The sequence below is a fragment of the Nelumbo lutea genome, chromosome 5, assembly GCF_056320005.1.
Source record: "Nelumbo lutea isolate HS-2025 chromosome 5, American lotus-T2T, whole genome shotgun sequence".
Lineage (NCBI taxonomy): Eukaryota > Viridiplantae > Streptophyta > Magnoliopsida > Proteales > Nelumbonaceae > Nelumbo > Nelumbo lutea.
Genome location: NC_142688.1, coordinates 37,875,440 through 37,947,528, shown reverse-complemented (window position 1 = coordinate 37,947,528; position 72,089 = coordinate 37,875,440). Strand labels below are relative to the sequence as shown.

At 35.8% G+C, this 72,089-nt stretch overlaps 3 protein-coding genes and 1 long non-coding RNA gene across 6 annotated transcripts; 2 read left to right on the top strand and 2 right to left on the bottom strand.

Annotated features, from left to right (window-relative positions):
• The first annotated feature begins 6,327 nt into the window (after window positions 1–6,327).
• On the top strand, window positions 6,328–7,927 carry XND1 (xylem NAC domain 1). The gene is made up of 3 exons (XM_088947127.1): window positions 6,328–6,807; window positions 6,895–7,166; window positions 7,267–7,927. The coding sequence occupies exons 1-3, from the start codon at window positions 6,645–6,647 to the stop codon at window positions 7,420–7,422; spliced, it is 591 nt and encodes a 196-aa protein (XP_088803253.1). The 5' UTR covers window positions 6,328–6,644; the 3' UTR covers window positions 7,423–7,927.
• Window positions 7,928–35,998: 28,071 nt separating this feature from the next.
• On the bottom strand, window positions 35,999–38,140 carry LOC148851799 (uncharacterized). 2 transcript variants are annotated; one of them, XR_016098621.1, is made up of 4 exons: window positions 37,613–38,130; window positions 37,112–37,501; window positions 36,728–36,963; window positions 35,999–36,433 (listed from the first exon to the last, which is right to left on the bottom strand). It is a non-coding gene; the product is annotated as an uncharacterized LOC148851799 (long non-coding RNA). The 2 variants fall into 2 exon arrangements; XR_016098620.1 differs by having other exon boundaries at window positions 37,112–38,140.
• Window positions 38,141–41,953: 3,813 nt separating this feature from the next.
• Window positions 41,954–45,902, top strand: LOC148851798 (2-oxoisovalerate dehydrogenase subunit alpha 1, mitochondrial-like). Its single transcript, XM_088947501.1, has 9 exons — window positions 41,954–42,560; window positions 43,579–43,716; window positions 43,871–44,053; window positions 44,337–44,494; window positions 44,573–44,672; window positions 44,761–44,872; window positions 44,980–45,119; window positions 45,223–45,408; window positions 45,511–45,902. The coding sequence occupies exons 1-9, from the start codon at window positions 42,294–42,296 to the stop codon at window positions 45,676–45,678; spliced, it is 1,452 nt and encodes a 483-aa protein (XP_088803627.1). The 5' UTR covers window positions 41,954–42,293; the 3' UTR covers window positions 45,679–45,902.
• Window positions 45,903–50,865: 4,963 nt separating this feature from the next.
• Window positions 50,866–64,949, bottom strand: LOC148851797 (3'(2'),5'-bisphosphate nucleotidase 1-like). 2 transcript variants are annotated; one of them, XM_088943628.1, is made up of 8 exons: window positions 64,522–64,949; window positions 56,966–57,041; window positions 55,652–55,725; window positions 55,288–55,493; window positions 53,432–53,645; window positions 53,246–53,344; window positions 53,005–53,158; window positions 50,866–51,288 (listed from the first exon to the last, which is right to left on the bottom strand). In XM_088943628.1, exons 1-8 carry the CDS (start codon window positions 64,708–64,710, stop codon window positions 51,116–51,118), a joined length of 1,185 nt encoding a protein of 394 aa, XP_088799754.1. In that variant the 5' UTR covers window positions 64,711–64,949; the 3' UTR covers window positions 50,866–51,115. The 2 variants fall into 2 exon arrangements, with proteins under 2 accessions (XP_088799754.1, XP_088799755.1); XM_088943629.1 differs by lacking the exon at window positions 50,866–51,288 and adding an exon at window positions 52,484–52,805 and having other exon boundaries at window positions 64,522–64,894.
• Window positions 64,950–72,089: the final 7,140 nt, after the last annotated feature.

Here is a 72,089-nt window from a genome sequence, read left to right as displayed (position 1 = left end):
TTCAAACTTTACAAGAGTTGTCAAATCCAAAGCATAGAGTAGTGCACACCATGAGTTTGTCGAAACAAAGTAACCAACTGTAACCGAGAAAATACAAAAAGAAAACAATTTTCTAGTTTTAGACCACACGTGCTAAAAGATGTGGTAAAAAGTTGTACTGCATATTAGTCTATTTTCTTGGATTTTCTTATTACTTTTTCCACGATTAAAAAAAGAAAAAAGAAACCCAAGAAAAAAAAATGCTGCGCTGTATATTGGGTCAGCTGGATAAGTCAACCTCTTTAATGTACCCTTCTAAGTTCTCAGTCCCGTCCAGATTCTTTGGACTGAAATTCCAAAGTCCTAACCACCTCAAAGGTAGGGCTGTTCATAATAACACCCAACCCGATTAAACTGATCAACTTGGACCGACCCAACTTAAGTCGGTTGAGTTTTCTTCAACATCCGTGGATTTCGGGTTATAAAAAATCATAAATCAATGATTTGGTTCGGATTTGATTTTCATGTGTGAAAATCGAAACTGAACCGATTTAATAGTTAGTTCCTATTTAGTAGTTACAATCTACTTAGTTCCTACTTAACTAAGTTGTTTTTCAAACTTTGCTCATTTCACAACTGGATCTATGGATGGGCCACAAAACATTAAGAAAATGTTGGTTTCCTTTAGGAATGTAGAGATAGAAATGAACACTTGAACAACAACTAAGTCACCACTAAATAGAGCTGAAACCGATCCAAATTGACCAAAACCGATTCAAATCGATTAGGTCGGTTTTGCTTAACACAGGGTCAGTTTTGGTTTCAATTTCAAGTAACCCGACCAGGTCGGGTCAGTTGGAAAAACATCAGTAAACCGATCCAACCCGACCCGTGAACTGCCCTACTCAAAGGTTCAATATGCTCGTTAATTACTAGGGCATGAATGAAAACAATAACCAATCACTGATATGGCATCAAAGTTCATATTATCAGAGTTTATTTGATTAAATAACTTATTATTAGATCTTCATAATTCTTATTATAATTAATTAAATTTCATACAAGGTATAGGTGCGTTTTACATTGTTTATACTTCAAGTCCAATGGATCGTGAGAGGGATGAGTTCAAATCAGCTCCCTACAATGTTGTCATGTATTGGAAACATATGATAATACCAAGAATGATGATGTCATCATTGGAAGATGTTCTCAATACGCAGTGGGAATGTGCTGTGGGACTTTGTGAGGGGCTGATTTGGTCTTGTGAGGGATGTATTAGAGAATAATAACCTATTCAGTAACCTCACCTAATAGTTTATATTTGTTCAAATTGGATTTCCTGTCAATTACTCTCTACCCATACTCTATCTCCTTGAATTGCAGCCACACATTGCCATCTTGTATTGTGAGATGTGTGACAGGTAGAGAAAGTGAGCAAGAAATTTGGGTTCATATTTGCCACCTTTATAGCTGAATTAGGTGTTTGGCAATGAATATGGTTTCTCTTTTTGAACATTTTGGGTGTTTGATACAGTGGTATTGTATTGTTGTTGTATTTTGGATTAATTAATATAATTTTGTGAATGTTTTAAAAAAGGGTTTGTGTTAATCAATAGGGGTGAAGCCGGGATATTTTTATTTGAGAGCCAAAAGCCAATGAACATGGACTAGAGGGGCCAAGAGTTAATAAATATGAAGACAACGCAACACCATTATACCAAACACCCCCATAATCAACATTTGTAAAGGCAATAGTCCAATTTATCCAGGGCAGCCATCATCAACAGATCTAGGTCAACTGGGTCAGTATGAAACCAGCCATGTCAAATGGGTCCTTCCAATTGTTATGCACTGATCCTTATCACCCACTTAATTCAGGCAACCTTGCCAGCTAGAGAATAGAAACTGCTTCTCTTATCCTTTTTATTCTTTCTCCATGATGCCCATATGGGTTTGGGAAGAAAGGACATGGCAATTTCTTACCAAACAGGGAAGGTAAATATGCAGATTCCAATACCAACGGAATTTAGGGATTCATTGATCTGTCACATCCAAACAGACCTTATGCATGAGCATTCTTCCACTTTGTGGAATGCATTATATATTTAGATTACTTTCATGCGCCCCTTCATGAAACCATGAGCTTCAACTTGAGTCTTGACTACTCATTAATCATAATTCATTCAACAAACACTGAGATTTGTCAAACAAACACTTAAAACTCCAAAAACCCACCAACCTCTCTATCAGCTCCTAATCATAAGATGGGACATCTCTCCCCCATGAAAAAACAAAGTAAAAAAACCCACCAAAACTCAACCACATAAGCCACATTCCTGCCACAAGCTGATGATCGATCACCATGGATAATGGCACTGATCTGTCTAAGTCTAACCCACTCTTGTTAACTTAACCTAGCTAGGTGGCTTACTAGGTTGGTAGATAAAAAGAAATCCAAAAGTTACCATTTTAATAATTTTAAAGTGTATTTCAAATCATTTCTACAGGAAATTGAAGAGAAGAAAAAAAGTTAAATTCTCACGTCAAACCACTCAATGAATTTCCAATAAGAGAAGTTTGAGTAACACAAAAGGTTAAAATTAGAGGCATCCCAGCAGGTCTATCACGGCTGCTAATACCCTAGGATAAGTTGGAAGTGTGCACTATTGTTCATGATGGATGGATGCAACAAAAGATGTCAAATGTGTAACACCCAATGCTTGTTATAAAAGTGACCCACTAAGTTGAGGATACAATAATTGCCCCTTAGTCGGCATATTTGCGCTTATGGGATCATCCCATGCTCAATTGTACTATTTTGATTGATATGGAAATGGAATTTTGGTGCAAATGGGTCTGATCTGAATATGCCAAAGCCAAATGATTTTCTTTCAAATTCAATCTTGTTTTTAAGAGGTTGAATGATGGGGTTTGGTTATCTTTCATATCTTTGCTACTGTAATTAGATCAGAGTTAGGTTTGGGCAGGAAAATTCCAACCAGATTCAATCCAGTTATCAACTGGTATCCATCGTCAGTCTAATCCCTAAGTAGGGTTTTTGGATAAATCAGATGGATCAACAGAAAATGGCAAAATTAAGCCAAACTAATCATTTATCCGGTCTCAAGTACCAGGCAGGTTGGCTAAGCATTGACACCTTTTTTTAACAACTAGTACATTCAATTCAATTATTGCATATTGGACGAGTCTGTTCAATTTACGACATTCTCTTATGACTGATTATCATTTTGTCATCCTAATGCTCCAACAACACATCAATTTGGAGATGTCTAGATGCTCTACTTTGGTTCATTATGCCTAGCTTTTGTTCCAAATTAAGCACCTTTATTCTTTATTCTTATGAGATTAAAGCAAAGATAATTACAATCGACCATCCAAATCAATTTAGTTCTCTCTCTATCATCTTACGTATTATACATAGTTAAATTTCTGATAAAAGTCTATTTGGGAAGAGTGCAAATACAAATGTTTGATTCATAATAATGCAAAGTTGGTTTAGTTTTGCGAGGATGATTTTATATTCTTACTAAAGTAACTAAACGATTTTTATTTGCAATGGATATAAATATGAATTTCAAGACTAGAATCCACATTTTTTACATTGATCAACGTAAAAGTCATGGTTTTCAAAATCAGACTTGACCGGACAGTTAGATCGGAAAAACCGGGAATTAGTCAGGTGATCGGTTCTGTTTTTCCTCAAAATTGGATTTTTTTCCAAAAACCGTGTTAATAAACCGCTGACCCAGGTGGTTAACCGTTCGAACTGTTCGAACCATTTTGATCGTTTTTTTAGTCAGAATTGAATGATTGAACCGTTTGATCCGAGAATCGGACCCCCAACTAGTTCATTCTCCGGGTCGGTTTTAAAAACCTTGGTAAAAGTTTTAGCATCTTTTTATGGATGAAAATGCATGTAAATTCTTGAAATTTATAATTACTGTTATTTTTAATATACAAATGTATTTAATGAGGGGTAATTTGGTCATTCGAATAATATCACAACACGTGGCATCCAGGTGACACCTCGGCACTGAGTAAGCAAATCACCCTGGCAGGTCGACTAGTCCCACCTCGCCTAAGACCGACCTAAAGTACCTTGGCTTGACCAAGCTAAAGGACCTTCGTATAAGGAGCGACCTCCTTTGGGGGCGGTCACTAAGTAGGGTACAAATGGCGACCTACATAGCATGCTTGCCGACCTATTACATAGATTTGTTATCAAGACTGAGTTCTCCGGAGTGATAATGCTTTTCCATTAAGCTGGCCTACCTGCATCACCCGCATCTGAGTTGACCGGACAGACTTTAGCTCTTTGCACAGATTACGTAATCGATGGAGATATTCTCTCCCAACTTAGCGGAAACGGCTCTCTGGGAATCTCAAACCCATTACAAAAGGTTTTAATCCATTACACCTATATAAGGGCATCCTTCTCCTAAGAGAAGGTATGCATGATTTAGTTCTCACACTCTCTAAACTCCTAAAGCATTCTAATTCTCTCTAAAAAACTCCCAAATCGCTGACTTAAGCATCGGAGTGCCCTCTTCGGGTAAAACAACCCGGGCACTCTAATATTGCTCTCTTGCAAAACAACTTAACTTGTCGCTACTCAACTCAACATTCGAGCTACCTCCAGCTCAGCCAAACTTAGTTCGGCTTCCAACAAAGAAAACTTCCAGCCTGGGATCCGAATCATCTGCCAAGCGAGAGCCGCTAGATTGCACACCATCAGTATTATTATCAAATGCTTACAAAACTGAATCAGAGTATATATGCATAGTCATCCCAAACAGAACTTAAGGAAGGGAGGGATACCATAAGCTCTGTACATCATTGTTTCACCTTTTGTTGCTTTCTCACCACATTCCCACTGTACCTGGTTTTGTTTTATCCAAACGGGTCACTTTAGTTGTTCTCCACACCACTTACACATCCTATGTTTATCTCCATGGAGGATGACAGACAATGAAGGCCATCCATATCTAATAAGTGATGCTTTCAAATTTCAATGGACTCATGGTCCATTAATGGAGTGAACCCAACGTGGGTTTTCAAATTGCCGCTGATCCGGATGGTTCAACAAGGTGCCGACCAACATGTACGGTTTAGTCGTAGTTGAGATGACTGCGGATCTCTTGCTCATGAGTATTTTGCCCACATCTACTCATAACACATTACTCCCGTGAATAAGAAACATCTCTTCGGTATAATATTATAGAGAAGATGCGATGTTCTCCATATATAACTGTGATAAACATGGACAGAGTTTGTATGGACAAGAAATGCAGACTCAGTTGAGATGGTCGTTACTAGTTACAATGGATGAACCGCCTTGTTGAGGAGTCAAACCAGTGGCCCAGAGAGCTTTCCGGTTTGACATCTCCATCAGTTTTAAAAGAGTCAACCATGAGCACTCAATTGACTTAAAAAGTTAAAAGCAGAAAAGCAAAAAAGTTAAAAATTGAAAAGAGAAATTCACTTTCCTGTATTAATTTTTGAGCCAATAAACGGTAAAAACGGTGGGATCTTCATGGTTTACTCAACCAGAGCACTCCTCTTCTGATCACCACTGAAGTGGTCTCTATTCCCTTTCCCTGTCAACTCTGTACCACAATTCAAGCACTGGCAGCCATATGAAGGAGAGAGAGAGAGAGAGAGGGTGATCTGTCTTTAGAACAGCAATGGTGGAGGGATAATGTGGGCAATCCTGTCCGACTCCGACAGGAGATTCTAAATTAATGTGTATAACTCCAATACTGAGAGGAGTGCTGGGTGCACTCGAAAATGTGGGGTACCCCAATCACCATGGGACACTTATCCCTCCGTGCAAAGTCGGGTCCCATGCATTACCCAATCACAGAGCCGTACCGAAGCAACTGCACACCTTGCTTGGAGCATCTCTTCAATTCTCCCTCTGCACTTGAACCCCAATGCTTCCAAAATTTTACACAAACCAATTCTAACAAAGTTGCTTATTTTCATCTCAGACAGGTGTTAATGGGCTTGATTGGACTACACCTCATTCACAAGGTCCAACCCAAGGATCCGGTTCACAAAATCAAAAGGAGAAGTGCTTTTTTCTTTTTATTTAATGCCCATTTACTTTTTATAGTTCAATCCAATCATCCAAAATCCTTCCGTTATCTATTATGGGCCCTTCTAGATCTGGGCCATGATGCCATGAATGGTTCGAGCTCAAGACCCTATCTACAAGGTGCCACGTGGAGGCAGCTGATGGCCCCAAACAAATAAGTATGACGTTCGAATGACGGCCCATGGCCCACACACTCAGCATTTATGATGAAGAAAAATAGAAGTGAAGAAATCAAAATACCAAACCAAACTCTCCTACTTGTCTCCCTCCAGCATGAACAGAACAGAATCCCGTTATTTGAAGTACCTAACGACGTTCCGTTACCCGCCGCCTTCCATCACCCAACTCAGACTCAACTCTGATCATACCACCTTCTCTCTCACGTCAAATTCTCCCTCCTCTGCACTATAAATATCAACCAAACCTACAATAACACCAATCATCCAACACTTTCTCTTGTCGATCTCTAGACTTGCTTCTCGTTCTTCTTCTGCATCATCAATTCATCATAATTTTCTTCTTCTTTCTCTTCTGGGGTGAGAGCGAGATGGGAGATGGAAATGTCAACCTACCTCCTGGTTTCCGATTCTACCCAACTGATGAAGAACTCGTCGTTCATTTTCTCTACAGGAAGGCGGCACTCCTGCCTTGTCATCCAGATGTCATTCCGGATCTCGATCTCTATCCTTACGATCCATGGGAGCTCAGTGGTCTGAAATTTCCTCCTCTTTTCTAGCTATGTTCAATGACAACTCTAATTCTCATTTCTTCCTTTCTTTTGCATTTGGACTGTGCAGGCAAAGCGTTGGAAGGGATTAATAACCATTGGTATTTCTTCAGCCGAAGAACGCCAAATCGAATTTCTGCAAATGGGTATTGGAAGCCGCTGGGAGTTGATGAACCCATCTTCACAGGTGAGAGTAAGAAAGTGGGTATGAAGAAATATCTCGTCTTCTACCTTGGTGAAGCTCCGACGGGGATCAAAACCAACTGGGTAATGCAGGAGTACCGCCTTTCAGATTCTGGTTCCAGTAGTAGGTCCTCTAAAAAGAAAGGAAACTCAAAAATTGTAAGTAGTTTCGTTTGCCCAGAACGAATTTAATTTCATTCCAATCTAGCTCTATGCGTAAACTGGAAAACCAAGCTTGGTTTCTGATTGCTTCATTCAGGACTCGAGTAGACTGGTCCTCTGCCGAGTCTATGAGAGGAGTGGTGGCTCTCAGGGGAGCTTCTGCGATGAAGATGGAGATGGCACCGAGCTTTCATGTTTAGACGAAGTTTTCTTGTCACTAGATGATCTCGACGAAATAAGTTTGCCGAATTAGATTGAGGGTTGGTCTACTAAAATGGGCAACTGTAATATTAACAAGTCTTGGTAAAACATTAGTAGTGGATGAACATATTTGAAATCAACTGTGAATTGTTTTCTTCTCCTTTTCATCACTGAGATGGGATTTTTACGTGCTTGGCTTCTTGGGGGAGAAGAAGGGTAAACGTGGGAGAAGGGGTGGAGCCCAAGCAGCACTGTTAGGCTTGCTGTGCTTTGAGCAATCCTTCTTGGCTTTTAGCTTTCTTCTCTCTCTCTCTCTCTCTCTCTCTCTCTCTCTCTCTCTCTCTTTTTCTGCTTTGATGGCCTTTGGTGGTTGTCTTGTGTCACAAAGGTAAGGAGCAATTCTTGTTTGTTTTTCTTTTTTTTTTTAATGGGTTCCTGCTTAGGCTAGCATTTCGTCATGGGTGTTGTAAGCTTTCACACGTGAAGCAAGTTTACTCATGTCTGTATAAAAGTTCGGATCTACCCAAAAATGGAAAAAAAAAGGAAATTTTGATTAAGGGCTCCATGTTCATACGCATCAAGATGTGTGGCTTTCCAGTTTATGGATCAAAAAATTAAAAACATTTTGAACTGAAAAATGGGTGGGAATTGAATAGGAAAGGTCCTGATTTCACCCTATTAATTGTAGTAAATGAATTGTACTACTATCAAAATGTTGACGGAACGTTGATAGCTGATAGGGCATTAGCTTGGTTGAATAAAAAGATGGGTGGAGAGGACCACCTTCTTATATGCCATATGTATAGGATCTAGTAGTAGTGATGATACCAGCAAAGTGAATTCAATGATAGCAGCACCTGATATATCACTTCATCAGAGAGGGCAGTTTTGTCATTTTGGGCGTCAACAGTGTTATCCTTAAACCATGGTTAATTAGAATAATATTATTCGTTGCTTAATAAGCTACTAACCTCCAGGCATCCTAATCATCTCACCCATACAAACAGGAGAAACACAGGGTTTTGGGGTCAAATCAAATACATGCATGAAATGGGTTGGTTCATGGTGGGCAACTGAATTCTTTAATCAGAGCTTCCTCTTTTCACACCTTGAAAATGGAAAGACGTGAACGTATGACTGATTCTTTTCTTACATCTTAATTGTGACAGAAGCCAACCCCATTACTTAAGTGTGGTGGGTTTGAGGACTTTGCTTGAAACGACGAGAGCAAATTGCAAGGCTGCTATGATTGCTAAGAAACATGGCCTTGGCTCTATCTCAACTTGCTTATAAAGCTTAGTGTTTGATGCAGACACTAAAAGAGAGAGAGAGAGAGAGCGCCCACTCTCTCCTTTTTACTTGCTTAGTTATTTATATATAGCTAACTATAGAAGGTACTTATTAATATATTGACTTAGTGAGAAACTAACAAAATTGTTGGGCCAAAAGGTGGAAGGAAATTATGTTAATCCATGCAACCATAACTAGGTCAAGCAAACCCTGTTTGGGTCAACACCCACTTAGATAAGAGGGAAAAGCTTTACAGCAAATGAATCATCCGTAACAGATAAGTGGTCCTAATTAAAAAAGATCATTTGTAGATACAAGAACTAACGGTCTGACTCTGACCCGGCCCCCAGCTAATATGACCAACCCAATCCCCACCTAAAACATTGTCGGAGTTTCTCCGGCCAAATTTATCCTCCCCATGCATCTGAATTAATGGGTCGGGTCAGTCACATGAGACAAAACTGGATGGATGGTTAAGGACCAGCCCAACTCTGACCTGGATCCAATAGGGACTGTCAAATGGATCCTAAGCCCGGTGAAAAGAGGGCTAGTTCGTTGAATCCTTTCGCTAGGAAACAGCTAGCTCTGGCTCAGGGTGATAGAGTCGTCTAGAGATATATGCAGCTTTAATTAACGGTTTAGAGAAGAAGCCTGAACAGTCCATGACTCTTCAATGCAGCAGAATAGTTGGAAGTTGGGACCATAAATGGCTGAACCTCAACCATCTTTATTCAGTATTCAGAAATCAGACAATGGCAGTCAGTTTCTAGCCCCAAATCCTTGCTAGATGTTCAAAGTAAAACCTTTCTTGTAAGCAGCTTTCCACTAAAGAAATTGAAACTATCAGGTGCAGAAAACGACTAATCACTGGACTAACGTAGAATGGCAGATCTAACACATGGCAATTCCAGACTCATGAGGGTCTCCCATCTGATGGATGTCTCTAGATTGGTCACATCATTCATCCACGTGAGATAACAGAAGGTTGTTTGAGGCTTGACCCAATTGGGCTATCCTTAATTTATTTCCTATTCGAAGTGGGGTGTGGGTTTTCCAGTTGGGTCAACGATGGCCCAGAAATCTATACTGTGGAACCAAACTTGGGGGCCCAAAAGGGGTTCTAATGCATAGGCACCTAGAGAATATAATAGTAAGGAATAGGAAAATAGACTGAGAAAGTGAGAATTCGTTGGCAGCATGCTGGTTGCTTGCATTTGAAGAAAAAGCCCATAGATAGCTAGTGTTGAAGAAGCCATTCCAGGAGCTATTGGAGATGAGGAAAAGAAGGAGGAGGTTGAGCAGATTTTTTTTTTGCAATTTGTTGTCGGAGGTATAAATCGCCAGGTCAGATCAGAAAGTTAAGTTTTCGATGGGAACTTCAGCTCAAGTGTGCATTTGAAAGAGAAGTAGACAATAAGTATGGAAAAGTAGTTGATCCAAACAAAATCATACTTTTGAGGCCCCAGGACTTCTTTGGCTTGACGAGTTATTGGGTGGCACATAGGTTTTGTAGGTGTTTGGCATTGGTGTTGATAAAATGGTGTTGTGTATGTTTGAGTTGTAAGTACTGTTTTTTGTTTGGAAATGGTGCTGCCATATAGGCTATATTTTTTGAGAAAAAACATTGGTTTTGTTTGGTTCCAGTACTGTAGAATCATTTTCAACATTCGTTTATATTATCCAACGTCCAAGATGATGCCACATCATTGCACCACTGTCAGAAACATGTTATTTTCCAAGAAAATATTGAATTTGACGTTTCTCTATACCACACTTTGACCAAATATGAGATCGTCTTCTAAAGAACCACTTTTTCTGATGTGGCACCCACGTGGCACAGTTTTCTCAAAAAAAATGGCATTGATGCCAAACACCCTTTCATAATTCAGCTCAGAAGCTGTACAACATTGCAAGGAGAGGTTTCATAATAGAGCGCTATTCTTACATGTAAGATGGATCCGCAGGTTTTGATAAAATTTGGGAACTAAGAGCATAAGATCTCTGTTGCAAGGAGAGGTTTCATAACAGAGCATAGGTCGAATTAGTTCTACTTGCAGCATCTTAAAATTACATCTTTTTGGGTGCCTGGTGGAGGGATTAGCGGTAACTAGGTGCTGGGAATGATGGCCTAATGGGACGATGAGATGCCTTGAATAATGTTGGAGTCCTTACAGAGAGGAGAAAGCGTCTGAACCTGGCACAAGGAGAATAGAGAGAGAGAGAGAGAGAGAGAAAGAGAGAGAAAGAGAGAGAAGAAGAAGAAGAAGAAGAAGAAGAACAAGAACAAGAAAAAGGAGGTTGCATGGAGATTGAGACGATGACATAAATAAATTGTTACTTTTACACTGATGGAGAGCTCGAGAGTTTTTTACATTGATTTTTTTATGTAATTTTCACATTAATTCTTGATGTAAAAGTATGTCTAAATGCACTTTTACATCGGTTATCATTCTTATTTACATTCCATCCAAATGCATACAAAAGTGAATCAGAGTGTAAAACTATACCAGACTAGGTTTTACACTACAAACAAATGTAGCCTAAATTGTTTTTTAATCCCATTTTACTCCTTGATCTTCACTCTTTCCTCGTCACTTAAATCTCTTTGACAAACGAGCTGCAGCTACCTTGCATTCTCTCTCTTTCTCTCCTCCTCCTCCTTTTCACAAAATTAGAGAGAAGTTTTATATATCCTGGTCATTGCTGATTTGGCCATTGAAATACTGACGCAGCGTGGAAGCAATGAGAACCGGAGCTGGCTATGCAAGCATCGGGCGATCGCTAGCTTCTAACGAAGAACACCAAATTCTCTAGGAGAGAGAAAAGGTGGCGAAAATAGGAAGAAGAGAACTCAAAGAAATTCTGAAAATATGAAGTATGAATTGATTAATAATTTTGGGAAAATAGCAGTATTTATAATTTGAAAATTGTAAAAGAACTAGGAAATAACAACTAGGATAGATCTAAATATCTAATCTGATAGGATCGAACTCTCATTGGTTTGATCTCCACCATTCGATCTCCCTCGATCTGATCCATGCATGGATTATCTTGATCTTGGTATGAATCTTGAATTATCTTGAATTCTTGAGTTTCCTTAGATCTTGGACTTCTTGAATTCTTGATAATTCTTGAAATCTTGAATTATCTTGGATGTACCCCTTCTCTCTTGCATGGCCGCCTATGTGAGGAGATGGGTCTTGAGATGGGCCTCCATCAAATACCAAAGTTAGTGGCATATTTTTAGGCAAAGAAGGTCTAGATGCTGCAACCCATCAAAGATAAGTCCAAGTGCCCAGTCAACCATTATAAGCATATTTATGTTTTCCAAGGCTAACACCGGCAAATTCTGCAACCAGAAAGTTTGTCTAAGAAGAAATCTTATGGTTGTGGTGGAACTAATGTTACAGCTCCATCTTTAACTGGGCAATGCCTGATCTTTCTTTGATGGGGTTGTTTGACAAGTCTTTCTAAGTAGATCTTTCAACAATCTAGCAGACGAAAAGATGCACGGAGCTTTTAGGGTCTTCTCTTAAAGACCAAGACTGTTTGATTAGTGCTGTGATCTATTAGGCTGTTAAAAAAGGAGGAAAAACTATTTTTTGTGCATAAAAACCAAAAAAAAAAACTTAATTTGAAGCTTCCTAATTAACATTTTTTTAGTTTTTCTGTGTGCTTATCTTTAAGTCTTTTGGTTCATAAAATACCAAACGAGAAAGGACCATGTTTTAGTCTTTTGAACTTCTTACAGATGGAAAGGCACACCGAAAAGACATGTCAAACACCACCTTAATAATTTTTTGGAATCTCAAAGATTCATGCATAGGTGGAAGATCACCTTGGAGCCCTTTAGTGTTCTACACGCAATCTCATTACACCTGACAACAACGTAAGCTTTGTCATTTCAGCAATGTTGAGATCAACCGTTTCTCCTTAAAGAACAACACCAGTCCCTTGGACATCGCTAAATCGCTGCCCATCTCACCATTGCTCATCCACCTTGGCCTTTTTCACAATTTGTTATATAGTCAAAGGGAAATTTTTGAAAATTTATTGATTTATCAAAACAAATACTTTTTCAAAATTTATTGGGCAGTTAAGGGTTTAATTAAATAGTTTTTTAAGGTATATATAAATAGGTTTTGAAACTATAAGGTATTTTCTGAACTTATAAAGAATATGCAAGTATTTATGCCTAAAAATTAGGGATGCCCAGACTTGAAAGTTTGTGACCAAAACTGCAGGTCATCCCTTTTAACTTATAGAGAATATGCAAGTATTTATGCCTAAAAATTAATTTGTAACCAAAATACAAAAACAACATTAATGTATTATATAAAAAAATAAAACAATGTTTTTCAGATATATGCTAAATAAGATAAAATATACCTGGCTTTTTACTTGAAATCACTAATATGAAGTAGGGGTGAGCAAAAAAAATCGAAAAACTGAACCAATCGAAAAAATCGATCGAAACCGAACCAAAAAATCGGTTAACTGAATCGATCGGTTCGGTGATTTTAAAAAACTGAAGGTATTGGTTCAGTTTTGGTTAACCAATTTAAAAAACCGGTGGTTAATCGAACCGACCGGTATACATGTTTTTGTATATATTTTGTATATATTATATGTATTTTATATATTATGAATTAATAAATATGTATTATATATAAATATATATTTATAATATATTATATATTATTTATTATTTAAAATATAATATTTTATACATATTTATAATTTTTATTATATATTTATATTAAGAAAAATGCTGAACCGATCTGTTACAATTGAAGGGCATCTGTTTGTTCTATAGTTGCATAAATTCTGAAAGTAATTAATTATCAGAATGAGTTGAGTCCATTTGGAAATAATTTATGAAAATCACAATTTTAATCGAAGGAACGATAGTGGTGTTTAGAAATATTTGGTGGAAATCATTGTATTAGAATAACGGTAATATCCATGTAGTAGACAGGGAAGATAACATAGAGTAAGAGATGGAGAGTTGAAGAGAAGAAAAGAGCTCTGTTTTTTCGAGAAAAAATAGGTTATATCTTAATCGAAGTAAAATGGTAGAAGGAAATCAAACGCTAAAGAGAGAAAGAGAGAGCACTGGTTGCCGGAAACCATGGCAGCTAGGCCCACTGTGATTGCACCATATATCTATTTGGGTTTTGGAGCTCAAAAAATAAAGAAGAATTAAAAACAGTTGAAAAGGTCACAAGGAGACAACCATCTATTTGAAAATATCACCGGAAGCTTGGACGTTGCTATTGGGCAGAGGAAGCGGAGAAAACAGACAACAAACTCTTTTAACAAGCCCGTCCGATACTCTTTCCCTTCATTTTCTCACTAGAGTGCGAACCCGAATCCCAGTTTTTGAGAAAGTACGTTCCCCTTTTTTCCCATCCCATTTCCGTGCGTCACACAAAATAAACATGGGAAAGTGGAATATTTTAGGAATATTCTATCTTTCCCACCTCTGTCTAGCAAATCAAACAGAGCCATAGGGTTTCAAGCGCTCTTTGCACTCATCAAGAAAATTAGTATATATTAATTCAAAATTTCACCTAAAAACATGTAGTTTAGCTTTTGTATAGAGCATGGTTTTTAAAACCGACCTAGCGATTGAACAGGTCAGGGGTCCAGTTATTGGGTTGACCATTCGGGTCAAACGGTTGGACCATTCCGACAAAAAAAATTGAAAATAAAATCATTCAAACAATTCAAACAATTAACCCGATGGTTCAGTGGTTTGTTGACCAAAATCAATGATTTTGGGGAAAAACAGAACCAGTCAAATGATCAGTTTCTGGCTTTTTCAATCCGACTGTCCGGTTCAATCCGGTTTTGAAAACCATGATCTAGAGCACGAAATGGAGTAGGTATCCAAATTCTAGTCCAGATTCATAGCCATATTTAATTGGTTTGACTACTAACAAAGATTCACTAAAAAAAGAAACAAACAAAAAAATTTCCACTAAGGCTTAGTTTGGAAGGAATACAATCTTGTATTTTGTATTTTTTATACTATACATTTGAAGTGATCCGGTCCCAACCCATTTGACGCCCTATTGTTGGCTTAGATTGTCACTTCTTTGAAAGTTTGAAGAACATGCAAATTGAACTAATCACTTTTACTCCTATTCTTGGATGTTAAAAGCTGTCTTATGGAAAAGTACAAATTAACCTACTCAAAAATAGGGAGGCGTGATCTTATTATTTCCCATGAATAGGACCATTTTCTAAAGTTTTTTAGACAAATTGAAGGTCCTTATTGGCTCAATTTGAAGGTCTCATCTTGATTGTATCTTAGACTTAAAAAGTGATTCCCACCTTCATCAGGGTTGGGAAGATCCTAGGGTTTGGGGTACAAGTTATCCTCTTGTGTTGCCTCATGGCATAAAGATATGCCTGAAAGAGTTTGGATCTATTCCTCATAAATCACTTCTCACACCAACCTTACAACACATCTTAGTCTTACATCGGGAATATCTCTCATGATTTGTATTGTTATTTATGGGGAGATGTTCGTAATACAAGGTGGGATATAGCTGTGAGGTCAGTGTGAGATGCGCCCTGTGAAGAGCAAATCCCGATTCTGAAATACAAACCCTGCCTGACCTGACCAACATGACTTATAGCATCTCAATTTAAGACCACAACCAACTGATGCACAATTTGTCAGTTTGTATTTTTTTTTTTTTTAATTTCTGTTAAAAAAAGGTGGCTCAGTTTTTACCTTTTTATGGCCAACCATTTCACCTAAATTGATAAAGTTGTGAAAATTTTATCTAATATTTAACTTTATTTGGTAACATTGGTGTTTTTTATCTGAGGTTATTTATAATTAAAACAGGCATGCCTTAAAAATGCATGTGCGAAGAAAGATCATTTTTATAAATATTAAATTGATTTTTCTTGTTTCAAGGGGGAGGGTGAAGCCTAGTCATATATTGATCAATTCAAAAATGTTTCAGTTACCTTAATTTGTTGCTGAGGAGGATATAAACCTATCTTTTCACAAGATATTTGAACTTAGGTCATGAAAAATTCAATTTGGCTTGGTCTAAACTGATCTTTGAGCTTATCTAAAGCCAAATGAAACTTATCTCTTGAAGCTTGTAAGCTTAATTGAACTTATATTTTTTTGTATGTATAATAATAAATAATTTTTTATATATGTAATTTTTATTTAGGAAAAACTATAATGTGGAAAAAACATGGTATCAAAAGAGCTTTGGCCGATCAAAACCCACCCATGAATTTTGATATATAAATAACAACTGAGTGATCACCATGTTTATGATTCTAGTTCATTGGTGAAATGTTTTTCCCATATCATATCTTTTTCATATCATAGTTAAACCCTTTTTATATATAATCTTTTATGTTATATTTTTTAGTTTTTATATTTGTATAATTGTTTACATATATAATGTTTTATATTTTATATGAAGCTTTGCTCACTCTTGAGCTTGAACATATCAAGCCATATTTAAACTCATATTTCTAGCTTGATTTGAGCTTGCACATGAACTCGAATCTCATGTTTTTCTGCTGAATCAATTTCAAATAACCAAATATTTGGCTCAACTTGTCTTGAATCCACCCCTATGCTAATACAATTATTCAGATATTCTCCAAGTATCATCATTCTTAAAAATGAGGTACGAGACCAAACCAACAGAACTACAAGCTCTCAGTGATATGGCTAGTGATCCTCATATGCACCCAACTCTGTCCCCAATGCTGAGTCCCCCTCTAACGACAATACCAATAAAACAAAAGCTCAAAATCAAAGGTTAACACCTTTAACCTAATCAGCCAAATGCTTTAACCAAACCTTATTAATAAACTAGTAATCAGTTCAGATTGGCATGTCTTAACCCAAATCAACTAACAAGCCCTAACCAACATGTGTCATCAGAGTGACAATAAAACATCTTGGATCTCTCATCTCTGTTGTTCATGGGTATGGCTAGGTTAAAGAAGAATAGTTTTCAACTATTGATTAATAACATGGGACATTGTATGTGATGTCTGCTTTGGAACTTCTTTCAAGGGCATGTTAATCCTTGGATGGTTTGATGAGGATTAAGGGCTTTTTAGCATGGGACACTGTATGCAAAGAATGTAGAAGATTGGGGACTTGGGATGAAAATTTTTAATGATGTTTTGATGGACAACATTTGTTTGAGGCTATTCAAATGGAAAAAATCCTAATGGGTTTTAAGGCCCAGTTCGATTCACGGAAAAAGAGGTGTGGAATTGGTATTAGAATGGACTATTTCGATTTCAATTATTTGGTTGGATAGAATCAAAATCTCATTCCTATTCCTGCTGAAATGACATTCTTCCATTTGAGGGAATGGCCATTCCATGTCCAGTGCAAGGACCCTAGAACCCAGCCCTGATTCCACTAACACCCTTGTCATGGTAGATAGAGGTCTCAAACATAGTTGGCGAATTCTCATCATCTTTTTCCCCAAAGGGATTAAACGTTCTGATTGTATTGCTTTTTAATTCTTTTTTTAATACGAAAAAAAAAGACTCGTGTTTATGTAAGTATCAATCTTTTTAGGCTGTATTTGGTTTGAAAGAAAAGTGAGGAAAGATTGACACTTATATAAACCAAACACAGCCTACCTTTCCTTTCCAACCAAACACATGGTTAATGTACTTGATTAAGAGGTTATTGGGGCCCCATTGGATCCAAACTTTCTTGTTTTTGTGTTTTCCGAATCAATAAAATGAGGAGTCCAAAATTTAGACCCGGTTCCTAGTAGCCGGTTCCAAGTCCGTCAGATACTGCTCCAATTCTATTTTGGACTCTCGTCTATGTACTCATTCACCAACATTCTTTATTGGTTGCTACTTTTGTGTGTGCATGTGTTTTATTTAACTCAGCCCATCACCCAAGGAGGAGACCAACACCAACAATCTAGCTCAAAAATCTTTATTGGTTGCCCTTGATGTATTGTTGTGATCCATGTTGAATTGTTGTTGAGTTTTGGGTTGATCATAACAAATTTGTGAGAAACATGTATTTGAGTGCTAATTAAAAATAGCAATTTGATTAATTATTTCCATTTATGATTGAAATATCAAATTTGACCTTTTAACAGAAATAACAATTTATATTGATCAACTTGGAACATTTTCAAAATGTAGGAAAATTTTCTACCACACAAATTTGTGTCGACGAATCCAAAATACAATGCATGGCTGTACCAAATACCCTCTTATATTTCCAATGTTTACAATGATTTTGTGTTTAGATGATTAGAGTTTTAAGGGTGTGGAACTGTATGGCACTCTAGAGGAGACCGGATCTGCTCCTCACACAGGGTGTCTCACTCGTGCCTTACACACACATCATACCATGCATTGGGAACATCTCTCATACTTATAAATTATTATTCATGGGAGATGTTCCTAATGCATGGTGGATGTGCAGCTGAGGCATCACTGTATGAGGAGCCGATCCCGTTCCACTCTAGAGAGGAGATTGAAAAGCGTGGATAAAAACTCTGTACAAACTTTGAAACCAATGGAGTCTAACTGTACATTGGGAATATTTACTCATGAATTTAAAATATACTTATTAGGCTTTGTCAAGTATATTTAAAGGTAGAAGGGGTTTTATAACATTTCTACTTAGGTCAAGTTAAATCAAATCCACCCCATTTTTTTTCGATACTAGAGGGAAAAGGTTCTAACATAATTAAGCGGTAAAGCAACCCCAATGACAAGGGTGGAGCCAGGGTGACTCGGGGGAAGCATAATCCCACTTATACTATCCCTCTCCATATAAAATTTTCCTCTCCGCCACCCCACCCAATGATTAGCTCCTCAAAGCCCCACCCATGTTTAGTCTCCCATCCCATCCATTTAATCAGGTTTTAGCCCCCATTGAAATCCCCTACCTAAGATCATTGAGCTTAGCTCTTTCAATGGAAAATTGGTCACATTTTTTGTTTAATTACGACTTAGCCCATTATTTTTGTAAAATATAGTTGAATTTGGTCAATGGACCTTTGATCCAAACTGTATAATCATTGAACTGTTTGAAGTGAATAATTGTTCATAAACCAATAACTATTTTTTATAATATAAACATTTTATTATATTTATGATGAATATCATGGTTTTTGAACCATCATTGACCTAGATGGTTGCACCTTTTGGCCTGAAAACTGTCGCGACAATCAGTTCTGTTTCACCCTTAACCCATATCTTGGCCAAAAAAACTATTGACTTGGTCAGTGACCTAACTATTGAATCATCAACCATTCAACCTGGACAATGGTTTTTGACCATTTATTATTTTAAACATTATTTTGTTTTTTTTTTTAATTGGAGTGAGTCGTCCATATGAACTAGACAGTTAGACCATTTGGCTCAAAAACCAATGAGGCAACCAATTCCATTTCACCCTTAACCTGTATCTTGGCCAAAAACTGTTGACTTGACAAGTGATCTGTTGACTTGGATGGTCGAATTGAACCATTGACCCATTTGACCCAAACAATGGTTTTTTGCCTTTCTTTTTTATTAAATTGGTGAGACAGTTTGAACTAGATGTGTTATCTGTTTGAACTAGATGGTGAGACAGTTTGGCCCAAAAACCATCGAGGTAATCAGTTCCATTTCACCCTTAACCCGTATCTTGGCCAAAAGCCGTTGATTTGGTCAACAACCACTAGCCTAAACAACCAAACCGGTGACCCATTCAACCCAGGCAATAGTTTTTTGCCATTTCTATTTTTATTTTTTATTTTTTATATCTTAAATTAGAATGGATCATCTGTTCAAACTGGACAATTGAACCACTAACCCAAAAACTGGTGGTCAAAGCAATTCCAATTCTAGGTCGATTTTTAAAACATTGATGAATATCATAATGCATTCATTTCAAACCCAATGATCAAACCGCTAACCCAGAACCCAAAGACAAAAATGGTTCCATTGTCAATTTGACTTTTAAAACATTGGGTTAAAGATAACTTCATTAATTAGGTTATATAGGTTAATTAGGATAATTTAATTTATAGTTGATCAATTACGTTACTTAAGTTCATTTAACTTAACTAAATGGACCAATTAAGATAGTTATATTACTCTATTTCATTAGGTAATACTTTAATTAGCTAATCAACTAAATTATTTATTAATTGTCTATGTAATCATGCATGATTAAAGACAATAGTTATATTTAATGGGTCATATTTATGTAACACTATTTTAAAATGTGTTATCTAAGATGTGGCATTTTTTATGAGAAGAGAGAGTAAGAGGAATACGTTGAGAGGAGGAAGAAGAAAATGGAAAGATGATAAACACGGTAGGATCAAAAAGATAAAGAAGGTGCACTAAGGGTGGCATGAATATTGGAGAAATTTCCTAATGTTTTGTAGAGGTTTTAAGGGAGTGGAGAGAGAGAGAGAGAGAGAGAGAGAGAGAGAGAGAATCTTGCACCTCTCTAGAAATGCTCAATTTGGGTAATGGAGCAAAAAGAGGCCACTGACATGACAAGCTCTACTTTATATTAGGGGTGGATTCGAGTCGAGCCGAGCCGAATATCTGGCTATTTGAACTTGACTCGTTAATAAACTATCAGGCTCAAGCTTGATTCGAATTAGAAACTTGAGTTCAAGCTTGGCTCGAGTAAAAAACTCAGAAGTTTGAGCTCGGCTCAACTAACTTTGATTGTAGGTCTCCCTCAACTATTGAAGTGCCAAGCTAAGGTCTCCCTAGTAGCTAAGTTCTCCCTTAGTTGTTGAAGTGAGGAGATGTGTCAAGTTAAGGTCTCCCTTAGTTTATGAGGTGCCGAGCTGAGGTCTTCCACAGTTGTCAATGTGCTAATCTGAGGTCTCCTTCAGTGGTCGAGGTGTCGAGCCGAAGTTACACCCTATGTACAGGTTCAATTAGGCTTACGAGCCTCACGAGCCGAGCTTTATTAAGCTCAAGCTTGGCTCAATTAACATTCAATCCTATATATTAGGCTTGAGTTCAGTTTAAATCTTGGTTAAGAACGAGCTGAGCCGAGCCTTTCATGAGTCGAGTTGAAATAGCTCGTGAGCAACTTGTCTCGTGGCCACCCCTACTTTATACATGCATACATACATACATACATACATACATACATACATACATACATACATACATATATACATGCAATACAAAAATAACAATAATTAATTCCATTTAGGGTTGTAAATCAAACCGGTGAAACTGACCAAACTAACCCCACTCAACCCAAGTTGGTCACTCTTTAGTATTTTTTGTTGGCTTCAATTCGATAATTTCCCAACCTGACCAAGAAAATGGAAAATTTCCCATATCTCTTAGTTTAAAATATTTTATATTGTAAATTGAAATTTTTAATTTTATTCTTTTAATAATATCATTGTAATATTTTAAATTTAATTTAATTTCTAAGTTAAATTTTTTAAGTTTAAATTTTTCAAATTGACTAACCAAACTAAAAATTGATCCAAATAGATACCAATGTTTTCAACCTACCGTTGACCTGACCGATTGAATCATTTGAACCATCACCTGACCTTGGTTCTAGGTCTAGCGGGGACATGTGTGATGCATAGATTTTGTTAAGCAAAAGTTAAATAGATAGAGCGCTGGCGTGGAACGGTTTGACCCATCCAACTTGGACAATTGAACTGGTGATCGTGACCAAAATGCATAAGCCAGTCGCCCAGTTGATTTTTCAAACATTGGCTGATACAACTTGAGTTTGTCGATTTTCACTAATGGTTGGTCAATTTTGAGTGACCAACTCCCCAAGCCAACCAATTCTGTTTGGCTGGCTAAACAAACCAAATTGAGCTACCTAGTGAACACTCCTAATTTTAGTTAAATTAATATTCAAATCTCTAATAAATAGCAAGAGTTTAACATCCAATAATTATTGAAAATCTATAGCAAAAATACACAATTACTGAAAATATATTTATAATGAAAAAGTAATAAATAACTAATAGAAAGCTTCAATACCTCGAAGTAATTTAATCTAAACTCTCTATTTAAATAATATTTAACTTTTTTCAATTATTTATATTTTCCATTCTTATTATTAACATTATTAAATCAATTATAATTAAATTGTGTTTTTGATAATTTTTTAAGGTTATTACATAATTTTGTTATTAAACATATTTTTTTAAATTAAATAATGTTTAAAATATGATTTAGAATTTTTTTATGTTTAAAACATTTAAAAAATAATTATTTATAATATTATTTAGTTAATTTTTAAATTATTTATATTTTATATTTTTATTATCAAATATTATTAAATATATTGTAATAATTTTTGTGTTTTTGGTATTTTTTTAAAGTTGTAACATAGTTTGGTTATTTAATCTATTTTTTGTTTTTGAAATAATATATAAGATATGATTTAGTTATTAATTTTTGGTATTTAAAGTATTTATAAATTAGTTATTTTCGATAATACATAATTGTTTAAGTAATAAGATTATTCAATTTTTTTAAAACACTAATTATTTATTAAATTTAATAATACATAAAATAAGAATTTATACTACTATTACATAATTTTTTATTAATTTTTTTAAATATAAAATTATTATTAATTCAAATATTATGGAATAAATTATAATTATTTTTCTACTCTTAAGTAATTTTTTAAATCATTACATAATTTTGTTATTTTTTTATTATTAACAAATATATTAAAGTTATTACATAATTTCATTATAATAATTAAATAAGTGTTAAATTTTTTAAGGGAAATTGTCTAAAACTCACCATGAGTTTTTAACCTTTCCCTTAAACTCACCATAACTTTTCAAAATGTTTAAAACTCACCATATCACTAAGTTTTTATTTTCCAAAACTCACATTCCGTTAGTGCATCATTAATGCTTATTAGCAGAGGTGTCCATGTCAGCATAAATGACAATTTTCATGACCAAATTACCCTTGAATGGCGAGTTAGAGGAAAATGTTTTTTTTTTCAGTTTTCAATTTTCTTGTGTTTTTTTTGCATTTTTAGTGTTTTGTTATAATTTCCATTCTTTTTTATAATTTAGATTTTTTTACATTTTCTATTTTCTACAATCTATAAATTTTCTTATATTTTTTGTTATTTATTTGTAATTTTTGTGTTTTTCTATAACTTTTGGTTTTTTTTCTACAATTTTTATTTTTTTATTTTATTTTCAATTCCTATAGTTTCTATATTTTAAAAATAAATTTTTATTTTGTTGACAATTTCTATAATTTTTATATATTTTTGTAATTTTCATGTTTCTATGTATTTTATATTTGAAATAATTTTTGAACTTTTTCCTTTTTTTCATGTCTAAATATTAAAATGGTAATATATTCAGAGAAATGCTGAAAACTCAAGGTGAGTTTTAGACAATTTCCCATTTATTAATTAAAACTTTCTTTAGATTGATATAGATGAAAAGTTAGGGAGAGGATAAATAGGAATTAGAGATAATTTAGGAGATAAATTGGAAGTAGAGATAGTTAGAAATAATTTAGGAGAAAATGGGAAATTGTTCATTTCCTAATAAAAAGGACAGGAAAAAAGAAGATAAGATATGCTAGTTGGCAACTCCATAGGATTCATGAGGGAATATTGCACCACCCCAATTACTCCCTTTTGGTAATTAGGGGTGCAAGTTGGGTGGGTTGGGTCGGGTTTATGGTCAACCCAGGCATGACCCTAAAATATGGGCTTAAGGACCAAGCCCAAGGTCTAGCCCAATTTTCCTTACTCGAGCCTACCCCACCCTATAATTTGATGCACTCAGGTTGGGCTCAAGCCCAGGCCAGGCTCAGGTTGGTTAAGGAACCCACTCTGAAATTATACATATAAACGTATTTACGCAAATATATATACATATATTTTTGTATCTATGTAAATATGTATGCAAAATATCTATACAAATGTTATATATACAAATATGTATGTATGTATATGTAAATATATATGCAACATTTACATATATACACATATATATGTATAAATCTATATAATTGGTCCGAACTCGGGCCAGGTTCGGGCTACCTAAGGGCTAAGCCCGAGCCCAACCCAAAAAATAAAAAAGACCGACTTCTTGGGCCTGAGCCTTGCCCAAGGACCGAAAATCCAAGCCCAACCCGTATAAAATTCTAGGTTGGGCCGATTCGGGCTTGGGCTGGGCCCGCCCAAGTTGCACCCCTAGTGGTAATGAATTAGTAAATTAGTTATGTACAATAACAATAAATTAATGTGAATTAATGTAAATTATTTACTATTAATCAATGTGATGTAATTATAGTAAATTAATGTGATTATGGAAAATTACATGAACTTTAATTAAAAGTAAATCATTTGTTGTTAATTAATGTAAAACCAAGTATGTTTTAAGCCAACCAAGTGGTTTAGACCAATGTGGATAGATTTAACAATTATCCTAAATTATTTCATAATTATTTATTAAAATATTAATAATGGACTGTTATTTAAATAAATATGAAATAATTTCTAATATACTAATGTCATTATTTAATTTTCCTAAAATTTTTAATAATTATTTAGTTGAATAATAATAATGGACTATTATTTGATAATTGCTAACTATAATTAATGTAAATTACACTAAACATTAAAAATTTGAACATTTATTAATTAACCAATATTTGTTAACTATAATATATGTAAATTACGCTAACCGTTAGTTCACTAATGGTTGGTCAATTCGACTTCAAGTGACTAAATCCCTAACCTGACCATATCAGTTTGCGTAGCCAAACAATTTCCAATTGAATTGAATTGCCTAGTAAACACTCATAATTTCAGCTAAATTAACAATCTAATATCTAACAAATAACAATAGTTTAATCTCCAATAATTATTAAAAATTTATATTAAAATACGCAATTGCTAAAAATATATTTATAATGAAATTACAATAAATAACTAATAAAAGGATTTAATACCTCTAAATTAACTAATCTACTTCCACCATTTCAATAATGCTTATTTTTTATTTATTTATATTTTATATTCTTATTAAAGTTACTATAGAATTTTGTAATTTAATCTATTTTTGTTTTTTAAATAATGTTTAAAACATGATTTAGTGTTCATCAGTTTTTTATTGAAAACATTTAAAATTTATTTAAAATAGTATATAAAACATAAGTAATATCCTACCCCACCACGAACGGGGAAAGTTTTCTCAAATCTTAAATAGGGATGGGGAAGAGAGAGAGTTGGGATGGGAAAAATATTTTTGCACCAAATCAGGGACGGGGAAGGGACGGGGTTTGCATATAATTCCCCAAACTCGATGATAAATTAGTAAAATGTTATTAGATTTAATATAGACTTTTAAAATATCTCAAAGTTTTTCCTCATATTCTTATAATCTTAGGATCCGACAATTCCATTTATAAAATATTCCCCAAATTGTCATAATTCATTTCCTAAAATACCCCAAATTTCCATAGTCCTATTTGTAAAAATATCTCCAAATTAGATTACTTTTATGTAGTTGCCTCGAGTAGGGAAAATTTGGGGACTCCCCATCCGCGATGAGGAATGGATGCCCCACCTCCAACCCTCCCTGCCATCGAGGATGGGGTGGGGATGGGATAAAGGGTCTTGACTATCGGGGTGAGGGACAATGATAGGGAGGAGTGCCCCATCCTATGCATTGCATGGGCCTCACTAGTTATAATTACTTTTTATGCTTTTGATAAATTTTAAAGTAATAATATAATTTTGTTATTTAATATATTTTTGTTTTTGAAATAATATATAAAATATGATTTAGTTATTAAAATTTTAATATTTAAAGTATCTACAAATTTGCTATTTTTAACATTATTTAATTATTTAACTAGTACCGTTATTTAAAATTTTCAAAAATTAATTATTTATTAAATTTAATAATCCAAGAAATTATAATTTATACTATTATTACATCATTTTTTATTAATTTTGAAAAATATAAAATTATTATTAATTCAAAAGTTATGAAATATATTGTAATTACTATTCTAACCTTAAGATTTTTTTAAAATTTATTACATAATTTCGTTATTTTAACTATTTAAAATTTAGTTGTGTTAAATATTTAAATAATATGTAATGTATTTAATCTTTTTTGTTATTTAAATATTATTTCTTTAAAGTTATTATGTAATATTAAATGTTTTTGTTACATAAGTATTTAGCTATTTTGAATATTATGTTATTTAAATAATTTTATTTATGTTTTTAAAATATTATTTAGTTATTAAATTGAATAATCCATCAATTATAGTTTCTATTGTTATTACATAATTTTTTTATTTGAACTATTTAAAATTTTGTTATGTTAAACATTTTATTATTTAAATAATTAAGTAACACGTAAAATATTTAAATCTTTTTCGTTATTTAAATTTTATTTCTGCATAGTTATTATGTAGTTTTAAATATTTTGTTACATGATTATTGTTATTTTTTATATTTTATTATTTAAATAATTTTCGTTTTTGTCTTTAAAATATTATTAGTTATTAAATTAATTTAATAATTCATAAGATTATAATTTATATTGTTATTACATTATTCATTATGCATTTCATAAAAATATAAAATTATTAATAATATGAATATTATTAAACCTATTATAATTATTTTTTGTGTTTTTAAGAAATATTTTAAAGTTATTAACATAATTTGGTTACAATATTTAAATAATTAGAAATTTTCTTAGATAGATGTAGATGAAAAGTGTGGGATATGATAAATTGGAATTAGAGATAATTTAGGAGATAAATACGAATTTAGGAGAAAGTGGGGGATAGTTAGTTTCCTAATAAAAAGGAGATAAGTCATGTTAGGTGGCAACTCTTGTGCTTCTAGAAGGAACCTTGCACCCCCTCTAGAATTGATTGGTTTAGGTAATAGAGCAAGGAGAGGACTACTAACAAGAAAAGCTCTACTTTAGTGTGTGTGTGTGTGTGTGTGTGTTAAAAAGTTTTTACTAAATAACAAAACAAAAATAGATTTATACATAAATATTGAAAATATATTTATCACAAAAATACAATAAATATAAATTTTAGTACATATAAATATATAATAAATATAGCTTAAGATTTTAAAATTATTATTAATAAATATCAAATTTTTGAAATTTATTTTATAGAATTATTAATTGATATAAGCTAAATAATGTTTTTATTATTAGTACATTTATAATTGCAACTATTATTCTATTTTTTAATATCTATTAAAAACAATTTTTGAAAGTTATTACCTATTTTTTTTATTTGAAATCTTCAATACCTTTAAATTATTTAATCTTTTTTTCATTATTTCAATAATATTTAAAACATTTTAAATTATTTATATTCTTATTATCAAATATTATTAAATCTATTATAATTAGCTTCAGGGGTCCCGTCATTGTCTGTACCACAGGCCACCCCGCAAGTGAGTGTCCTGCTCCCCCTAGTAGGTGCGACTTTCTCTAAGTCATTTGTTATCCCCTGGAGTTGAGCACTTCTAGTTTCATGACCTCGTTTAGTGCGTCTAGACAATATAGATCCAAATGCAGTAGGTCTAACAGTTTCAACAATACCAGCAGTATCAGTAGCAATTTCCACCACTACAGCCAAACCAGCAGCCGATTCCACCTTGGCACACAAGGTTGCGCCAAGTACAGAACCAGAATCGGCCCAGAACTAGCCAAAACGTCCACCAATCCCCTCATTGGGGTGAGGGGACCTCGCAGGTGCTAGTCCCTCCAAGGGGCAAGATTCCACCTCGTGGGAGGAGGGATGGTCAACACGTTCCTCCAGTATCATAAGGAAACCCTAGAAATAGGCCTGAGGACAACCAGCTCAACAAGGCCAACCAGTCGCGGCACTCCCAACAAGAAAACAACGGGTCGCGGGGAGAAAACAACCAGCCAAGAGCCAGAGCTGCAAATTTGAGGCCAGTCCCTTTAATGCCTCATGATAACTAGTGCAAACTCCACAACCAGGAGAACTTGGTGAGAAAGACCCACCTTGCGACAATGATCAAGAAACTGAAAGAACCAGGGTTGAGATACCAGACCAGACCGAGGTCAGTTGCACCAATGCTAAGCCAGTGAAGAAGCAAAAGTGGTGACGCCGCAAGACTCATCACTCCTCGGCCAGAAACAATTCGCCAGCAAATCCAAGCCAACAAGCAGAGCAAGTTTAAGAAAGGGAATAAGTGAGCTCAGTGGCAACGAAGACTGCACCTCCCTTGCTTAGCCGGTCATCTCCTCTGTCTCGCGAGCTCCTAGCAGCCCCAATGCTGAAAGATTTCAAGGTTCCACCATTAGACAAGTATGACGGATCGTTCGACCCCAACGATCACGTGAATTCTTTGCAGTCTCAAATGCACCTAGCCGGGGGTGACAAAGGCTGCATGGGTGTGGTATAGGAACCTAGCACCGGCTCCATCAAGAGCTGGGCAAAGTTTGCCAACCTGTTTGCTACGCATTTCATTACCAGCAAGAAATGCCTGAAGTCACAAGAGAGCCTTCTGAACGTGGTTCAGAGGGAAGGAGAGTCAATCAGAAGTTAGGAGGAAAGGCCAGTTTGCAGAGTGATCCATATGATCACCTACAGGTCCATGATTATAGGATGTAATCAGCAGTTAGGAGGATTTTGTTGCGTTAATTGGATAATGAAGATGAAAACCTGCTAAAGCGACCTCGGCTCAAAGAACCTATCTACTTCACTGAGGACAATGCACATGGGATTCAGTATTCGCATGATGATGCCTTAGTCGTAAAGCTCCAAATCAATGACTTAAAGTGAAGCGGATCCTGGTGGACTCGAGCAGCTAGGCGAATATCCTCTTCAAAGAGACCTTCGATAAGCTACAATTACATCAGAGCAACCTAAAGCCAGCAGACACACCCTTGGTCGGATTTAGCAGAGAAGAGTTAGGCCCCTTGGTTGGGTCGAAGTACCAGTAGAAGCAGGCATGTGGTAGAACATCGTACGATTCAAGCACACTTTTCTGGTGGTTGGGACGTCATCCCCCTACAACGCGATCATAGCTCGGCCTATCACACATGTTCTACGTGCGATAGTGTCCACCTATTACTTAGCGATGAAGTTCCCAACTAATTATGGCGTGGGGGTCATGCGAGGTAACCAGTTCGAATCCCGTAAATGTTACCTGGCCACTCTGAAAGGAAAAGCAAAACTAGTGGAGGATCTCAAGCTCGAACAACTAGTGGAACATATAGAGGAGTGAGCTGCCCTGATAGAAGAAATGGTCCACATACCGATTTCTGACACCAAATCAACCAAAACTCTTTAGATTGGTGCCTCGATCAACGAGCCACTTCGAACTCAACTAGTAAGTTTTTTTACTTAAAAATTTAGATGTTTTTGCTTGGTACATGGCAAAGATGCCTAGGATTGATCCTAAAATAATAACTCACAAGCTTAATGTCGACCCTTTAGTCAAGCCTGTAAGACAAAAGAAATGGAACCTTGCCCCATAATGATGGAGAGTAGTCGATGAGGGGGTCGGGAAACTCCTCGTGGCAGACTTCATCAGGGAAGTCCATTACCCGAGCTGGGTGGCCAACCCGGTTTTGGTGAAGAATGCCAACGGCAAGTGGTGCATATGCGTTGACTACACCGACCTAAATAAGGCTGCCTGAAATACTACTTTCCATTACCCAAGATTGACCACCTAGTGGACGTGACCTTGGGGCATGAGTTGTTGAGTTTTCTAGATGCCTATTCCGGTTACAACCAGATTAGGATGGATCTTGCTGACTAGGACAAGACCACATTTGTAACTGAGCTCAGGCTATACTGTTATAAGGTTATGCCCTTTGGATTGAAAAACGTTGGGGAAACATTCCAGCACCTTGTAAATAAAGTTTTTGAACCATTAATTAGTAATAAAATTGAGTGTTATGTTGATGTCATGGTTGTGAAGACCCAACTTTTGAGCTCTCTATTAAGTGATCTAATTGACATTTTTCAAATTTTAAGTATAACATGAAGTTGAACCCGAGCAAATATATCTTTAGAGTCATGCCGGGTAAGTTTCTAGGTTACATAGTGAACCAACACGGCATCAAAGCCAACCCAGGAAAAGATTAAGGCCATCTTAAATATGAAACCACCTCGAAAAATAAAAGAAGTCCAAAGACTGACTAGCCGAGTAGCAGCCTTGAGCCGGTTCATGTCTAAATCGACAAATCGATGTCTACCCTTTTTTAAGGCAATAAAAAAGAATGAGCACTTCAAATGGACCAAGGAGTGCTAGCTCACGTTTGACAAACTAAAAAAATATTTAAGTACTGCTCTGGCTTTAATCCGACTTGAAGAAGAACATGAGTTAAAGTTGTACCTTTCTGTGAGCGATGAGGTAGTCAGCTCGGTATTGATTAGAGAAGTAGACTGGGTCCAATGACCCGTTTACTATGTTAGTAAAGTTTTGCAAGATGTCGAAACCAGGTACCCTGAGATCGAAAAACTAGCATATGCACTAGTCATAGTAGCTCGAAAATTATGCCCGTACTTCCTGGCCCACACTATTGGTGTCCTCACCAATAGCCTCTAAGGCAAATTTTGCTCAAGCCCGAGGTGTTTGGAAGATTAACGAAATGGTCCATCAAACTGAGCGAATACGATATCATGTTTGATTCCCATCCAGCGATCAAAGCCTAAGTCTTGGTGGATTTTGTCGCAGAATGCACATTTAGCACGTCGACCCTAGAACTAACTGAGCTTGCTAATATGTCAGAGGAATCAACCTGCATGAGATCGGTCCCACCAGGGTTAAGACGACGTGGAACGAGGACTGGATCCTCCATGTAGATGGCTTGTCAAATCTGTGAGGAAGCGGTGCCGGATTGATCCGATACGGCGAAGCGTTGAACAATGAGATAAAGTACGAGGCACTAATTTCCAGACTCAACCTAGCAAAGGAGATGGGAGCAAAACACCTTATCATATGTAACGATTCCCAATTGGTGGTCAACCAGGCTAACGGTGCTTACGAGGCTCGCGACCAGACCATGGCAATATACTTAGTCTAGGTCAGAGCAATTATTCCAAACTTTGACTCTTGCTTCCTTAGGCAGATACCGAGATGCGAGAACGTTGAGGCCAACACACTATCTCAATTGGTTAGTACTAGCAACACCACGAAGTGAACAGTATATATTGAAGACCTGCTCACCCTAGCATTCTCGGGAGGGCAGAAGAGGTCGCTCACATGTCAGTAGCCGAACCAAGTTGGATCAACCCACTCGTCAATTATTTTTCCACGGGACCCTATCAACAAAACCCAATGTAGCTTGGAGGGTAGAGTGACAGTCAACCTGATATATTCTGGTTGATGAGCGGTTGTATAGGAGATCCTCCACGCACCCCTACCTACGTTGCTTGCAGCCTTTAGAAGCAGATCAAGTACTGTGCATAATCCACGTGGGACTCTACGGAGGACAATTGGGGGGCAGGGCACTTGCCCAGAAGGCACTGAGACAAGGGTATTATTGGCCTACCATGAAGGCAAAAGCTCTTAAGCTCATCAAGAAGTGCAACAACTACCAAAGGCATGCCAACATCCTCTGACTACCTGCTGTCGAACTGAAATACCTCACCAGTCTGTGGTCTTTTGCTCAGTAGGGATAGACATTCTTGGACCTTCCCCCCAGCAACTGGGCAGAGGAAGTTCCTAGTTGTTGTAGTAGATTACTTCACAAAGTGGATAGAGGTTGAGCCCATGGTAAACATTACAGCCCGCAACATGTAGAACTTCTTCTGGAAAAACAAAGTTTGTCGTTTCAGAATACCTTGCATGTTGATGTCCAATAACGACAAGCAGTTCAAAGACATCAAGTTCCAAAACTAGTGTGCCGAGATGGGGATTCACCAAAACTTCACCTCAGTGGAACACCCTCAAGTGAACGGACAGGCAGAAGTAACTAACAAGGCGATACTCCGTGGACTAAAAGCTCACTAGCCTGAGCAAAGGGATTTTGGGTGGATGAGCTGCCTAGTGTCCTTTGGGCCTACCGAACTACTATCAAGACTGCGATGGGTAAAACCCCCTTCAACCTCACATATGGTACAGAGGTGGTGATCTCGGCAGAGATCGAGGTACCCACATTGAAACTTAAGGCCTGTGATGAAGAAGCAAACAACGATGAGCACCGTACCAACTTGGACCTGGTAGAGGAGGTGCAAGACCTGGCCTAAATCCGGACTACAACATACCAACAGAGAGTAGCTTGGTACTATAACTCCCAGGTCAAGAAGCAGTAGTTTCTCCAGAAAGTTATGGTACTTGATCCCAGCGTGGGTAAGCTCAGACCGAATTAGGAAGGTTCGTACCATGTAAGGCGGGTGTTCGGAGAAGGAACATATGAACTCAAGACTTTGGAAGGGAGGTAGGTACCTTAGGCATGGAACATTGACAACCTAAGAAGGTACTACTTCTGAGTCCACGACTCCAATGTAAAATTCCTTCTAAGTCCATGGGACCACCGAACTGGTCGAAAAAATGTTTAGCTGGAGAGAGGACTATGAGTCACTCCTAGAAGCCTAAGGGCCACAGTGACGAGCTAACAGAAGATCTCGGTACTACATAAGTCCTAGTCGCCTCTTTGGCATAGGCAAACAAGTCCCAATTGCCTCTTTGGCCTGAGCATATAAGTCAGTTGCTTCCTCAGCATAGGTGTAATAAGTCCTAATCGCCTCTTCGGAATAGGCACAACAAGTCCTATTCTCCACTTTGGCTTAGGTAAGTGAGTAGCCTACGCATAGATAGGTCGGGTATATACCCTACAATGTCTGTCCACCTCGGCATACAACAATACTAGGTAGTTCCTACTTGGATCCTAACTCATTAGCTTGGCACTTCAAGATAACCAACACTTAGAAAATTTTTTGCACACATGAGGTTTTTTTAATCACTATGTTTCATTAACAAAAGTTCCGAGTACATGGCAAAAAAGAAAACAACATATAGAAAGGAAAGCAACTGCAGGTTTTATTAATCACTAGGTTACTTACCACCATACAGTAGTTGGCTGCTCTTCCCTCGAGCTAACTTGTTGGCATGTCATCCCACTCCGCGACCTCCACAAGAAACACTGCATCTTTTCTCTTAAGGAGCTGGAGCCTCTGAGCCACTATGCTTTCCTTTGCTAAGGGGGGCTGAGACTCAAGCACTAAAGTACCTTCAGGCTCACGGGGTGGGGTCTCCTCACCCTGATCTTCTTTTAGGTCAACCCCGGAGGATGGGGATGAACATCCTCCCCTAGGAGCTTGGCAGTGGTAGGCTCTAGCGCTACGACTTCGGGTTCGGCAAGAACCGAAGAGGTAGCCTCCTCTCGACGGGATCTTTTCAAGGCCTTTCTGTTCTTCTACTTCTAAACACTCTTCAAGAGGTTAGCGGCGTCGACACCCGTCATAGCTCCTACAAAAAAAATGGATTTTTTTTCCAGTCAACTACGAATTGAAGTAAGCGCAAATAAGAGAAAAAGAGAGAAGTAATGTGTGTGCCAAGATAGAGGTCTACTAGGAGGACTCAACCCAGCTCACACAATTTTTTCGTTGGCCAGGAAATCTTCCATCTCTAGGCCAAGGTCCCTCCAAGAATGGATGACCCCCTAGTTTCTACATCCAGCCTCACCCCAGGGTCTTTAATGGCCACTCGCCATTGAGTTGGGAATGGCCATCCTTCGGGGTTCCGAACAAAAAAATACCTTCTCTTCCAAGTTGATACCTTGTTCGGGTTACCAAACAAAACCTTGAACCCGGAGTGAGGTGAGATATAGTAACTTTGCTGGGTGTCGCCGATCAAACAAGGAGAATTTTTCTTAATGGAACAAATCAAGCTAAAGGTATCTAAGGAGATAGGTCAGTTATACTCGTGGAAGAGTGAGATTGTACCAACAATAGTACGGATGAAGTTCGGGTGAAGCTGATCGATGGTGACATTAAAAAACTTAATAATTTCTATGATGAAGGGGTGGAGCAGAAAGTGCAACCCAGCTACAAGCTGCTCCTCAAAGACCGCGAGCTCATAATGGTCATGATTCCAAGGGTATTGGCCCAAAGGAACTGAAGACGAGGGTATTGGGGAGATGGTAACGAGCTATTAAGGACAATAATCTGTCTGAGGTCATCGTGGAAGGACCGAAGTTGTCCAAATCCCGACCTCGAGTAGAAGATGAGACCCCTTCTCCATAGGTCGGCCGCTCTGCCTAAGGTTCGGGTTCCTCAAATCGAGCTGGCCTGACTCCGGGTAAAGGCACTTCTCTTGAAAGGTTAAAAGAGAAGCTCTTTAGTGAAGAGCTAGCCTCACCAGTGGGAGCTGAGGACTGCACCTCGACACCCCTGAGATTAATAGAATCACTAAGTAGTCCATCTGTGCTAACGCTAAACATATTAGATAGAAAAAGAAAAAGGAAAAAGGGATAACTAGCACAAGAAGACGAGCTCACCAAAGAAGGCAGTAAGTCGGTAATGACCTTGGACACAAAGGGAGAGAATGGCGGGCTGAAGGACTTCAACGTGATCTCAAGAAAGCTTAGTTACACGATTTATGGTGAGGATAATGGTTCCTTTGGCCCTTATTTATAATCCACCACATCTGGCAATCAACGGTTGTGATCTATATGATCTAATGGCTCCCATGAAAACTGATTGCACTCTACTCGAGGATGAAGTCGATTGAGCACGTTCTTTGATGTCCGCGGAGTTTATGAACAGTGTGACGTCCGTGGGTAGCCAAGACGTGATCTGGGTCACTTCCTGATTAAGCCGAATGGTTGAACAGGTCCGACCAATGGTCCACCCTCCATATCACCTAGACTTCGTGGTAAGTCCACTTGGGCTCGTCATGAACTCCCCGGACCAGGTCAGGACCCTTGGCATGAGGAGTGGGGGCAATTGATGGAGGGTGATTTGGCATGACCTCGTAAGTAGAGGTCACATGGACGCTATCTGCCCGAAGGATGACAACTCAGCAAAAGTTAGAGCTCAGGTATTCGGTCACCTTGGGGCTCAAGACCTACAATGACACATCATCAACTCCAAAAGTTGCCCAATGAACTCCGAACCTTGAGGGATGACGTCGCATAACAACAGGCCTTAGCCTCTCCCCATCCAGATCTGGCGGAGATGATAGACCTCCTTAAATGATACAATACTCCCCGGATAAAATGGGAACTGACCTCATCCATCTAGGCCGAAGATCTTGGAACTATTCTGTGAGGTTCACGGCAGCTCTATATATAAAGGTAGCAACCCCCCTGGGGCCCAGGTACGCATATATCACCTGCACTCTAGCTCACTTTCAACTCGCATCTACTGCAAGCAATGTTTTAAAAAATGACCCCAAAATGGAACCATTTTGGTCACCGGTTTTTGGGTCAATGGTCTGACCGTCTAGTTCGAACGGATGGCTCATTCTAGCAAGAAGATTTAAATAATTAAAAAATAAAAAGGTCAAAAACTATTGAATGGGTTAATGGTTCAACCGCCCAGGGTCAACGTTTTGTTGACTTTTTCAATGGTTTTTTACCAAATTCTGGTTTATGCAAAAACAAAACTGGTTGCTTGGACAGTTCCCGGACCAAACGGTCCGACCGTCTGGGTCAATGGCAGTTCATAAACACTGACTATAAGAATACTAAGTTAAGCATCGAAGCAATCTCACCGAATTAGCCACCCCGGATTCTCTGAACTCACTATTTTGCAGAACAACATGCTCGTCGCACATCGAGTACTAAGTCATCCTCTAGCAGAGAGCATCCAGTTCGTGCTCCATGTGAATCTTAATAATAATAATAATAATAATAATAATAATAATAATAATAATAATAATAATAATCATTTTTGTTTAAGGGTGTGGGTGAATGGGAAAGGGAATGCATTTTCTTTGTTAGCTTTGGGGCAAGGCAGACTACGTCCTCCCCCTTTTCTTGTTTATTCCTTAAGATAATAATTAATAAATTTTAAGGTAGCCGCCCTTACACGTGGAGTAAACATAAGGATTTAAAAGAAAACAAAAAAAAGGACAAAACCCTTTAAATCACACAAAATCAAATGTCAATTTTTTCCTTCTTTTCCAAAATGTTTTCACAAGAATCTTTACCAAAGCCAAAATGGAAGGGGATATTTTTCTTTTATCTCAATATTTTTATTCTTATTATAACTAATAATATCCTCTACCTTTGCTTTATGTGACAAAGAGACCCTATACCCGGGAGTTTTTGTCTCACGATCATAATAAAGGGGAGTTTTTATTAAAAAACAAAGTACAGGGAGTCTTTTATCACACACCCCATAATACATGGGGTCTTTATAATTTATTCTTTTTTTTTTCTTTTCTTGTGTAGGAAAGACCTCATCTAATTATTCAGAAGACCATTATTAATTAATAATGAAATAGATGTTTATTACAGATTGCATGTGTGGTATAGATGAGTCCAGCTTCAGTCCAGGCTCTTTTGGTCCGCAAATCGTTTCGCGCATTCGGAGGACGTGCCGCGTATCCTTCGAAGCGTGTGACATTCTGAAACGTGCGAAGGGCTTTAACCCCCGTTAATAGTCTCTACCGTTAGTGAGTTTAACCTGGACGCAAGTCTCTCTTCGAGTTCTCTCTCCTCTCCTCTGCCAAACGAATCCGAACCTCACGCTCGCTCTTCTCCGCCCAACGGCGGCTGTAAAACCATCACCGCCGGCGATTATACAACCATCACCGCCAGCTGATCAAGACAGACAAACCACAGCCCAACATAAATCGGTCAACAAGTCGACTATGCAAAAAAACAGACAGACCATAGCAAATGAACGAACAAAGAAACCTCAGGGCCAACAAGGGAATAAGCAAATGGTGAATGGTCTGAATATATATATATATATATATATATATATGTGTGTGTTTGTGTGTGCAGCAGAATTGTAGGCCTTGTTTTATTTCTTCAGATTTCTTTTACTGGATTACTTCTTTATGAATAAAAAATGGAGGATTTTAAGCTGGCTGCCCATAAGCCACCCACCATCATTTAATTCCTCATCTTTAAGCTTCTACCCACGAAGAAGACAAAAAAAAGATATCCTTCTTCTATACACTTTGATTAAAACCAATTGTAACTGAGCCTTCACAACACGTTTCTTCTTCCTTCTTCTTTCTTCTTTCTTTGTCTTATTATTCTTCTTCTTCCATAAATTGTCTAAAAGCTGAATGGAGATGCCTCACAAGATCCTTCACTTTCATGGAGAACTCGGGTTCCATCTACAATAATTAATCAGAAACGGTTCTCTTCTTTTAAAGATTGAACAAAGAATGGGAAATCAAATTATGGCTTCGAAAAGCAGAATTTTCAAGATAAAAGCAACACCAATAAATTAATTGATTCGGCGACGGTGATGGATGGACTTACCACAGCAACTATGGTGATATTGAGAGCTGATTTCCCAAAGGGGATGACGCTGCTGTTGAATGTTGACAACAGTAAGGTGGAGTTTCTCTATCTCGGCCAGTGCCTTGGCAACAACTCCTTTCTGTTTCTCACAGTGAACTCTTATGAGCACGTCCTTGTCGGACACTCTCGCTTCTATTTCCGGGAATGCCGCCTCATCATCGGAGCGATCCCCACCCAAGTTATTCTCATCGGAGGAAGAATTGTCATCATCGGCTGAGATTTGAGATCTCTTGACTAACACCACAGATTCCACTTTTTCTTGACCTACTGTTCCTCTAATACCTTCACTCGCTCTTGCAGTTGCTTCAAATACTTGATAGGGTCTCCAAGAACAGAAGCCTTATCCATCTGTAACAACAACGAATTATATCATCTTAAAGCAGAATAGACACATAATTTTGGGTCACGTAGGATGGGAAGATCATATGTTTGCAGATGAGACCGCCTCGTCCAAATTACCCATTAGATTATCACACAACTGTTGAGCTTGATTGATGGGCGAATTGGGGTTGCCGAAAGAAAGAAAGAATGTTGCCCAGGTGGTGATCCGCCGCCGGTGATGGTTGTATAATCGCCGGCGGTGATGGTTTTGCAGTCGTCGCCGGACGGAGAAAAGCGAGCGTGAGGTACGGACTCGTCTGGCAAAGGAGAGGAGAACTTGAAGAGAGATTCGCATCCAGGTAAACCCACTAACTGTAGAGGTTACTAACGGGGGTTAATGGCCTTCGCACGTTTCAGAACGTCACACGCTTCGGAGGACACGCGGCGCGTCCTCCGAATGCGTGGACCAAAAGAGCCTCGGCTGAAGCCGGACTCGGCATTGATAGCATAGGAGAAGCCATAGAGAGTAACGAGTCATTTCAGCCTCTTGTTTCTTTTTCTGTTTTTTTTTTTTTTCTTTCTTTTCGTTTTTGGAATTTGGTAGGTTATACACCATTTTAAATGTAAGAAGATAATGCTATATTTGTTTTGGGGTTCGACTAATACTGAGAGACATAATATCCAAAAAAATTTATGACCAATCAAACGGCATCTAACGTGTGGGTTTTGATTAATCAAAACTCTTTTGGCATCATGTCTTTCGGGCATTATAGATATAGTATGTGTTTGGTTTTGTGGGCATTTATAAATGGGGTGTTTCTTAGATAAGCTTTTAATCGAAAATTGTTATTTTAAATGTCTACTGTTTTTGTTGTTTGGTTGGGCGTTTCAAGTGATGCCCCATAAAGTTATCTCCCACTTCAGCTTACAAATCTCCAATATTTCGTTTCAATAAATATTGGGGCATTGAGAGAAACTAGAATTTAGAATTTCCCCCAACTCCTCATGCACATAAATCCAATCATTTTTTATTTTTTATTTTTTATTTGATAAATCTTAAATGCCCACAAAACCAAATATAGCCATAATTCCCTTTTGCTTTTTCAATGGATGAGTTAAATGTATATTATATATTATATCTATCTATCTATCTATATATATATATATATGAGCTTGTATCTCCCACAAGCAAAAGCTCTGCGTACATAAGCCAGCCACACATTGGAGATAACTCCTATATCTATTTATACAATAAAATAGAACTTGCCATGTCAGCAGTCCTCTCCTTGCTCGTTACCCAAACCAAACAATTCTAGAGGGGGGTGTAAGATTGCCTCTAGAAGTAATAGGAATTTGCACCTAACATGGCTTATCTCCTTTTTTACTCTCATTTTTATTAGGAAACTAATAAATATATAGACACATTCGCACACAAAAATATAAACATGCCATGTCATAGCCTTAGCCTTAGCTTTTCTTGCTCCCTCATGAAGCCACCTCATCACTCCCTTCTCCCTTTATCAGAATGAATTATTTAATTAATTAACAGCATTAGCAATATACTATTTAACAGTATTTCTTAATTAATTATAGTATTTCTTACCCATTAATAAAAATAAGAATGGCTCAATGTTATCGTCAAAGGACCCTGATTTCATTCTTCCATTTATACCCCTATCATTAAAATATATTTCCATCTTATTACATTTTCAGAAATTTATTAATGTAATTTTATTAGTGTAATAATAATTATTAAGTTACAATAATTATTATAGTAAAAGTTTTTATTGTCAAAATACTGTAATTACAGTAGTTTTAAAATAACTGTAATTCCAATAATAATTATTAGTGTTGTTAAATTAATTATTTTTCAAAATAATTATTACACTAATAATTATTATTGTAATTTTGATGTAGTAATTAAATAGAGTAATCGTTATAATAAATGTTTTACTATAGTTACAATCTCTAAAAATTAATTTTATTACATTAACAATTAAATTGTGTTATTTTCCAGAAAAATTACTAGAAATCAATGAATATACAAAATTTTGAACCAAAATTCTTTATAAATTTCATTTAAAACTAATTAAAAATTATAAAATTAAAAAATAAATTCAACAATTATAGCTATAGGAAAGAGTTGGTGGAGTTTACAAATTGGCAAACAAAATATCATAATGTTGGAGAAGAAAATAAAAATATATATTAATATAATTTTAGAAAATTTCTTTAAAATGTAGTAAATAAATATTAAAAATTATCAGAATATTTTGGAAATTTGGGAATTTTTATTAAATTTGATAGATTTTGGAAAATTATTTAAAAATTGTGTGATTTTCATTTTAAATTATTAAAGATAAATTAGTATTAGTGAAGGAAAATGTTAATTTGAACCAATAATTACACAAATTATTTTAGTTATTAATATAAATTAGTATAATATTGAAAAAAAATTGAAAAAAAAATTATTAATTAACTTATATTGAAAAATAAAAGATAAATTAGTATAATTTTGTAAATAATATATTTAAAAAAATAAAATAAATTTTTTAATATATTTAAAAAATCAATAATTAATAAAAATATTGTTAATCCTTTTGATCATTTTTACCAAGAAATTAGACATTGGGTTTTCCTATGCATCACACGGGTTCCCTACTAGTATTTAATTAAATACCATAATTAATAAAAATGTTTTTAATTATTGAATTACTAATTAATTATTTCAAAATATTGTTAATTAATTAATAGTATTTTCATAAATATTGTTTATTAATTAAACAAATTAAATAATTAATAACAAAAATATCTTTAAAAATACCATATTTAATTATTGTGTTTATTTATTTATTTTAGGTATTTTGGTAAAATCAGGGGTATTTTAGTCAATTCGGGTCTAAAGAGGCAAAAACAAAATTCTAATCTAATGGTGGGTATTTGGGGTTAAAAAAATGAAGGGTGGAGATGGATTTGAGTATATACAATGGTTTTGCATGTATTAGCCAATAGGACTGACCAAAATGGAATATTTTTATATGGAGCGAAGAAAGGGTATTTTTTACTAAAATTTTATAGGGTGGGGTTTTTAGGCATTTTGAACCGATTGGTGGGGTTAGATTGGCCAAAATAGGCTCAAATTAGGTAGATCTAGAGAGAAACAAAATCTTGGTGTAATAAAGGGGAAAATGAAGGAATTTTTGTTGAAATTTGGTAGGTGGTGCTTTTGAGCATTATGGGTTGATTGGTAGGGTTAGATTGGCGTAATTATGTTGAGATTGAGCATATTTGGAAAGGACTTGATCTAGTCAATATGAAGCTTTGAAACGGAATCTTGGTATAATGGAGGGTCAAATAAAGGTATTTGTGGCTGAATTTTTGTGGGTAAGGTTTTTAGGGTGTTTAGGATCTTATGGAAACATTTGATTGATTTTGGAGGGCCAAAATCTTAGAAATTTGAGATAATGAGAGCATCCAAAATGGAATAATTGTTTGGTAATAGGGCAAATAGGGGAATTTTAGGTTGAAAATTTGTGGGTAGATGTTTTTGGTGTGTCTAGGGTTTATTTGTATGGTCTAATTGATTTAGAGGTGCTAGGATCAAGGAGATTTGGGTTGTGGGTGTTTCAGCTAATGAGAAGATTCAAAAGAGAATCTTGGTTTCATAAAAGAATAAACGGAGGGGAATTTTGGGTTGAAATTTTAGGATACAATATTTTTGGAGATCCTTGGTCTGATGGCAATGTTAAAGGATTTTTAGGTAATTTTAAAGGTTTGAAATGGTCAAATCGAGTGTTTAGGGTAAATTGGAGTTTTAATGTTGAATTAAACAAAAATCAAGTGATGACAATGGAGTTCCTAGAGGAATGGGTCTCTTGGATTATTTGGTGGGGTTTGAGTAGTCTATAAATGGTATGATTGGCATTTAAGAAATGAATACCTTGACCAATGAAGGATCAAATGGAGAGGATATCTCTAAGGAAATTTTATGGTAAAGTGTTTATAAGTATTTAACGCTCTTTGAAAACCCATTAACTTTAATTTACAATTTAATTAAAAAATCCTATATCACATGGATTTTGACTAATTAGAAAACATATTCCGTGTGCCTATGTGCAAATAGGCCACCAAATGGGATCTGCTCCTCACAAATAGGTGTGAGGAGCATACGGACGTGATATGATGGGATGCATACGGACATGATGGGATGGTGTAAGATGCTATGCACGTGATGAGAGCCATGATGTATTGAAACATCTCTAAATAATAATTAATAAATACGGAAAATATTTTGATGATAAAATGTACGTATGAGGCGCCACGTGTTACGAACAGATCCAGTCTCCATACGGACGGACTCCCTTTTACATGAAAATTTTCATTAAAAACCCACCAATCAAATTTTTTGTTCACCGTACACTTGTATTTACATCAATTCCTCTGCTATTCCCGTAGATATAACGTGGTTTTGGACCACTAGGGAAGTTGGGATTTCCTACTCACATCCAGTCAGCCTCAAATGTAAACTCTTATCATCCCCGACGGGAACAATCCAAAGAGATCATCGTCGGATAAACATTATCAGTACATCCTCCGGTTACGTGTCGATATCGTGGACCTTCTCCTACTCATGTGGAGACAGTCGAACTCTATCATTTCATTCTTCGTATTTCTTCTCACCACTCATCCCTACTGTGCAATTAAAAACATTCAAAGATCACCTATGCTTTTTGAATCCAAACAAGTTAGAATTCATAACAGGGATCTCCCTCCATCTTTCTTGTACGTTCTGTGATTTTAGCGCCACAAGCTCTGTTTCATGGCTGTCTGGCTCTCAAGGTCGGGAAATGTCGCCAAACATCTCAATGGGAAAATGGGTTCGTTGAGAATTCTCAACCGCAGCTTGTTGAGTTATCCAGAACCAACCCACCAGCGCAATTCTTTGCCCACCTCACCAATTGAACAAAGTTACAGAAACCCAGCTGCATTTCTTGATAATTCCGGGACCCTTTTCGCCGTTCGCCGTTTTGAATCCATCCAAGCCGAAACACATCATGATTCACGGTACGACGAACACGAAAATCAGGTACAAAAGAACTGAAAATTTTTTCTTTTTTAATTCGTTTCTTCTTTTTGACAAGCTTGAAACTCTAATCGGTCTTATTTAATTAAAATAGTTATTTTGTTTTTCTTTATTTATTGATCTATTGGTGGAGAGGAGAGGAAGATGATGTCTGCATGCAATGGGTTTTGAGCATCGTGTATCATATTTCATTGTTCACGTTGATATCAATCTCTGATTCTTATATGGTTCAGGGAAACTCAGAAGATAAACGAAATGAGTTTATATAGCGGGTTCTCCTTGAATCATATGTCGGTAGGATTGAGAGCCTAAGAAAAGAAATAGAAGGGAAATCTTGGTCTATACAAAACAGAGCTCTTCTGTTCATTAAAATTAAACCATTTAATGCTACCGGAGCTCATATGGAGCCCAGATAGTATTCAATCTAGCTTCTGATTACAGGTGGTTTACTGGTATATGCTTCATTAAACGAATCAATTTGATGTAGAAACTCTGTCGAAGGTCTTGTTTTCATTATTTTGCATTTACTCTGGCTTCCACTTCCATATTCTATCTGTAAAAATCTTTAAGGTGATTCAGAGGAACATATCTTCTGATCTTTCCAATCTCAACTGAATTATAAACTGATATCTGTTTTACAGAAGAAAAGTCAGAGAATTTACATTAAACCTGGAAATAAAAGTATGGTAAAATTACTAATTATGAAAAGAAAAGGAAGAAGTATAGAACTTATCTGAAATTTATTATAGTTAATTTGTCCAAAAATTTCATGTAAAACAGAAAAAACCTTTTAATGTTATCCGAATTTTATATCTCTACTAGGTATAACTTAAGCAGCCCTCGTCTCAGCTGATAAACTTTGAATTCTAACATAAAATCGGTCCATCAATAAGCTTTTACTTGATTATATTCAATAATCTTTCTGCTTTAGGATTATTACAAACTTCAGGAGATGTCTGGAATTTTTATCTCCTGGAAATATATTTTATCTTCATTAATTTCTTTTGTTTCATCTTTGTAGCTCTTGGATTTTCCTGGGGGAAAAGTGAAGTTCACTTCTGATATGATATTCATATCCGAGTCCCCTGACAAGCGGATCAAATGCTATCGGGTACTAGACGACAATGGGCGACAAATTCCTGGCAGCAGTTTCCAACCTGTATCTCCTCTTTGCTTCTAGTAATCTTTATTTATTTTCAACGTTGAAAGCTGTATCCAGAAAAAAAAAAAAAAAAAGAAAAAAAAAACTTCATGCTTTATCCATCTGTTTACTAATACATCTTGTCTGTCAATCAACTGGATACCCAATTCAGCTAAGCAAGGAATTATCTTTGAGAATATACAACGACATGGTCACTCTTCAAACCATGGATACCATTTTCTATGAAGCTCAGAGACAGGGAAGAATTTCATTCTACCTTACCTCAAATGGAGAAGAGGCCATCAACATTGCATCAGCTGCTGCCCTCGCCATTGATGACATTGTTTTGCCTCAGGTTGTGAAAAGTATATGTTTGTACATTCTTTCCGGTAACAATACAACATGAAGACCTCATAAAATTAATAAAATTACAAAAATCCAGGCACGCTGATACATTTCTGTTCATGGAACAGTTTTTCCTTAATGGGGAGCTCTCCTCTTTGCATCTTCACCTGTACTGCTGTACAGTAGAGGCAAGGAGGATATCTGTACATGGAACAGTTTCCTCTGTGCTTCAATAACTACAAAATTTTTATAGATGATGATGAAATTAAATGGACAATAATATATGAGTGCAGTACAGGGAGCCAGGAGTTCTCTTATGGCGTGGCTTCACCCTGCAAGAATTTGCAGACCAGTGCTTTGGGAACAAAGGTGATTGTGGGAAAGGCCGTCAGATGCCAATCCACTATGGGTCTAGAAAGCACAATTACTTCACCGTATCATCACCGATTGCGTAAGATACCAGCCCTTCATATAATCCATGCACATGAATGGATCAGAACCAGAAACCTTAACAATTTTTTTTTGCCAGTACACAGCTTCCCCAAGCTGTGGGTGCAGCATATTCTCTGAAAATGGATAAGAAAGATGCATGTGTGGTCACTTATTTTGGGGATGGTGCCACAAGTGAGGTAAATTTACAACTAATATTGAACTAACTGAGACAGTTGTAGTTTTAATTCCATGCTTTGATTTCTAATTGTTTAAACACTGTTTTAGGGAGATTTCCATGCTGCATTAAATTTTGCAGCAGTAATGGAGGCCCCAGTTATTTTTATTTGTCGCAACAATGGTTGGGCTATTAGTACATCCACATCAGAACAATTTCGAAGTACTTCCTCACCTCTCATGCTTTCTTAGGTTTCTATATTTCCACTGGTAGAACTAGAATCTCTTCATTGATTGAGGCTCATAGTGTTCAGGTTTACATATTGGCAGGTGATGGTGTTGTAGTTAGAGGTCAGGCTTACGGAGTGCGTAGTATTCGAGTGGATGGGAATGATGTCATTGCTGTTTATAGTGCAGTTCAGAGAGCCCGTGAAATGGCTATCAGTGAACACAGGCCCATCTTAATAGAGGTACATTGTTATTTTTCTGATACTATCTGTTATTTGTTTTTATGCAACTCATAAGGTGGATTTTTCCCTTCCATTTATTGATTTCTCCTTGTTAAATTTTCAGGCACTTACCTATAGAGTTGGGCACCACTCTACTTCAGATGATTCAACCAAATATCGTGCAGTTGACGAAATCGAACACTGGAGATCGGCACGAGACCCTGTTACTAGATTTAGAAAATGTATTGAATTGAACTGTTGGTGGAGTAATGAAAATGAATCAGAGCTTAGAAGGAGTATGAGGAAGAAGGTGGGTTTCCATGATGTCCACAGAACTCCTACTTTGCTTCATATTATTGTAATATTCTTGGTAAAAAAAAAAAAAAAGCTAACTGGTCACACTTCAATGCAGATATTGCATGCAATTCAGGTTGCAGAGAAGGTGGAGAAACCTCTACTTGCTGATTTGTTCACAGATGTCTATGATCATCCCCCATCTAATCTCCTTGAACAAGAAAGACTACTTAGAGAGACAATAAAGAGACATCCACAAGATTACCCTCCTGATGTGCCTGTCTAGATCATCATAACAAAAGCAAGGATATGTAGAGTAATATTTTTGGAAAATCTTGGGATCTTCCAGCATCTATGTATATAATTGTTATTACTATTTCCTGAATTCAAAGCATGTCTGATCTTGGGGATTACATGGGCATCTGATGTAAACCAGAATTGGGGAAGAATGATGCAAATATTAAGAATGTTGACAAACAATAAAAATGAATACAGGAAATCTCCATTTCATTTTTTTTCTCCTTAATAATCAAATTTTACAGTTCTTATTGAAAAAACCTTTCATCTCAATCGATAAAACAGAACATTAACTTCCCAAGGAGCTGTCTCAACTAAGGCATCTGTATTTATAACTGTAGTTCAAATATCTTTGATTGATGGTTAATACCCATTTGGGTTTTAATATATTGAAATACAGCACAGATATCTCTGAAAGACACCAGATTTTCTCATGGGTCATCAAATTCAAAGATCAGAAACACGGCTTCCAACTACAGGTGGATGATAATATTTCAGAGAACAAAGAAATCAACTTTCTTATTCAGTTAGGTGGATCAAAGAATCAGGAATCATTACCATCATTATCTAAGCCTTATCCCAACTATATGGGATCAGCCACATAAATCCTGTTTTGTCATTCCATTCTGTTGAATGCCATATTCATTGTTAAATTATGAACCTTAAATCATTTCTCACTACTTTGACCCATGTCTTATCACAGAACCATTTTAGTCATATTAGTGTTTCAAGATGCAAGTTTATGGAACACATGGTACTCAATGTGGGCTTATGGCACTTGGCCAAAAAAGGCATCCTTCCAAAAGTGATCACAAACGTCAAGGTGGGCTGATCAAGTGCTAAACTTCTAATTAACTCCACCTATTTTGACAGCATATTTAATGAAGATCAAACACCAATTCACGAATCATGATTGAGGAACAGTTCAAAGTTTGAACTGCGGGAATAAAATTAATAAAACTTAAACGCTGCTCAGAGATGAATAGGTGCCAATTGGCCAGATGACAGACACAATTTGTCTCTGCAATCTGATAGAGCTTGGACCTTTAATGAATCTAGCAGATCCACTTGCACCATCTGCACATGTTCTTACTTTATATTTGTCGCCTTTACTTTCATATATAAAGTCTTTTTCAATTTGGTTGATATTTGATTGTTCGTTTAGAGAAAACAATTGAATAAATAATATTATTATTGAGTCATATTAATGAAAGAAGAAGGATTGTAGAAGAGAATTTCAAAATGAGGAGGATGTCTATTACAAAGAAAAAAAAAAAGTGTAAATCTAGTCCTCTAAACCCGCCTCCCACCTTCTCTATGCAAATGCAAAGACCACTTGGCTTTGTTCCTTGCTCAATATTGGGTAGTGTTAAGGGAGTGCCATACTCTTTTGTCCAATCCAGTTGCGTATCTTCTGCATCTTTGCCCAGAGAAATTGAAGCCAATGGTGATGGAGACTATAATTGATAACGTAGACCCATAGGAGAAGCTTATCTTCTTTATTTCATACTCAGCAACACCTAGACTAGGGATATATATTATAGGGTAAATTGCTGAAATTTTTCCTGAAGTTTCTGACTATTGCTGAAACCTTCCATGAAGTTTGATAATTGCAATTACCTCCCCCAAACTTTCTTACATAGTTACAAGTAGAATTCCTCTGTTAGAATTTCTAGAAAAAGGCATGAAAATGTCTAAAATACTCATGCGATTTCTTTTAATAAAAATGTTTATTTTCCAAATATTCTCTTTCATATGAATCGCTTTTATAAAATTGATTTATTTTCCAAATTTCTCCTTTATATTAATCACTCAAAGGTAAAGCTGCAACTTTAAATTCTCTTTATTTTTGTTGTTCATAAAGTTTGTATTGTTTTTCTTTTCATGGAAAATAGTCTCAATAGTAATTGCACAGGCATTTTGAACACTTTTATGCCATTTTTAAAAGATTCTACTGGAGGGGGTCTACTTGCAACTCTATTAAAAAATTTAAGGGAGGTGAATCAGGTGATTGCAATTACTAAACTTCAGGAACTTCAAGGGAGGTTTCATCAATTTACCCTATATTATATTACATTTAGCAAGGTCCCTCGCTTCCCCTCAAAGTTGTTGATATTGCAGGCAGAAACAGGCAATCAGACAGCCATAACTTTGGGCTATAGCCAAATTGTCATGATACATGCTGCTATTGCAATAGCATCAGGAATTCAGGATCCCATAATCAGAGAGGTATTACCCAGATACTGCGATCAAATATATCAATATGAACAGATGTTCATGAATTGGCGTTCAGTAGATCTTCACATCAAAGGGCTTGCTCAACCATTGAAAAGAATTGTTCGTTTATTGAGAATTCAGATGAAGCCGATCTCCTAGTCAAACCCAGTTAATGATCTGATCCCTTTAAGGCCCTGTTTGGGGGTAAGTTTGGGAGGTGGGAGTTGATTGATGGAAAAGTTGACCAATGAAAATATGGAATCCACATAAACAAAACATTTTTCATAATAAATTTTTGACAACTTAACTGTTTTATCCACCTCCTAAGTGGATAAGTTACCCATGGAGGGGAGAAATTGGCCAAACTGTATAAGAGTAAAATGCCAAACAAAAAAGTTGGGATCTTACTTACCCGGTAACTTACTGGATAAACGCATTTGCCCAAATAAATAACTTATTGCCAAAAAACCAAGGCCTAAGTGTTTGAACTTGTAAGTTTTAGCGTACCTGATAAAGGCATTCTTAGTGTGGTTATCAATGCTCTCAAAGTAAAACTGTCAACGGGTCAGGTCTGGGTCGGGACCAGCTAGAACCGGAACCAATCCAATAGAAAACATTGAGAACCCGGAGCTAAACCAGACCTGATAGGGACTGTAATTTTAGATAAATACATTTAATATATATTAAATATTATGTATTATTAGGAATGGCAATTTTCCCCATCCCCAGCAGGGACCTGACTTCCCCGACCTGATGGAGGCGGGGAAGGGGATTGTTTTGCTAGGGCAGGGACGGGGATTAGTAGGAATCCCCGATCCAGGTCAGGGTGAAGGATGGGGATTGAGGTCCCCACCCCGTCCCAACCCCAATTGTGTATATATATATATATATATATATATATATATATATCAACACATATTTAAAAAATTATTTATAGTTTACAATTTTTATTTCTTTTAAGTAAATTTATTTTTCAAAAAAATATTTTTATCTAAAAAAAGTTTGGGGATTTGGGTCCTATGGGGAACCCATCCCCGTCAAGGATCGGGGATGGAGGACAAGTTTTATCCTCAGTGGGGATCGGGGACGGGGATGGAGAATATGATCCCCGCCCCATTGCCATTCCTATATATTATACATTATATATTATATGCATATAGCTTGGGTTGGGTTTAAATCGCTTTGGAACTGGGTGAAACCGATTTCGAACCAATAATAATCGAGACACTATATCAGGACCCAGAACTAACCCACCCAGTTCCAGTTCTTAGAACCAGAACCAGACCAATCAGTTCAGGTCCATCGGGTGAGGGTGAGCATTGTTTGGTTAAAACCGAAAAACTGAACTGATAATTTCAAATTTGGTTAGTTCGGTTTCAGTTTTTGGATTAGGAAATTTAGTTATCTAAAAAAACTGAATTAACTAAACCAAGGTTCAAAGCATCGACACGTATTGACCCGTATCGGCCAATATGTATCATTCCGGGACCCCTCTGATACGCCCTTACAGTGGGTGTATCAGGGGTCTGAACAGTTCAGGGGGTGGAGGAAACCAAACCAGCCCCCTTGAACCAGTTGTGAAAAAAATAATATATATATATATATATATATATTAGAACAGATAATATTATATATATTTTATAATTTATATAATAATAATATATTAATGTATATTAATATATTAAATAAATTTGGTTTTAACCAAAATGACCGAAAACCAAACAAAAAATTTTGGTTTCTATTCGACTTTACATTTCAAATTTCGGTTTAAAAAAATGATTTATTCAATTCGGTTTTAAACCAAATAAACCGATTGTCCATCGGGCCAGACCTGACCCATTGACAGCCCTATCTCAAAGGATCTGAAGTTCCCCTGTTGTGTATGCTCACGATACAAGAAGAATGCTATAATCTGCGCCGTGTTTTTCGCTTACAGTTTCATACTCTAATGTTTTTAGAGAATCAGACTTGCGAATTGGCTTGCTAATGAGGGGCCTTCGAAGTCTCTCTCTTTTATGAAAAATATAAAAAGAGAGAGATTTTGATCCAAGGTGCCTTTGTGTTCCTTTGGCTTTTTTTATTTTTATTTTTTTATGTTTGGAGTAGATGGTCCTAGGTATGTGTTTGTATAGGATAGACGAGAATTTTCAAAATAGAGGCACCCCTCGAAGATCCCAGGCGTGAGCCGCTTAGATACAGTGGACCTGCTGGTTGCCTACTAACTAGATACATTGCTGGAATCCCAGTAGAAAGAACAAGGGTCAGGTAGGTCTTGTGCACCTACAGCTAGGGGGTGTCAATTGGACCAGATTTGGTCCAATCCAATCTGGTCTAATACGAACACGTTACAGATTGACCAGGTCCAATCCGATCAGAGAATACTTTGGAGTTTGGACCAATTTAACCAATCAAATTCAATGTCCGGATTGTCCAATCTGTTCAAATTTGTTTTAATTTAGATTGGCTCCCACCCAAACCTGATCCATTAACACCTATTTTCAATCTTCCATCAATGGACCAGATTTTGGTTGAATCCAATATAAACACATCATCGATGGACCAGGTCCAATCCAATCCAATAAATACCATAATCTCTCTCTCTCTGGGCAATTATGTTCTTTGCGAATAATGTGCCCCCTCCTTTTGGCTTGTATTTTAATATAATCAGTTCATCTTCTCGTTATCTTATCAAGGAAAAGAAAAAAGCAGTAGAGCTCCAATAAATGAAACAAACTCAGTAGGGAGTTCTGATGAACGAGTCTTGCTGGCTAAAAAGCTAATCCAAACCTGGATAGGTAACAGCTCACAGGTCAAGTCTTTAGAATTTGATAAAAATGAAATGAACGATGAAAAGCACCCGACTAGCATTTTACCTGTCAACCGACCCATCTATTATTTTATTGCGTTGTTCTGCTAGCCATTTTAGTAACGAAGCGCAGAGCGATGATTCATTTAATGGTTTTACCAAATCACAGAATAAAGGGCGTTTTATTAGAGAATATAATTATAGATGGCACATGTTACTGACGCAAAATCTGTACTTGGGCTCAAAAAAGAGTCTGTACTTAGGAGAAGCATATTCAAATAACAGCTAATGAGGCTCCATTATTAAGTCCATTATTTTGCGAATTCACTATTAGAACTAGATGGGATGGGTATTATCCCAGCTTGAAACACCAAACAAAAAAAGGGAAGAAAAATCAGCAGTATCATAAGGATGAAGCAGATTGAGCATCCTCATTCAAAGAAGCTCGAACTGCCTTCAGAAGCTGTGGCATCAACTTCTGATTGGTTACAACTATGCCCGTGTCAAGATCTAAGAATTTTCCCCTGGAGAAATCTAAAGGATTCCCTGCAGCATCTGTGACTACACCACCAGCTTCTGCAATCATCAACAAATGGGAGGTCATGAAAACCAATCAAGAGCCCTTTCTACTAATAAATAGGCTAAAAATTTAGGACAAGACCCAGTCCACCCGCTGAAAGATGCAGCCCAAAGAAGGCCCCTAGGGATTTCTACAAAGCTCAAATACAAACGAAGCCAGGGCCTTGAATCAATTTCAGGACAAGCTTAGCCTGTTAAAGACGAAACCTGACCCACAAGAGGGTGGTATATCTGTCTTTTTCAACTTTGCAAACTGCATAGATTAATAGCATAAAAGTGGTTGTACATTTTATTTAATATAATCTAGTTTCATAAATAAGAATTTCAAGGAAACGAAAATTATCTTACAGCTCCTAAACAAAATTGTAAAACCATGTTAAACCCATCATAGATACAAGCATCACAAGTATATAATACCAGGTTCACCGTGGCTCACCACACTGAACAAGCAAAGGATGCATCCCAACCTAACCCTCAGCAAGCTTAAACTTGGTTAAGGGTATGCGACGCCCATGTGCAACATTAAAATCTGACCCAAGTTATGGTTGAATTTTTTTTTTTTTTTTGACAAGTAAATCATAATTTTATTAAAGCATCAATAAACATGAAACAGTACATGCAACCCATGGATAGGTGTGAGGTGCACCTTCAAAGACAAAAGCAAAGTTATGGTGGAAATTAGACACCAAGTATTGTAAACTCTTTCTTGATGGCAAAGGATTGGCATTATTATTAATTTGCATTTGGATTTTGGAGTTTGCACCATTTTTGGAGGAAATAGACCAAAGCTTGCAAAGAATCTTATGATTGTAATTTTGAGAATCTTCAAATAAAATTGTAGCATTGGTCAAGAATTCTTACTTCTATAATGTTACTTCTGATGAGTAAAAGAAAGTAATTTGATCCCTCTTTATTTTAACGCATTCTAAAGGAAAAGTGTTTCTTCAAGAAACTTTATATTAAAAGCCCATCTTCTTGTAACTATAATGCATGGCAATCTCTATATGAGTAGAGGGACGCTGATTCCCAAATACATAAATTAGGAAGTGGTACCAAAAGCAACCATTTGCTCTCTAACATCTGTTTTGACAGAGATTATAAATTTATAATAGTTCCTATGAAGATAGTTAGCTAAAGTTGGAAGTTTCCTAATTCAAATGAATTAAGGTTGGCAGGCTAAGCTCTGTAAAAGTGAAAAAAAAAAAAAACTTTTTGCTCGTTATAAACTTCATCTGAACATCTCTCCCATAGAATAGGAACCTTCCATCCAAGGATTAAAATATCGATACCTGGGCATATCGTATTGGTATTGATGTATCCAGATACACTTTGATACACCGATACACAAATATTTTAAAAACTTTAAAAGGTTACAGACCTCTTCTGGGACCCTCTCATTATTATAAATAAAAATAAAAAAGGGAAGAGTATCAGCCATATTGATACGCATTGATACCCAACATGGGCATCGATGCGTATTGATATTCTAATCCAATCCTTGCTTCCATCAATGCCTGTAACAAGGTAATGGCTGGGATCACAACCTCAAATATCATCCATTGACCAAGTTATGTTTCCCACCCATGTTCCTCACATTTTAACCTTCTAATTTCTAAAGCATGCAAAATTTGTCTGACTGATCTTGGGCATGTAGATTATATGATCAACAAGGTCAAGAAGAATAAAGAGAGGAAAGGTGAGTACAATCCATACCTGTGACCACAATGGATCCAGCTGCATGGTCCCATATCTTTTCACGGTATCCTTTATGAGGGAAACGCAAGTATATAGCCCCGTCTCCTCTAGACAGTGCCCCATACTTTACTTGGCTATCTATTCTAACCGGTGGTGCATGGACTCCAAGTTTCTGTTTGACAAGTAAGAGAAGATCGAGCTATATACATAATTACAATTTGAAATAAAGTGAAAAAAGAAAATGACATCTGCAATGTACCTTTGCTATAGAGCTAGATAAATCATGCATGGAATGTGCTGCTTCATATGATTCAAAGAATGATGCTTCAGCAGGATCTTCAATGTCACTGACATGCACCTGAAAGGAAAATCAGTAAGAACACGTAGTAATTACTAATAAACATTAATAAGAGGCCCCAGGATACAGCTGAGAGCATGCATTGACCTTCACTGGTGAAGAGCCGCCATCGAGTGACTCCATATCAGTTCCAGCACCAACTTTTGCAGAGAAAAGACAACCAACTCGGTTTGGAGCAGAGGGTTGGGAATGATTACTAATTGGTGTAAGAGAGAGATTTGGGCAAGCCAGGACGCCTAATACAACTTGTCCTTCATCTAGAAGTGCCAGCGCTATCGCATATTGATCTCCTCTTAGGAACCTGCAATTCAATTTCATGTGCATGATGCTACTTCCACAATGGATAAGCATGAATATACCAGATAAAGGACAATAGGGAATTAGCTGAAACAAAATGGAGCAATATTTTGGAATATATGGGATCTGATAGGAAGAGCTTTGAACCATATCTATTGGACAGGTAATGTTCAAAGATAAAAATATTATAGTTTAAATAAGGGGTAAAATATTCTGGAGTACATAAGGTAAGTTGCAGGGGGTTTTATTTCAGTTTAGTTGGTAGGTTTTTGTTTCACTACTTAAACTCCGTTAGGTCAGACTAAGATGCAGGTATTAACAGAATATCACTTTAAGTAGCAGAAAGGTTTAAAATGTCAATGTTGGTAATTCTCAAAAATATCATATGAAAATAATGTAAAAATTATAAACATGGTGGAAACATTGTGAAATATGTATAGAATAATATTCTATGAAATGATAAAAGCAGCATAGGCACACATTTTTAAATTATTACCTTGTTCTAAATCATTGAACAGTGCTAAGAAACTAAGGTTATAGACAAAATAGTACGTTATGAAGTTGTCCTGTACACCTTAAGAGTTAAAACTGCATCATAGAATGAGTTCGAGAAAAATAAAAAGCTCATTGAAAAAGTAAAAGATTCTGATGGGTCAAACAAATAATTTATTACATAAACAGAAACTAATATGTAACTTCATGTTTGAAAAGAACATAGAGCTCACTCAAAGCGATAATCATGCCCATTAGGCAGGTAATAATATTGCTACTCCACATATCTACAACATTGTCACCAACTTATGTTATAATGCCATCTCAAGTACACCATATAACACCAGTAGTGTTCGCTATAGAATATGTCAATTCTAGTAAAATTTTGTGTTGGTACCCTTGGAAATGGAAATATTAGAAAATTTATGGACATTTTAAACCATGGGTAGAAATTGCTAGCCTAAATTCCTAAGAGGGATACTTGGCAGATGTTATATTATACACCATTCTATTCCATAAATTAAATATAATTTCCTGTTATCAATCAAATATAAGAAAAAGGAAGCAAACAAGATAACAGAAGTTTTATATTTTTACTACCCTATAGAGGTTTTCTTTATAAGGACATTTATTTTTCACTTTTCCTTGACTGATATATAAGGAACTAAAGTTTCAGTGTAAATGTGGATAGAACCAAATATATCAAGAAGCAAAGAGGAAATTTATGGAAGAAGGATGCAGCTAAATTTTTTTTTTTTTGAAAGATGGAAATAGAAACTATATTCAAAACAAAAGGAGAGGATCCCTCTGCATGACACCAAGTGGCAATAGCTAAAAATAATTGAAAGAATCAATGAAGAAATGAGGAAAAGGAACTAATGATAATACATAGATGCATATGCTAATAGCTCATGACATATATATATATATAAAGAGAGAGAGAGAGAGACATTTGCAGGTGCAACCAAGATAATAGTTCATGACATTAATAAACTACTAGGATCCATGTAACTTAGACAACAACAATACAATATACCTGACAAAATCCATATCCCAGCGATATAATAAAAGACTTCAGGTCATTATTACAATAAGCATCTATTTCTTAAATTGTAACAATTACTGATTGCAGAATATCCAGCAGGCAAGCTTACCCTTTAGTACCATCTATTGGATCCAATACCCAATGTCGGCCACAGGAACCTCCTTCAGATTTGCCACTATCAATGGCAGCAAGCACATCTTCTACAGATAAAGCGGAAACAGTGTATGTCCCATCACTAGAAATAGTATCATTTACAAGTTTTGTTATGCGCTGCAATGTCTCTTTCGCATCATCCTTGCGGAGGTCTCCTGAATCCTGGAGAAATTGTCAAGAAAATGAAATTACCATATAAATAAAGAAAAATAAGGCTGGAGAAAAGGGGAGGAGGGGGAGTGGCCACTATATTGCTCCATCAACTATCATTCCAATCAGTGGAAGGTCATTTTTATCCACACACCAATATGAGGATTTACCTCCTCAGCGACTAGCGAGAAGGACCCAGAAGGTAGCTCCCTCTTCAGCACAAAGCTAACCAGTGCCTGTGATCCTAAGAAGCCAAGACAAAAGATTAAAACACGAACTCAACTTCTTTCCAATGTCATTTGCCAAAACCACCAGGAAAGGATTCCACCCCAAAAACTATACTAAAAAATAGGAAGTCTGCAATCAAAATCATAAAAAGTTTGCAAATACGACCTACAGTTGGAAGAACAAAGAAAGGTGTAAATTCTCCAGGTTTGTCAAAGATCAGAATTCAGGAACTATATAATGAGGAACCCATAGTTCAAATAGTACATCAGATGGTCCAACAAGAATCATGTCACAATTCAGCCATATGATAGAGAATAAAAAAAAAATCATTCATATAATCTTAAATAAATCCCTTAAAAACAAACTATGTATGACTACTTCCAATTTTAACAGCCAAAATACATGGTCAGCAACATTCTATATTTAGAGGGAAAACCACAATATCCATAAGTGTAATTTAGCTACCCAAATTTCTATAGAGTATGGATCCACTAACATCACTTCCTATCCATTAATTTGAGGACCAACATGTCTTCAACTCCTATGTGATATCAGAGAAATCAAATTCCTCTACAGGATCATATTAAGTCCCCAAGGCTTACCACCATTACTAGGTTGTGTAATTCAAATTTATGAAATGGGAGCTACAAACTACCATAACCTATCATGAGAGATGAGAAAAATCGAAGTGAAAGTGAAAAAACATGGAAACTATAAATTGAAGTACCTTAGCTACAGTGAAATTCATTTCCATTTTGCAGTCAGACTCAACATTTGGAATAGTACTCCATTATTCATAATTAGAAAGGATATAGTATAATTGCAGGAGTGCAGGTCTTGAAGAGGGTTGGCCATACAGGGAGGGAAATAGCCCATTTGCTTGGTCACCTGGGCTTTTGAATATATTAGTGCCTTTGGGCTATGGCATGGAATTATTCTTCTCCAAGTCAAGTGGCTGGTTATTATTTTCATATGCAAGGCCCTCATCTCTGGATGTCTTTTGCTTGCTGGCACTTTATGATTGGGAGTTGGGTCAGGATCCTTTCCAGTGTTTTTTGGTGTTTTGACTTTTTACATAGCTTAACACCTTTCATTTTGCTTCTTTTATAAAATTGCTTACCTTTACACATTAATAGATTTTCATACATTGTTACCAATCAAAAAGAAAAAGTTATCATTAATGAGAGAAATAAATAAAACATAGCACAATCTGCTATTTATAGTCAAGGAAAGACTAGGTGGTTATGAAAACAAACCATAATCTGCTACAGTAACAGGGCTTCGATCTGATTTTGATTGAACATCTGATTGCAAAAGTGCCCTTTGAACCTTCTGGAGAAAAGAAACAAACCATGATGAATGATTTAGGCCTTCAATATTTAAAACATCAATCACTACCAAACAAAACTTACAGACGGTATTATGGTGGGTTCATTGCATTTATAATCAGGTCACAGCCAGGTTTGGTTGCAAGAAATGCAAGACAAGTTATAGTTGGGTTTTGGGTTTGGGTTGTAATACCCAAAAGGATTTAAGTTCAATATCTTTATGGAAAATAATTTTTTCTCTTATTTTTCATTTACTTCATCCGTTTGCTTAACTGGCTTCATCTCTTGACCATCCAACCTGATTCTCTATTCACTGGATGGGGTGTAACTACACCCATCATCATCCTTGGGAATTTCACTCTCTTCAATATGCATGATATAACAGAAAAGTGTCACATTCAATAGACAACATGTAGAGACTGAAAAAATAAAAAACTAGAGAGAGAGAGATTGGAGCAAATGTTGTAGAAAAGAAATTAAAACGATAAAAAGGATTGAATTTAAATTGAAGAAACAAAGATGTCAATAAGAAAGGATAGAAGCAAAATGAATAGAAAGAAAATTTTTTATTGGAAACGGTAACTTCGTTAACACAATATTAAGATAAAAACTGTCAACCCCTAAAATAGGGTGTTGAGCCCCATGTAATCTTTATTACAACACTGCCCAGAACAAACTCTCCCTTACAGTCCCATGTTTGGATAAGGTATCAGCTAATCCATTGGCTGATCTTCTTGTCCACTTGAAGCAAGCAGCAATTTCCCTTGTTATGTTGAGGATTTCCCTTATCATTTGCTATCTATCCAGGCTCCCAACCTACCTGATTGCAACCAATAAATTAACAATTTAGAATCTCCTTCTATCTCAACTTAGTGTAACCCCAACTGCTTGACATATCTTACACCTTGAAGCAAAGCCATCACTTCCACTCTCAACAAGTCTCCCACTCCTATTGGCCCTGAAAACATGTCAAAAATTCTACAATCTCCATCTTTACATACTCCCCCTGTACTCAAAGGGCCCACATTACCTCTAGCACTCCCATCAAAGTTCAATTTCATTCGCTGTGGTGTTGGTGGGGTTCACAATTCCCGTACAATAGGTTTTAGGGAAGTTATAGCTGCCACCTCTCCCTAGTTCCTATATAAGTGCTTAGTTGAGACATCTTTGAACAAGTCCAATGTTTTCTGCCAATGGATAATAATAATGGTTATTCTCTCCATGGTTTCCTCCTTGGATTTCTCCACTCCTTTGAAAATCCTATTATTCCTTTCTTCCCAGACTGACTAAAGAATAGTTGCTCTTGTGGCTCTCCACATAATTCTTCCACAGGCCTTCGATTGCCTAAAAAAACTTGGGTCAAATAGGCTCACCACGTCTAGGGAGGTGTCCACTTGCAATCACAGAGAGAAGAAAACCAGGACCAAATAAAGAATACAGAAGGACAAGAGATTAATAGGTGTGTGATCGTCTCACCAGAACCCAAGCATAGGCTACAAACACAGGGTAAAAGGCAAAAATTTTGTCGATTTCTTTACAACAGAACCAGAGTATCAATTTTTTGGAGAACCACCTTTTTTTATTGGAAACGGTAACTTTCATTGAATTAGTAAAGGAGTACAAATGTCAATCACTCACAGCATGAGTCTTGACCCCATATTTTATCCCAAAATTTACAATACAACCCAAAAAAGATTTTCCCTTTTAGTTCCCTGTTTTGGCACACTGTTGAGTGACCTCCTTGTCCAAGTGAAGATTACTCCAGTTTCCCTTGCTAAACAATAAATCTCCCTCATTTGCTGTCTCAAAGTCCACGCCCCCAGACTTTTTGTCTGCAGTCATCCTATTAACAGCTTAGAATCTCCCTCCACTTCATAATTTTGGAAACCCCATTGCTTGGCCAGTCTCAAACCTTGGAGTAAAGCCATAATTCAGCTCTTAAAGAATCACCAATACCTATTGGGCCAGAGTACAGTGTTATTAGCCTTCCCTCCCCACCCCTAAATACTCCCCCCACTCCTGAGGGTCCTGGATTGCCCAAAGAACTTCCATCAAAGTTCAACTTTACCCTTTGGTGTGCTGCTGGTATCCATTGGGGCTGAACCACATCCTTAGCAGTAGAAAGGCTCACCACTGCCAACCAGCCTCTAAAAATGTCCTCCACCGAGTGATCTTTGAATAATTCAGTTGATTTCAGCCAATGTATGACTTTAGTGAGTATATTATCTATTACTTGTTCCTTGGACCTATCTTTCCCTTGGAAAGCTCTGTTACTTCTCTCCTCCCATAATGACCAAAGGATAGCAGCTCTCATAGCTCTCCACATCACCCTACCTCTTTTCTTAGGTAGTCTAAAGAAGCTTGGTTCAAATAGGCTTGCCACATCAGGAGGGGTCCACTTGCAGCCAAACAAAGAGGAAAAGCAATTCCAAACAAAAGAACCAAAAGGACAAAACAATAATAGATGTGTAATTGACTCACCACAGCCCAAACAAAGACAACATGAGGGGAAAGGAGCAATTTGGTCTTCTTTTTTGTAGTTTATCCAAAGTGTTGATTTTCTGGAGTACTACCTCCCAACCTAATCTTCAAGGGAAGAGAGTTACACCATACTTCCTTTATAGGAAAAGAACCTGCAATGTTAGAAGACTGAAGGAGAGCAATGAAGAAAGAAGAACATGTAAAGTAGCCAAAGGAAGACACCGACCAAATTCTGTTGTCTGAACAAGAAAGATCCAAGAATACTAAGATGAGAAGGGAAATGAGTTCATCTACTAAACCCATTTCAGATTCCCTTAACCCTCTCCGTAGTCCCAAGTCCCAAGAGTTTTTAGTACCAAGAACATTGGAAATTGTTGACTCTTTGTTTAGAGAAAAGGAATAAATAGATGGAAATCTATCTTTAAGAGAGGACTCCCCAAAACCGCACTTATTACCTACACAAGCATCACACCTAATATATGAAAGAAAGGAAGGCAACAAATCATGGATTGCTTTCCAGGGAGAATACTGAGTTGCCCTAGGGTCAAGACCAACACCCCACCCATTGTTTGCCATACCGTGAATACTCACAATCACCTTTTTCCATAGATTGTCTTGTTCTAGGGGGAATCTCCACAACCATTTTCCCAGTAGTGCAACACTCCTTAGTTTAATATTCCCTATCCCTAGACCCCCACTACCCCTACTTCTAGACACTATCTCCCACTTCACTAGGTGACCTTTCTTTGTATCCCTTGGCACCCACAAGAAGTCCCTCATTAATTTCTCTAATTGGTTGGCCACTTTGGTGGGGACCCTAAAGGTAGATAGACAGTAGACTGGCAAATTAGTCAAAGTTGACTTTATTAGTGTTATTTTTCCCCATAGAGAGATGTCATTTCTTTTCCACACCACCAGCCTTTTTGTGAATCTTTCCACTACTAGATACCAAAAGTTATCAGAATTTGGATTCCCCCCCAAAGGTGGTCCCAAGTACAATATTGGCCATTCCCCTGCCTCACACCCCAAAACCCTAGCAAGGTATTCTACTTCCTCTTTCTCTCTATTTATACCCATTGCACAGCTCTTGCCCCACTTTACCTTATGGTTAGAAACCCTTTCAAAGTGAGTTACTAGCCTTTGTAGTTGAATCAGTTCTTCCCTTTCCCCTTCACAAAATATAACAATGTCATCTACAAATTGTAAATGTGTCACCACCAGCTCTTCCCCTCCAATTCTCCAGCCTTTTATCCAATTTGTAACATCAGCCCTTGAGATCAAAACACTCAATACATTTGCAACTAAACTAAAGAGGAAAGGGGAGAGAGGATCTCCTTGACGAAGGCCCCTCCTAGCTGCAAAAATTTTCTAGCTACTCCATTGACTAGTATGGAATAATGGCAGGAGGAAATACAACCCTTTATCCACTTACACCATTTAGCTCCAAAACCTCTCAACCTTAAAACCTCTAGCAAAAAGTCCCAGTGCACCAAGTCATAAGCCTTTTCCAAATCCAGTTTGCAAACCAAGCCTTTTTCCTCTCTCCTCTTCTTAAAGTCTACACATTCATTAGCAATGAGAATCTGATCGATTATTTGTCTCCCAAAAACCAAGGTTCAAAGTATTGATACGATATGTGTATCGGCAGTATCGTATCAGTACATAGAAATATGCGAAACTCTTTTTTTAGTTTTTATTTCAAACTTTGGTTTTTCGGGAATCTAAAAATAGGTTTTTCTATTAAAAAAAGTTGGGGTTCCGAAACACCTACCTGGAAATAGGTGTTTCGGAGCGTATCGTTTTCAAAAGATACGATACGATATGCCCGATACGGGGTGTATCATATTGACACTTTAAACCATGTCAAAAACAAAAGCCCCTTGGTTTGGAGAAATTAAAGAAGGACTCTTTTGATCCTCTCAGCCAAACCTTGGAGGTGATTTTATAGATGCTTCCCACAAGGCTTATGGGTCTAAAATCCTTTGGATGGATTGCATTTGCCTTATTGGGAATCTAGGCTGTAAAAGTTGCATTTGTCCCTGAATTGAACTTGCCCCCTTCAAAAAATTCTTCAAAGAATTCCACATGCTCAACACCTACTATCCCCCACCAATCTTGATTTGTAAAGTCATCTTGGAGAACCACCTCCCAACAAAAAGCCCGAATTTTTGGAGGTATAGGGCTACACCAAACCTCCTTTGATGAAAAGCTCCTTGCAAGGTTAGCTGATTGAAAGAGGACATTAAAGAAAGAGGAACAAGTGAAAACACCAATGGGGAAGGTTTCTAAATTCCACCATCCAAGCAAGATTGATCCAGATAAGTCGACCCTAAAAGTGTAACAAGTTCATCCACCATCTCCATTTCCGACTCCCTTAGCATTCTCCTCAATCCCAAGTCCCACAAATTACCAATAAAAAACTAAAGAGATCACTTTTCTTTTATTTTCTAAGAGTGAATAAATAGTAGGTAACCTATCACTAAAGGGAATCTCCCCAACCAAACATCTTCCCAAAACAACACTTCGTTTTTTGCATAGGCATCAAATTTGAAATAAGGATGGAAGGTAATATATCATGAATAGATTTCTAGGGAGAACATTGAGAGCCCCTAAGGGTTGATCCCCACATCCCAACCATTGTTCACCAATCCATGTATGCTAAGAATCACTATATACCTTAGTTTATCTTGTTCCAATGGAAACCTCTAAAAGCATTTCCATAGTTGTCAAGGCAACACCTAAGCGACAAGGCAACCTTGGAAGCTCGCCTCGCCTAATCACCAAGTAGTTTACTATAACATTTTATAAAAAAAAAAACTTTTATATTCTTAATTTTTTGAGGTTATAATTATAAAATAAACATTTTTAAACTAAAATATTCATTTTGTGTGCTTATATACTAATTTCTTTTTTTTTATTTTCTTATTTGTTAGGGTTTAATCAACATAAACATGCTAAATGCTGTATTGAAGCCCCAGAGACTTCAAAACCTGAACCAATAAGTAAGGAAGAACATAAAATGTTGTTCAATCAACACATTTTCCTCTTTTTCTTTACTAATTTTGTGTGTTTATATACTAATTTCTTCTTCTCCCACTTTTTTCTTTTCTTTTCCTATAACAGAAATAGGGATTCAGCCCCTATATTTTTTGAATTCTCTTTCCTTTCTTCTTTTTCTTCTCATGAACATGTTGGAATATGTTGATTTTCTACCCTAGGATACATGTTTTTACTGAAAAAAAAAAAAAACATCACCTAGGCGACTAGGCAACAAGGCGCCCCTTGTCACCTAACCTCACCTTGGCACCTTGAAAACTATCAGCATTTCCCCAACAATGTTGTGTATCTTAGTCTGACATTTCCTATTCCTAGGCCTCCATCATTTGTACATCTAAAAACCACCTCCAACTTCACTAAGTGATCCTTCCTAGTGTCTTTGGTTCCCAAAGGAAGTCTTTCATAATTTTTTCTAACAGGTTTGCCATTTTCATTGATATATATATATATATATGATAAATTGCCACTTCCACTATAATTCTAAAGGTAGATATGAAATACACTAGTGAGTTGGTCAATGCTGACTTAATTAGAGTTATCCTACCTCCCAAGGAAATGTAATTTCTCCTCTAGTTCATAAGCCAATTTGTAAACCTCTCAACCACTGGATACCAAAAGCTATCTATATTTGGATTTCCTCCCAACGGTAGTCCCAAATATTGTAATGACCATACCCCTACTTCACACACCAAAAGCCTAGCTAGAAGATCCACCTCTTCACTCCCTAAATTTACTCTTGCCCAGCTCTTGCCCCAATTTAATTTAAGGTTAGAGATCCTCCTAAATTTATTAGGTTCACAAGCTCTTTTGTTTTTCCCTCACAAAACAAAATGATATCATCTACAAACTATAGATGTGTCCTCCCTTCCAACTCCCCAACCTCTTAGCAAATAGTTAGCAGAATCATTTCACTCAAAACATCAGCTACCAAGGTAAAAAAGAAGGGGGCCGAAGGATCTCCTTGTCTAAGGCCCCTTTTAGCAAGAAAGAAATACCTAGTTATTCCATTCACCAAAATTGAGAAATAACATGAAGAAATGTGACCCTTCACCCATCTATACCATCTTACTCCAAAACCCCTACAGTTGAGAATTTCCATCAAAATATCTCAATCTATCATGTCATAAGCATTTTCTAAATCCAACTTACAGATAGCCCCTTTTTCTTTCCCCTTCTTCTAAACTCTATACATTCATTGGCAATGAGAATTTGATCAGTTATTTGTCTCACAAAAATAAAGGCCCCTTGATTTGGAGATATCATCGAAAAGAGAATATTTTTATTCTTATGGCCAATACCTTACATATGATTTTGTGCATGCTTCCCACCAAACTTATAGGCCTAAAATCCTTAGGCTGAATTGCATCCAGTCTCTTTGGTATCAAAGCAATGAAAGTTGTGTTTGCTCCTGTGTTAATTTTCCCCTCTCAAAGAGTTCACCAAAAAACCTTGAATAGAATGAAGTGTGGGAGAAGAAAGAAATGTTTACATGTTCCTTGGATTGGTAACTAAGGAGAGAATCAGACTAGGCACACAGGCGTTTCATCGTTCAAAATGTCTGCAAACTATTTACTGTGAAAAACCGATATAGGTTTCGTTGAAAGCTTCTTATCCGTGGGAGCTTTCTCTCCAAACTAATTTCACGAATCACACTTAGTCGCATCCAAAAAGAAAAATACGCATAAAGCCACCCTCCTACCTCGCTCAGTCATCCCCATTAACGCGCATAAACAAGGAGAGAGAACAATAACTAAAGCCAAATTGATACGGAAAACTCATAAAATGGTTCTGGCTAAAACTCAAACAGACATTTTATGATATGGGCTTTACTTATATAACGATTTTAAGCCGTTTAAAAAACACGAAATACAGAGCAAGAGTATCAAGCAGAACAGAACGGACGCTGATATCTATAACTTCTTCCAACAAAACTAGATGAGACTTGCCTGGCAGAGCCGAGCGGCCAAAGAGGCCGCTTTCTTTGCAGCTGCGAGCTCCTTATCATAAGCCATGGAAGCTACAGGAGCAGCTCTCAGAAGCAGAGAGAGAATAGGGTTCCTGAATTCTGATTTCAAGGGAAAAGGTGTTCTCAGTGTGTTTATAGACCCTGAAAGGCTAAGCAGTGATGCTGCCATAGGCGTGTTAGTTACAGCGTCCTCGAGTTTAGTACTATACTACTATGATGGTGTAAGATTTTTATATCCAGTTCCCAGAAGGAAAATATTAACCATCACCAAGAAGGGCCATCATGAAAGCTCCGAGTCACCTGAATGCCCATTGTTTACCGTCTGATCTTGGTGGAAAGGTGGAAAATTGAGTATCTGGTACATTCGAGCAAGGGTAAAAGTATATGTGTATTGGATAAATTGGATATGATATAAAGGGTGTTTTTTACTTGTATAAAGGGAAAAAAGCAATTATTGAGGGCATTTAAGACACATAGGCGCTATATTAGGCACCACATTAGGAAAGTGCTAATAAACGCCTATTTGAATTTTTAAAATGAAATTTTAGGTGCACAAAAATCGATATTTGCTTTTGCAAGTATGGGTATATATATGCAATTAATATGATGATGCATTTGCTAACGGGTGCATATGTGGTAGCATTTATTCAATAAACGTAAATCAAACTAAATACGTGTATAAAAATTCTTGGATATGCTAATGAAATGCATACAAATCACATAAATACATTAATAATATTGAACCAAAAGCTAAATTATCTATGAATAAGACATAAACACATAAAAAACGCATTCTTCAATAGGTTATATGAAGAGAAATATTACAATAAATAATGTTGGGACTCTAGAACATTCAAACATCATAAAATAATTATCACTCTTTCAATTTTTATAATTATAATTTTCAATTTTTTTTAATTTTGGAAATATTTATTAATTAATATTTTTTATTTAAATAATAACTCTTTTTTAAATAATAAATATGTTTTCATTTTTAACATAATGCTTTTGTTTTACATATAATTGCAAAATAAAGCAAATAAACCATTTAAGGTAGATAAAATAAATTACTTTTAATTTTCAGTTTTATTAAATATTTTAAAGAAATTAAATCTTAAATTATTTATTTCAATTTTTATAATTATAATTTTCTGTTTTCCATTAATTTTGTTGGGAAAGTTTATTTATTTAGTATCTTTATATAATAACTCTATTGTTTCAATTAATAACTCTATTTAGTATTTTTATTTTTTTCAAATAATCTATGTTTTCATTTTTAACATATAATTATGTTCAAAATAAAATATATAAATCAGCTAAAGTAGATGAAATATATTATTTTTATAATTTTAGTTTTTATTAAATTTTTGAAAAAAATAAATCATAAATTATTTATTTTAGTTTCCATAATACTTTTTTTATTTTTTATTAAAGATGAAAAACAATCCAAAAGTAGTCAATATATAGTTTTGTCAAACTAGGCATATGTCTCCATATCATTGTGAATCGAACCATATCCATCGATACAGTGCGATATGGCCTAATACAGAGGCGTATCATATTGATACGCATGACTCATGGGATACGTATCCAATCATGGCATGTCCTACATCCATGACCATGGATACGGATACGATACATCCCATATTGGGAGTATCATACTGATACCTTAATCCTTGCATATGAGTTTTTGCAAAGTGACCAAATTAAAGTATTAGATTATCATGTTATCATCGTTATTTATAATCTTTTAACAATGAAGGAAAATTCCATCTAACGATGATTTTGAGACCTTTCAATGTTTAGAGAATTGAACAGACTAAATCTTCATTATCAAATGAGAGATTCAATTAGGTGGTTTATGTTTGGTATAGCTTTTGTTTATTCAGTAAACAATTTGTATTTTGATTTATTTGCAAAATCAAGAAAAATAATAATAATATCGTTTATTGGCAATTAGGCATCATTAGACACTACATTATCATAATAGTGAATAAATGCTTAATTGTTGGGGGAAAGTATCAGGCTTCCCCCAACGACAAGCATGCACATAAATCAATGCTAGCTTTTGCAAGTTTCTATGCATATAAATTAGCATGATGAGTGAAATGCAGAAATGCTGCCTAGGTAACAACGTTTATTGAAAAAACACCCAGAGGCCATGGTTCTAAACACATGCATAATAAATAAAATTTCAAAAAAGAATAAATATAAAACAAAATTAATCAAAAATAAAATTAAAAAAAAAACAATACTTCAAAGTTGAAACTTTCAAAAGTTTAAGACAATACATGCCGTACATTAAAAACAAATGCATCAACAATCTAACAAAGTTTCAATACAAAATGATAAATATAGAGGTTAATCACTCAATCCTAATAATAGCAACCATCTCACTAGTCACTCACTAGTATAATTAACACCAAATGCATCACCCATTATTCAACCAATATTCAATAACAAAATATGACATTAACAATATTTGAATCACCCAAATTCAACAAAATTATTTATCCTAATAATTAATTATTTGATTTCTTTTTCCGATATTAGTGCCAAATTCAACCAATATTCAATAACAAATTATGAAATTAATAACAATCACCCGAATTCAACACAATTGATTATCCTAATTCATGAATCTTAATGTTTAATTATTTGATTTATTTTAACAATATGGAATTCAGAAGTTGAGGTTCAAGCTTTCAGTGGCTAGGCTAACATGCAACGATTGGATGGGCTGTCTTATGGCCGAGCTTTAAAAGAATGAAGATCAAGTTTCAAATTAGAAGCAAGCTTGTACAAAACTATTTATTAGTTAATTGACTAAGTGTATCTTTACTTTGAAAATTGATTAACACTACCCAACTATTTTTGACAATTGACTAACTGTTTTTGACAATTAATATTCTATCAAAGTTCATTTATATGTGATATATTTTTTTTTAAAACCCAATTTTACCCTCCACCTCTCCCCCTTTTTTTTTCACCAATACGAGGATTCTCAGAGGAGATGATGGTTTTGTTGTGCAGACAGCAAGAGATGGGGTCCACTGCAACGGTGATGGAGGAGTTCACTACCAAATCATGACTTTGAATAGATCATTGGAAGAATTCACTGGCAAATCATTTGGCACGGCCAAGATGAGGATTCAAGTCTCTTTGAATTTGTAGTTATTGGAGGAGTTCCTTCTTGAAACTTTGAAAAAAAAAGAAAAAAGAAAAGAATGGACAAATGATTTAGTAGTGGACTCTAGGATTTCCGACTAGGCACCGGTGAAGGTTGGTAGTGGCTGTTCCAGCGGCGAATGTTCTAGTGGTTCTAGTTTCTTTTATTCTCTCCCTTCTCTTTTTCCCTCTTTCTCCTAATGGCACGGCCTCAGTGTTTATCATTCTGATGTTCAAGGTCAGCTTCTGCCTTCTCTTTCTTCTCATCTATGGATTATAATATGTTTTGTTTCTTTCTATCTTCTCCCTTGAACGAACATTACTCCCGAATGCCAAGCCATCTACCTGAGCCCATCTTCCCACCTTACTCCATCGTCAGTATCTACTTTCGTTGGCAATTACTCTCACCTAGATAGTGAGGGAGGGAGAAATGGATGTTATTTTAAGTGATCAATGGGAAGATACTGGTATGTGGGTTTTCTGTGAATATGCTTGAGCATTTCCCCCTTCTATACGATTTGCAGGGCTAGATCTGGGCAGCTACTTGGATTATAGCCATTGGTCAGCAGTGCCCCCTATGGCTCTATCTTGAGTGGCTAGAAGATTAGTGTTCCAAGTAATCACTATTAATAACTTTGCAGTGGCATCTCAAAGGTAGGGAAGGTTGGGTTCCTCAAAAGGGGTCGGGGTGCACTTTGCACTGGGTCTGCACTAAGTTGTTCAACCCCTTGGATACGATGAAGCTTACACCCAGTTAACAACTCTACACTGGGTTAAGTAAAATTCACCGCCATGAAGATTTGTTCCTCAAACGGGTCTGGATTTGCTAGTTGGGTTGAACAAGGATGGCTTTTCTCGACAACCCCTAATAACTTTGCCCAGCTCCAAAAGTATCCCCATAGATGTGGTTAGGGATTTGATGAACCAGTTTTTCTTTTTCCTTTTCCTTATTTTATTTTGAAATTTTGAAGAAGAATAAAGGGAAAAATGGTCTTTTTGAAATTTCTGTTAACGAATGCTAATGATAAGGAAGTATTAGTCAATTGTTAGAAATAATAGGGGTAACGTTAGTCAATTTTCAAATAGTTAGAATACAATTAGTCAATTAGCTAAACCATAAGGGTAGTTTAAGAAATTTACCCTATTATATATATAATGCTTTAAAAAGTGCGAATAGCCTAAAAAATATTTTTGGAATTTTCTGAGGAAAAAACTTACCCCTCTATATTTAAATTTATTGATAAAAAAATGAGGGCAAATAGGTAATTGATTATTGATATTAAATGAGTTGAAAAGAGGTAATTTTAAGATATTCAATGTATTCAATTCTCTCCCATTAAATCCAACATTTAAGGTATTAATTTGTATTCACCTTCATTGAATCATATATTTAAGGTTTTTTATCATCATTAAATTCTATAATTAAATACATACATAATAAATGAATAATTTCAATAACATAAAATCTTATACTTTTAATATCTACCTAAAAAAATAGTGTTTTCATCTAGGTGGTGGTAAGAAATTAAACCATTTGGTTCAAATGGGCAATCTATGTTTCCATAATTAAATAATAAAATTCAAAAATATATAAAATGCTAAAAATATAAAAATTAAAAAAACTTATAAACATTTTTAACATCATATATTTGACATATTAAACAATAATTAGTATGATAAACAATGTTTTAAAAACCAACCCAGAGGCCGACCCGCTTTTTTCTTCCGATCACAAGTCACTTGTTCGACTATCAAGGTCAAACTAGTTAGACCGCTTTCTGCATCAACACTATATGTGTGTGTATGTAAAAATACATATTTTATCAATAAATAGTACAATTATATTTTACATATATTATAGTTATGTTTCATATATATTTTATAATTATGTTTTGCATATATTACATATAATATATGTATTATATATGTGTTATATTTTTAATTTATATTTTAATTTTTTATTTATATAAATATTAAAATTTCAATTTGGGGCCAAATAAGGGTTTTTTTTGCGAAAATAGCAAGGCAAGGCACCTAAGGCCCTTGGGACGTATAAATCTTGAAAAGTTACTCAAAATAACAAAAAATAAAAAGATAACCTAAATCAGACATCGAAATGCGAAGTTATAGATTCTAAAAGTTTGCACATAATTAAGTGTGCAACCTATAGTCTGGTTATTGGGTCAAACAGAGCAATGGTTGAACCACCTAGGTTAGACAGTTTTTAACTAATAGGGGGAGTTTCAACAAAACCAAACCCAAGATTAAGGCCGAGTGACGGTTCGAATGGTTCAATCAACTAGGTTAACAACAAGTTGAAAACATTGATGATAAATAAGAAATATTTATTATTAATTATGGAAATGGAATATAAAATTTAAAACTAATTGGAAGTAAAACTATTTTTCTATTATCTTTCATTAAAGTTCATATCTAAGGTATATTATCTTATTAAATTCTATATTTAAGATATACTTTTCTCATTATTAAATTCTACTAATTAAATCCATTACATTAATTGTAATAATATAAAAATAAATATATTGAAAAATAATTTAAAAACAAAAACATTTTTTTCCCTCCCAGTGGTGAGTAAGCAATACAACCTTTTTGGGGTCAAATGCGTTAATAAATAATATCATAATTAAAAAATAAAAATAAAATAAACAAAATATATAATACAAAAAATATAAAGAATTGAGCATATCACTAATATTGTATATTCATTATACTGAACAAAAATAAGTATGAAATGTATGAAGTATTTTTATAAATGATGAAAATGGAATGTCAAAATTAAAATCAACCTAGAAATGAAATGATGTCATAGTCAAATAATAAAATTTTTAATAATAGAAAATACAAAGAATCATAAAAATAAATGTTATACATATGATATAATGTTATATATTTATAAAAAATAAAATATTGGGTACATTTATAATATTATACATTGATTATATTGAACAAAAATAAATATTATACATAGGACAAAATTTTATCAATAGAGGAAATGTAATACAAAATTTAATGTCAACCTATAAATCAATTTTTTTTTTCTGGTCGTAGGTTAGTAGTTTAGGTCTAGGGGTGCAACTTGGGCAAGCCCAACCTAAGCTCGAACTGGCTCAATTTAGAATTTTTCACAGGTTGGGCTTGAATTTTTGGTCCTCGAGTTGGGATTTTGACCAATAAATTAGGCTTTTTTATTTTTTAGGTTGGGCTTAGGCCTAGCCTTTAGGTAGCCCAAACCCAGCCCGAGCTTGACAGAATTATATACATTTATACATATGTGTGTGTGTGTATTTGCATAAATACATTTATATATGTATAATTTTAGAGTGGGTACATTAACCAACCCGAGTGCATCAAATTACAGGGCAAGCTGGGCTAGGGTTGGAAAAAATGGGCTTGACCTCGTTTCGGGCCTTAAGCCCAAATTTTAGGGTTGGGCTTGTGTTGACCATAAACCCGACCCAACCCACCCAACTTGTAGCCCTATTTAGGTCAAATCGATTAATTGATGATATGATAATTAAATAATAAATATTTAAAAAGTAATAAAAAAGTACAAGTAATCAAAAGAATATATAAAAAAATTATATATTAATTATATCAAACAAAAATTAAGTGTGATAAGTAAAAATTATTTATATAATGTGAATGGAATATATAATTTAAAATTGATCCAAAAGTAAAACTATTTTCTTATCTAAATGATGGATCAATGATCAAACTTTTCAAACAAATTCATGATGTCATAATTGAATAATAAATATTTTAAAAAAGATCAAACACAAAAAAATACTAAGTTTTGTCAAAGACATTTTGAAGCATTTCTAATGGTATATAATCATCATATTAAATAAAAATAATTATTAAAATAAAAATTATTTTTATTTAAGATATAAATGAAACACAAAATTTAGTAGTAGTAGTAGTAATAGTAATAGTAATAGTAGTAATAATAATAGTAATAGTAGTAGTAATAGTAATTGTAATTTAAAATTTCTGCACATGCACATTTAGTACGAGAATTTAAGTTTATTTTTAGTCATCTTGTTACTTTTATTAATTTTTAATTTATATCTTAACTATGATATATCTAAAATTCAAGTAATTAATATGAAAAAAATTCGTATGTACAATGCACATGCTTAATTACTAGTGTGTGTATGTGTATATATATATATATATATATATACTATTATAGAAAGTACGAATGAGGGTGTGGGATTTTTCTTGACTAAAATGTCCACATTTGTTATTTAGTCCATCTCTAATTATGAATGTTGAAAATGCAACTTTAATTAATGCTTTTCCACCTCATTTAATCCATTGTCAATTTTTTTAAATAAATAGCTTTGGCCCAATACACGG

Coding starts and splice junctions, on each gene's coding strand:
- XND1 (XM_088947127.1), top strand. CDS start 6,645: ATGGGAGATGGAAATGTCAACCTACCTCCTGGTTTCCGATTCTACCCA. Junction 6,808..6,894: donor CGATCCATGGGAGCTCAGTG/GTCTGAAATTTC, acceptor TGGACTGTGCAG/GCAAAGCGTTGGAAGGGATT. Junction 7,167..7,266: donor AGAAAGGAAACTCAAAAATT/GTAAGTAGTTTC, acceptor TGCTTCATTCAG/GACTCGAGTAGACTGGTCCT.
- LOC148851798 (XM_088947501.1), top strand. CDS start 42,294: ATGGCTGTCTGGCTCTCAAGGTCGGGAAATGTCGCCAAACATCTCAAT. Junction 43,717..43,870: donor CTGGCAGCAGTTTCCAACCT/GTATCTCCTCTT, acceptor TACCCAATTCAG/CTAAGCAAGGAATTATCTTT. Junction 44,673..44,760: donor GGGATGGTGCCACAAGTGAG/GTAAATTTACAA, acceptor ACACTGTTTTAG/GGAGATTTCCATGCTGCATT.
- LOC148851797 (XM_088943628.1), bottom strand. CDS start 64,710: ATGGCAGCATCACTGCTTAGCCTTTCAGGGTCTATAAACACACTGAGA. Junction 55,726..56,965: donor TGTTACTGTAGCAGATTATG/GTTTGTTTTCAT, acceptor TTGGCTTCTTAG/GATCACAGGCACTGGTTAGC. Junction 53,159..53,245: donor TATCTAGCTCTATAGCAAAG/GTACATTGCAGA, acceptor CTTGTCAAACAG/AAACTTGGAGTCCATGCACC.